This window comes from Rattus norvegicus, chromosome Y (genome assembly GCF_036323735.1).
Source record: "Rattus norvegicus strain BN/NHsdMcwi chromosome Y, GRCr8, whole genome shotgun sequence".
NCBI lineage: Eukaryota > Metazoa > Chordata > Mammalia > Rodentia > Muridae > Rattus > Rattus norvegicus.
Genome location: NC_086040.1, coordinates 17,862,143 through 17,934,231, shown reverse-complemented (window position 1 = coordinate 17,934,231; position 72,089 = coordinate 17,862,143). Strand labels below are relative to the sequence as shown.

Genomic DNA, 72,089 nt, shown 5'->3' with positions numbered 1-72,089 from the left:
ATTCTGAAGTCATTGTACCTGAGAGATAATGTGCATTATGGAGGATGTCAGTATTTTCATATGATTGGGGTTTTCAACAAATTGGTTTTATTCTATTCCTCAGTGCTAAAATTTGATGCTGTTTGCCTGAAACCATGGTGCAGGGAAGCTTAAACGATCACACAGGATTGACTATCCATTCTTCATGTGCTGATAAGTCTCTACTTCTAAGCCCATATTTAACAATCCAGTGCATCTAAATCTCCTGTGAAGCAGTTACTGTTTTCTACCATGCTAATCTGCTGAGGTCATTTTGCAGAAGTCCACATTCTAATGATTATTAAAACAATGGATACTCTGAAGTTGTTTATGATCTACACACTGGCCTTTCCCTCCCTCAAGCATGTACTTCTGCATTTACAGCTCTTAGCCAGTGTTTTCAACCTTTCCCTACCACAACCCACACATCTCCACACTGGTATGAGTTTGCTGTATGAAAATCAGATGAAGAGTTTTAGCAGAATTGTTCCTCACTGTAGCAATATTAACATAGACAGCAGACCATATGATGAATACAGCTCTGTTCAGAAACTGTTTAAATGCCAAGAAAATCCCAAACAGTTGTGAATTGATTCTAGTTAGAGTCCCAGAAAACGCAAATATGAAATGGAAAATTTCAGAGCTCTCCTTCAAAGACTGTCTACTCATAAAACTGTCCTAAAATATTTATTCCATTCACACTTTTACATTTTGCTTTGATGTCTTCCAATGACTTTTATTAATCGTGGAACTGCAGGTCTCTTCTCTGGTCTCCAGTGCGAAGGATTCATTCCTAAAAAATATGTATCTGCAGATGACTAAAAAAGTAAAAATAAAGAATAGATCTTTAAAGTTCTGGGTCAAGATGTAACATCCTACCACAAAGATCAGATTAGAAGTAGATTTGACATACATATGTATATGTGTGTGTATGTTAAATCAGAGTTGTATGTCTGGTATGTTAAGAAAGCTTACCTTGTTGAAGATTATTTTTAATTTGAATCTGTTCACAAGGATTTTATTGAGAATATGTGCGTATCGGTGTAAATTAGTCTGTAATACTCAGTCTTCCTCTCTTTCTGTCAATCGTCTGTAATTCTTTCACCATCTCTCTGTACCTTTCTCTTTACCTCACTTTACCCCTCCCTCACTTTTCTCTCTTGTTCTCTGTCAATTGTTGGAAAATACCAGATTTAATGTGGAATTTTAATGTATTCAATCCTTTTGTCCACTTTATGGAATCGTCTAAGAAACTTTTAATGCTCTTTAAGTGTCTAAACAAATTTTTAACCTGAATACATGTGGTCCTATGATATTTTAGGGGGGGAGATATTAAATGTCCGACTGTTTGTCATTGTTCAGTATAGTGCTGTTGAAATTATGCATATTGAGGTGATTTAATATTGGTACATCTAATACATCCAGTAAATATTTAATGCTTTAAAAATATTCTAGATTTGGGACTGTAAATATAAAAATTGTTTTCTCCAAGTCTCCTCTCTTCTTTTTAATTTTGTTAATTCTATCCATTCTTTACCTTACTTGGCCAGAGGTAATGACGAATGAACTCTTCCTTTCATTCATTATACTGTTGTCCTCATTTTATTGAGTTCAGCCATGATGAGTTGGATATACATGTTATACCCCTTCCACAAGGCTCAAAGGCCACCCAGAAACAAGGTGCAAAGAGACTGTAGGTGCCCAAAATGTGGGGGTGATCATAGAGAAAGTGTGTCTTCTGGATATGCAGAATGCTCACCTCATGACACATAGCAGCTGTGGTTCCCTGCACAGCTTCAAGCCATTCAAATGTCCAGAATGCAGTGAAAATGCCTGAAAGCTGTTACTCCTAACTGACACACTATGGACAGTTAATGTCTTCTGTTGGTGGGTTGAACGACTACTCTAAGGGATCATCATGGGGTTATTAAACAGTATTTTAAAATAGAAGATATACAAAGGTAGGATTCAAAGAAAAATAGTGATGTAGGTAAAATAAATTGAAAATTATCATCTAAATATTTTGGTGGATATTCTCAAAAAAAAATAAAACAATTAAAGTATACAGCTTAATATTGTGTACAAAGAGAATATTTTTTTATATAGGGATGTTTCATAAAGTGACCTTAATGAATTCTGTTAGTTTCAACAGATCTGCCAATTCTGTGAGTTTAGTTAGAGCACATTACGTGATTTGATCTTAGTAAATTTAAAGTGGCTATTTTCAAATATAGCAAGCGTTTTTTCTATGTACACGTTCAACAACGGGCTTCTATTAATCATAATGAAAAGACAAAAACACTGTACATCCAGAAAAAAAAATAATTGGGTACATATCTAAACAAAATATTCACAATTGAAGAAACTTAAATGACTAAGAATCCAATGCAAAATATATATCACCCCTATACATTACAGAACTGCAAATCAAAATTATTCTGACATTTTTTCATCCCGTTCAGAAACCTTAGTTTAATAACACATGAGCCAACTTATCATACTGTGTTATGGAGAGGAGAACATTGCTATTCTCCTGGTGGGAACACAAACTTCTACAGCAACTTGAGAAATCAGGATGATGTTTCTTCATGAATGTAGAAATGGATACACCTAAAGATATAACTCGAGGACATATATCCAAATGTTGATTTATTCTAGTATAGAAACCCTTGATAATTTGGATATATTCAAGTTGTTCTTTAACAAATGAATGCATAAGGAAAATATGGTGCATTGACAGACTAGAAAAAGGAAAGCATGTAATTTTCAGGACAGTGAATGTATCTTGTGAGAGTCATCATAGTGACTTAAACCAGATCAAAAAGGGAAAATGGGATACTTATTCACTTAAATCTGAATGTTCATTCAGCAAACTGTGTATGTGTATAATCAGTTTAGTGTCCACTGTCCTCATTTTGGGATGTACAAGTGTACTTACGAATTGCTGAGGGACACTTTCAGGCACAGGAATGTCAAATGTGAACAGACAGGGAAGGGGGCGACAATGGAGGGAATATAGAGATGTACAGCTAACATTGAGTGAAATTTCTGTCATACAATGGGAACCTAATGGAATAGAAACACTTTTTTTCAATTTTTATCAAGGTTAATAACGATTTATTATAGGTACAAGGACAGAAGATAAAGTATTGATTGGGTTTAACTATGTAAATTAGCAATAATAAGTACATTTCAAAAATTATGGTTTTCAGCTTGAGTAAACCTGTAGTATAGATTATGACTGTATAGTCCCTGAGGAGTGAGATGTGAATGTCTCTGTTGGAAACACAAATCTATTATATTATAAACATTATATGTGTACAATAATCTATTCATTTGTTTACATTTCAAATGTCATTTCCCCTATTTCTCTTTCTTCCTTGAATCACCCAAGCCATTCTTTTCATCTTTGTTTCTAAGATGGTGCTCCCCCATCTACATGCCCACTTCCACTTTAGTCCTCTACCATCCCTTTCTCTGGGATATGACGTCTCCACAGGAACAATTGACTTCCTTCCCAGAGATGGAAATGAGGCAGTTGTCTTCTCCATATGCTCTATGATCTATGGAGCAGAAGCCATGGACTGACCCAAGTATACACTTGGTTTGTAGTAAATAACCTGAACCTCTGAAGGGTAAACTTAATTGATAGTGTTGTTCTTCATATTGGACCAAAATCCCGTTCAGATCCTTCAGCCAATCCCCTAACCATTATTTTCTGGCTCTCAGTTTCTGTCAAATGGTTATCTGTATGTGAATCTGTCACCATCAGGTGATGGCAGAGCCCCTCGGAGGACAGACATATTAGGGTGTTATCTGCAAGCACATCTTGACATCAGGAATAGTCTGAGGATTTGGAGTCTGTGAATGAAATGGATCTTCTGGTCAGGTTGTCTCTGGATTGCCTTTCCTTCAGTCTCTGCTCCTTTTTTGCCTTTGCATCTTTTTAAGACTTTGGACATTTATAGGGTAAAAATTTTGAACTGTGTGCGCATAACCTGCTCTTCACTGGTGTGCATGTCTATCTACAGGAAGCAGACTCTTGTGGTTCTATCTCTTTGCTCAACTACCATCATACCAGGATATTTATGGGACCCTCTTGCATCCTGGCATCTGTGACTTTCCTGGGGATACCCAAGTTCACCATGCACCACTGACGATTATTGTTATTTATTCTAATTTTCCTCTAGGTTTCTCTCTTTTCTCTTTATATTGTTTCTACTCCCTCCATTTTGTCCATCCTTCTCTACTTCTAGCAAGGTCCCTCAATCACTCTGTCTTCCATTATCATTTTGTTCTCATTTCTAAGAGGGATGCAAGACTCCACAGTTTGGTCTTCTAACATTTTACCCTCCATGTGGTAAATGATTTGTGTATTGGGTATACTGATCTTTGGGGCTAATATCGACTTCTCACTAAGTACATCCCTTGTTATGTCCTTTTCAATCTCTGTTACTTCACTAATTTCCAGGTCCATCCCTTTGCCAACAAAGTTCTTGGTTTCCTCATTTTTAATACCTGAGTAGTATTTCTTTGTTTAAATATAGCACACTTTCTGCATTTATTCCTAAAATGAGTTGATGTATATCACGATTTTTTCAGCATTTGACTAATATAAGTAAGACTGCCATGAAAATGTCAAACACATGTCACTGTTATATGTGGATCATTTTTGAGTATTTGTGTTGAAGTGAGTGGTAAAGCTGGGTCTTTAGGCAATGCTATGTGCAATATTCTCTGAACCTCCACATTGACATCCAAAGTGGCTATACATATACCAATCCCACCAGCAGTGGAGGAATGTTCCACTTTCTCTACATCCTAGCCTACTCTGCTATGGCATTAGTTTTTTGTCTTTGTCACACTGATTGGTGTAATGCAGACTCTCAAGTTTATTTCAATATGCATTTTTCTGATAACTAAGGATGTTGAACATTTCTTGATATGTTTCTCAGCTACCGAGATACCTCAGTTGAGAATTCGTGGTTTAGCTCTCTAACCCAGTTTAAAAGTTGGGTTATTATGTTGTGTGGGAGTTTACCTTTCTGAATTATTTCTATTTTTTTTTTTTATTTTGGCATTCTAACAGATATAGGGTTGATTAAAGTCTTTTCCAAATGTGTAGATTTCTGTTTTGTCCTATTGGCAGTGTACTTTGCTTTAAAGAAAAATTTGAGATTGATGAGATTTCATATATTGACCGGTGATCTTAGAGCCTGCACTTTTAGTATTTTGTTCTGAAAATTTTCTCCTGTGCAAATGTGATTTAGGCACTTTCCGACACTTTCCCTTATGTTGGTTTCTGCATATATGTTTTTTTTATAGATTTCCTTGATGCACTTGGACTTGAACTTTTAAGAAAGAGATAGAAATGGATCAATTGGCATACAGCTATATCCAGAACAACAGTTAGGGTAGCATATTTTCTTAAAATGCTTTCTGTTATGTAAACATACTTAGTCATCAGGTAAATGCAAATCAAAACAACCCTGAGATTCCACCTCACATCAGTCAGAATGGCTAAGATCAAAAACTCCGGTGATAGCAGATGCAGGAGAGAATGTGGAGAAAGAGGACCATTCCTGCATTGTTGGTGGGATTGCAAACTGGTACAACCTCTCTGAAAATCTTTCCTGAGTTTCCTCAAAAATTGTACATTGCAATGCCTGAGAACCCAGCTATAACTCCCACTGGGCATATACACAAAAGATGCTCCAAAATACAACAAACACACATGTTACACTATGTTCCTATCAGCCTTATTCATAATATTCAGAAGCTGGAAATAACCTAGATGCCCTTCACCAGAGGAATGGATACAGAAAATGACATATATTTACACAAAGTACTACTACTCAGCTATCAAAAACAATGAGGGCATGAAATTCATAGTCAAATGGATGGAACTAGAAAATATCATCCTGAGTGTTGTTTCCCAATCACAGAAAAACACACAAAGTATGCACTCATTGAAAGGTCGATATACCCCAAATTCTCAAATTACCTAAAATACAATGCACAGACCACGTGAAACTCAAGAAGGAGGGCGAAAATGGAGATGATTCACTTCTTCCTTAAAACGGTAACTAAAATATCCATAATAGGTGTAGGGAGGCATTTTTTTTGGAACCTGAAGGTATGGCCATTCAGATTCTGCTGGACATGTACCTCCATATATATATATATATATATATATATATATATATATATATATATATATATATGTATATATATATATATATATATATATATCTTTATCAATATATATATTTATGTATATATATATATATATATATATATACATATATCAAAACTTGATAAGATTGATGAAGCTAAGAAGTGCATGCTGGCAGGAACTGCATAAAGATCCCTACTGAGAGACCCAGCCTGAGCATGTGAACACACAGACGAATGCCAGAAGCAAATCACTGAACTAAGCATAGGATCCGCTTTGGAGGAATTAAAGGAAGGGCTGAAGCTCAAAGAACTTTCAAACTCAAAAAAAAAAAAAAAACTGCCAGGCAACCAGATCTTCCAGGTACTAAACCATAACCCAACGACTATACATTAGCTGACTCTGGGCTCTAACTCTATATCTAGCAGTGAATAGCCTGGTTGTGGCACGATTGTGAAGCCCATGGTCCTATTACAGTTGAATGCTTCATGTAGGGGAAAGTACAGAGGGGTGTTTTAAGGAAAGGAATGAATGTGGAGGGGACAACCACATTATAGAAGGGGAGGGGAGAAGTCTGAGCTGATGAACTGGAAACCCAGAAAAGGAATAAAATTTGAAATGTAAATAGTAAATACCCAATTTAAGAAAAAATGGAAAAAAAGTGTAATCTTACACGTCAAAAATCTTACTCTTAAATAATATAGGTTTTGAGATTTTAAAACATTTATTTCCTATGGAGAATAATATTGTGTGTGAACATGGAATACAAGTGCTCAGCACTATATTAGCTAGTTATATGGAACCTGAGAACTGAACTCAGATGTTCTAGAAATATGTTTCAGAATAATTTTAAAAATATTTTGAACTATTTCTACATTTATCTGACAACTCTTTATTGACTATGTCCAATTTCTGTTAAAAAGATACAGTAAAGTACTTATTCTTTTTACAAACATTGTTACACATATCCCAGCACTGACTCAATATGAATTAGAGTGGATATTATAAGGTATTATTAACCTATTTTCTTCCTATAAAAGTAAAATCTGTACCTATTTATTTATTGGATCACTGATTTTTTATTATATGAAATATAAAAATCTGCATTTGCATGCCATTATCATTTACATAAAATATTAATTTAATTGATTGTAATATGGCTCTTTTGTAGTGGACCATGGGAGAAATGTAAGGATTGCTGAAAAGCAGACTGTCTCCTCTTTGTTAAGCTTGGTATATATCAAAATGCATAAAAAAGAAAGGTTGAGTGACTGATATTGATAGGTAAAAACGAAGTACTTACATATTGTGTCCTATGCTGTGAAAATGATAAGCAATCTCAATATTTAAGATTATTAATATTTAAAGGAAACAAAGTTATGCTAGATTGTTTTAATGGATGTCCTTCTTAGGAGATAATTGGGCATTAGTAACGAATGCCCACAAATATGATACACTGCTATGCTTATTATTTTAAATTAATAATGCCAGCATTAGGCAAATGCTGGATGAAGGTTCATTCACTATACCTCTGTTTAGAGATTGGAAATGCCAAGATGAAAAGGGTTATCTTCAGTTCCTTATTGAATTTTATTTAATTAAATGAATGTTTTCAAAAAGAAATATTAAAAATATAGCCATACCTGAACAGATTTTTGTAATTGGTTTTTGTTATTGTTCTCACTCTGTGTAATTTGACTATTGGGTCAAGCAATATTGTTAGTATATATGAGTCATTCATCACATTAAATCATCCACTAACCTTCAGCATGTTCAAACTGACAACATTCATATTGAAACCTGTATCAACTTTTAACTTTGGGGGCTGGGGATTTAGCTCAGTGGTAGAGCGCTTACCTAGGAAGCGCACGGCCCTGGGTTCGGTCCCCAGCTCCGGGGAAAAAAAAAAAAAAAAAAAAAAAAAACAACTTTTAACTTTATTTTTTTTTCTGCCCTAATACATTTTGATGCCATTTTTCTATTATTTACCATTGGTTTATGAATAAACCTGTTTATGTAACCCACTCAGAATCACTTGTAAATATTCTTCAACAACCTTCACTCAATTTGAGAGTTCAGGACTTTTACACTTTTGGTTTACAATTGCATGAAGCACTTCCCTGAATGAGGTCTTCTACAAGCCCTGCTTTCTCTTCCTGAAGCGTTCTACCTATGATTCCTGTCACATAACCAGGTTTCTGTTTTAGGTCTGAGTAGAACTAGAACTTTGTAACAACTTTGTTTTCTTGTATAATGTTTCAATGGAGCAAACTCTTGATACATAATTTATTAGGGGAAAAATAGAACATTTTATTTTCTCAAATAAAGAGCAACTATAAAATGGTATGTTGAAAATGGTACTGAAAACATCAAAGGGGATAGTAATCATATTGGTGACAGACAAATAATAGTTACCTGTATGAGAACAGTGTTAGTAAATATAAAAAATGATTCTTCGTGATTAATTTTCATGAGAGCACATGAAGATTTGTTATAGACTTAAATATAGTGATAAGATTTGAGGTAGAATGCAGAGCAGGGTGGAAAGTAACTGAAGATTAGAACTTGGAGTCAAAGTGTGATGTTTGCATTTAAGTAACAAAGACAAGATGATGGGAGAATTTGAAGATTAGTGTAAAGGAAGTTAAGTATTTAATGTATGTTAACTACCTGAGGGGAATTTTCAAATAGATAATTTATTTTAAAGATTATTGCTGATAAATCTCCCTTTAGGTATTAAACTATGAACATAATTCACATTTAAAATTTTGTTTCATATAAGAACTTTTCACATTTTAATACTAGTTATTTCATGATCGATGATTCTGAGTATGTGTTATTTGTCTACTTTTCATCTGTGATCTTTCATCTTTGTAACTATGTATGTATGTATGTATTTATGTATGTATGTATCTAGTTATCTATCTATCTATCTATCTATCTATCGCTCTGATCTATCACTTATAGCAATCCATTTGTTATATTTTCTACCGTACGTAGGTCTAGTATCCTAAAATTATATCACTTGATGGAAAAACTAATTAGATGTGTCACATGCTAAAACATATATCCAGTGACATTACTCAATTATATCTTTGAGTTTTTATGAAATAGATGAGGAAATTTGATAGTATAATAATTAACTACATTGAATCTATTTTCTGAACTGTGATTTTAAAATGAATCAAAATTTATAAAGCAGCTTTTAAAACTCTAGAGTACTAATGTATTTAGCAATAAATGTACATAAAATTAGAAATTAAAGTGCATTTGTATGTTAATTATTTATATGTATATGCATATAAATATACACATACAAACAAATATATGTATATATACATATACATATATACATGTTTAATTGTGTCCACATACACATATATATATGCATATACACATACACACATGTATAAAGATATATACATATGTCCTTATGTAAACATACACATATAGACATGTATACACATGTACATACATATATACATGCTTTTTCAAATTCAAAACCTTGCTTTTAAAAGAATCGGTCTAGGCCTCACGTATATGGTTTAGACAAAGAAGACAAAAATGATGTTATTGCTAAATGCCTCTGTCTGAGTACCCATTTTTGCTTGTTTAACATAATGATTGTCTTAGCGATCTGATTTCTATGTTCTTTGGGATTGATATGATGTCCTTTGCTTCTCTAATTCACTCATACACGTAGTTTCTGCTTTCCTTCAAGGGCTTCACCATCTAGTGAGGACATAATCAAAAATCATTATTTATTAAGTATATAATCTGCACAAATTACTTTTTTTCCTATTACATCATTTTGCTCCATCAAAAATTTATTTAGTTATCAGTACATTTATTTTTTAAATACAAGAGACAGTGAGAAAAAAGTCCTCTTTAAAATAAGATAGTAATGGAGATAAAATTCAAGTTCACATAGTATATTTCTCCAAGCCATTTTTAAAAATGTATTATACTTGCTGCCTTGAGTCACCAAGTTCAATGAAATGTAACTATTTTGCTAGTAAATTATGAAACAAAATAAAATCTAAGCGAAATATATAAATAAGATACAATTACAAACTGTTTTTCCACTCACATATTCCCTTCTATATCTTTACATTTAACATAGAACTAGAGGGTTGGGGATTTAGCTCAGTGGTAGAGTGCTTGCCTAGCAAGCACAAGTCCCTGGATTTGGTTCTCACCTCTGGAAAAAAAACAAACAAACATAGAACTAGAAAAAAAATTAAAACCTCTACTACAACTTCCCACCACACTGGGATGATTGTTTGGAATAAAATTTTATAGATGAAAAGTGAAAAAAATGAAACTATGTGACGCTGCTAGTAGATGCTTGAAAAAACATGTATACTTAGGTTGAGGTTCTAAAATAAACCTTACTTATCCCTACAACTAGATGGTGTGTGCTTTTGGCCAAACAGAACAGGAAATTAAGAGGTGAGCTCTTTGTATTACACACAATATTTTGTAAATTTGCTTAAAATCGTAGTTTTGACAATTATTACCTTAACCATTGGCAGCATCAGGCTTACATATTCAAAAGTAACTTGTTGTCACCTTTTGTTAGCTAATTGTATTTTATTTCATACAACAGTAAGAATAAGTAACTGCTAATGAGGTTGTTTTCAAGAAAGTCGTGAAGATCTCGATTAGAGAAAAAGTAGAAGCCTACAGAGAGGAATCGCAAAAATCCCTGAAAAATTCTAGGAAATCATTAATAAACAAGTAGAAACCCATAGGGAGGAGTCACAAAAATCCCTGAAAGAATTCCAGGAAAGCACAATCAAACAGTTGAAGGAATTAAAAATGGAAATAGAAGCAATCAAGAAAGAACACATGGAAACAACCCTGGATATAGAAAACCAAAAGAAGAGACAAGGAGCTGTAGATACAAGATTCACCAACAGAATACAAGAGTTGGAAGACAGAATCTCAGGAGCAGAAGATTCCATAGAAATCATTGACTCAACTGTCAAAGTAATGTAAAGCGGAAAAAGCTACTGGTCTAAAACATACAGGAAATCCAGGACCCAATGAGAAGATCAAACCAAGGATAATAGGTATAGAAGAGAGTGAAGACTGCCAGCTCAAAGGACCAGTAAATATCTTCAACAAAATCATAGAAGAAAACTTCCTTAACCTAAAAAAAAGTGATATCAATAGGCATACAAGAAGCCTACAGAACTCCAAATAGATTGGACCAGAAATGAAACACCAGCTGTCAAATAAAAGTCAAAACACCAAACGCACAAAATAAAGAAAGAATATTAAAAGCAGTAAGGGAAAAAGGTCAAGTAACATATAAAGGCAGACTTACCAGAATTACACCAGACTTTTCGTCAGAAACTATGAAAACAAGAAGATCCTGGACAGATGTCATTCAGACCCTAAGAGAACACAAATGCCAGCCCAGGTTACAGTATTCTGCAAAACTCTCAATTAACATAGATGGAGAAACCAAGATATTCCATGACAAAACAAAATTTACACAATATATTTCTACAAATCCAGCACTACAAAGGATAATAAATGGTAAAGCCCAACATAAGGAGGCAAGCTATAGCCTAGAAGAAGCAAGAAACTAATCGGCTTGTCAACAAAACTAAGAGAAGAATAGCACACAACCATAACCTCAAATCCAAATATGAATATAACAGAAAGCAATAATCACTATTCCTTAATATCTCTCAACATCAATGGCCTCAAATCCCCAATAAGAAGACATAGATTAAAAAAACTGGATACAAAACGAGGACCCTGCATTCTGCTGCCTACAGGAAACACACCTCAGAGAAAAAGACATACACTACCTCAGAGTGAATGGCTGTAAAACAACTTTCCAAGTAAATGGTCAGAAGAAGCAAGCTGGAGTAGCCATTCTAATATCAAATAAAATAAATTTTCAACTAAAATTCATCAAAAAAGATAAGGAAGGACACTTCATATTCATCAGAGGAAAAATCCACCAAGATGTACTCTCAATTCTAAATATTTATGCCCCAAATACAAGGGCACTTACATATGTAAAAGAAACCTTACTAATGCTCAAAACACACATTGCACCTCATACAATAATAGTAGGAGACTTCAACATCCCACTCTAATCAAATGACAGATCATGGAAACAGAAATTAAACAGAGACGAAGAGAGACTAAGAGAAGTCATGAACAAAATGGACTTAATGGATATTTATAGAACATTCTACCATAAAGCAAAAGGATATACCTTCTTCTCAGCACCTCATGGTACTTTCTCCAAAACTGACCATATAAGTGGTCAAAAAACGGGCCTCAACAGGTACAGAAAGATAGAAATAATCCCATGCGTTCTATTGGACCACCACGGCCTAAAACTCTTCTTCAATAACAATAAGGGAAGAGTGCCCACATATACATGGAAATTGAACAATGCTCTACTCAATGATAACCTGGTCAAGGAAGAAATAAAGAAAGAAATTCAAGACTTTTTAGAATTCAATGAAAATGAACGTACAACATACCTAAAATTATGGGACACAATGAAAGCTGTGCTAAGAGGAAAACTCATAGCGCTGAGTGCCTCCAGAAAGAAACAGGAAAGATCATATGTCAGCAGCTTGACAACACACCTTCTATCAGACCTTCATAGAAGACCTTGTACCCATATTATCCAAACTATTCCACAAAATTGAAACAGATGGAGCACTACCAAATTCCTTCTATGAAGCCACAATTACTCTTATACCTAAACCACTCAAAGACCCAACAGAAAAAAAAAAAGAACTTCAGACCAATTTCCCTTATGAATATCGACGCAAAAACGCTCAATAACATTTTGGCAAACCGAGTCCAAGAGCACATCAAAGCAATCATCCACCATGATCAAGTAGTCTTCATCCCAGGCATGCAGGGATGGTTTCATATATGGAAATCTATCAACGTGATTCATTATATAAACAAACTGAAAGAACAAAACCACATGATCATTTCATTAGATGCTGAGAAACCATTTGACAAAACAACACCCCTTCATGATAAAAGTCCTGGAAAGAATAGGAGTTCAAGGCCCATACCTAAACATAGTAAAAGCTATATACAGCAAACCAGTTGCTAACATTAAACTAAATGGAGAGAAACTTGAAGCAATCGCACTAAAATCAGGGACTAGACAAGGCTGCCCACTGTCTCCCTACTTATTCAATAAAGTTCTTGACGTTCTAGCCAGAGCAATCAGACAACAAAAGGAGGTCAATGGGATAAAGATCAGAAAAGAAGAAGTCAAAATATCACTATTTGCCCATGATATGACAATTTACTTAAGTGATCCCAAAAGTTCCACCAGAGAACTACTAAAGCAGATAAACAACTTCCGCAAAGTGGCTGGGTATAAAATTAGCTCATATAAATCAATTGCCTTCCTCTATACCAAAGAGAAACAAGCCGAGAAAGAAATTAGGGAAACGGCACCCTTCATAATAGAACCCAATAATATTAAATACCTCGGTGTTACTTTAACCAAGTAAGTAAAAGATTTGTACAATAAGAACTTCAAGACTCTGAGGAAATAAATTGAAGAAGTCCTCAGAAGATGGAAATATCTCCCATGCACATGGATTGGCAGGATTAATATAGTAAAAATGGCCCTTTTACCAAAAGCGATCTACAGATTCAATGCAATCCCCATCAAAATACCAATGCAATCCTTCAAAGAGTTAGACAGAACACTTTGCAAATTCATCTGGAATAACAAAAAACCCAGGATAGCTGAAACTATCCTCAACAATAAAAGGACTTCAGGGGGAATCACTATCCCTGAACTCAAGCAGTATTACAGAGAAATAGTGATAAAAACTGCATGGTATTGGTACAGAGACAGACAGATAGACCAATGGAACAGAATTGAAATTCCAGAAATGAACCCACACACCTATGGGCACTTGGTTTTTGACAAAAGAGCCAAAACCATCAAGTGGAAAAACGATAGCATTTTCAGCAAATGGTGCTGGTTCAACTGGATATCAACATGTAGAAGAATGCAGATCGATCCATGCTTATCACCCTGTACAAAGCTTAAGTCCAAGTGGATCAAGGACCTCCACATCAAACCAGACACACGCAAACTAGTAGAAGAAAAACTAGTGAAGCATCTGGAACACATGGGCACTGGAAAAAATTTCCTGAACAAAACACAAATGGCTTATGCTCTAAGATCAAGAATCGACAAATGGGATCTCATAAAACTGCAAAGCTTCTGTAATTCAAAGGACACTGTGGTTAGGACAAAACGGCAACCAACAGATTGGGAAATGATCTTTACCAATCCTACAACAGATAGAGTCCTTATATCAAAAATATACAAAGAACTCAAGAAGTTAGACTGCAGGGAGACAAATAACCCTATTAAAAAATGGGGTTTAGAGCTAAACAAATAATTCCCAGCTGAGGAATGCCGAATGGCTGAGAAACACCTAAAGAAATGTTCAACATCTTTAGTCATAAGGGGAATGCAAATCAAAACAACCCTGAGACTTCACCTCACACCAGTGAGAATGGCTAAGATAAAAACTCAGGTAACAGCAGCAGCTGGCGAGGATGCGGAGAAAGAGGAACACTCCTCCATTTTAGATGGGATTGCAGACTGGTACAACCCTTCTGGAAATCAGTCTGGAGATTCCTCAGAAAAATTGGTTATTGAACTGCCTGAGGATCCAGCTATACCTCTCTTGGGCATATTCCCAAAAGATGCCCCAACATATAAAAAAGTCACGTGCTCCACTATGTTCATCGCAGCCTTATTTATAATAGCCAGAAGATGGAAAGAACCCAGATTCATTCAACAGAGGAATGGATACAGAATAAGTGGTACATCTACACAATGGAATAGTACTCAGCTATCAAAAACAATGACTTTATGAAATTCATAAGCAAATGGTCAGAACTGGAAAATATCATCCTGAATGAGGTAACAAAATTACAGAAAAACACTCATGGTATACACTCATTGATAAGTGGCTATTAGCCCAAATGCTTGAATTGCCCTTGATGCCTAGAACAAATGAAACTCTACATGAATGTTCAAAATGTGAATGCTTCACTGCTTCTTTAAAAGGGGAACAAGAATACCCTTGGCAGGGAATAGAGAGGTAAAGATTAAAACAGACACAGAAGGAACACCCATTCAGAGACTGCCCCACTTGTGGCCCATGCATATTCAGCCATTCAATTAGACAAGATGGATGAAGCAAAGTAGTGCAGGCCAACAGGAGCCGGATATAGGTATCTCCCAAGAGACACAGCCAGAATACAGCAAACACAGAGGCGTATGCCAGCAGCAAACCACTGAACTGAGAATAGGACCCCCTTTGAAGGAATCAGAGAAAGAACTGGAAGAGTTGAAGGGGCTCAAGACCCAAAAAGTACAACAATGTCAAGCAACCAGAGCTTCCAGGGACTAAGCCACTACCTAAATACTATACATGGACTTACCCTGGACTCTTACCTCATAGGTAGCAATGAATATCCTAGTAAGAGCACCAGTGGAAGGAGAAGCCCTGGGTCCTGCTAAGAATGAACCCCCAGTGAACTAGATTGTTAGGGGGAGGGCAACAAGGGGGGGGAGGTTGGGGAGGGGAAAACCAAAAGAAAGGGGACGGGGAAGGAGGATGTTTGCCCGGAAACCTGGAAAGGGAATAACACTCGAAATGTATATAAGAAATACTCAAGTTAATAAAAAAAGAAAAAAAGAAAAAAGGAAAAAAAAACGAGTTTGCAGTACCATTAGAGCTCATAGGTTCTAAGTGTTTTTAAACTTTTTATATTGGAAACATGGTCAAAGGATCTACACTCTCTTGATTTTTCTCCTCTGATCTCATATTGAATTACCCATTTCAACATTAGTGGCAATAGCTGTAAATGATTGGAATAATCTCTATCCCTCTGAGGAGAAAATGATGTACAGGATTACTCAGCTACAGTAATATATTTGTAGAAGCAGCAAACATTTCAAACATCTCATATTTTTCCAAGGGAAATCTGGCTATACAGACTCTGACAAACAAATAAAGCAGCAGCAACATTGTTTGTGCATCTTTAGTCTCTGCTGATCTTCAATTCTCTGAGAGAAGCACCGCATAAATCTTTTCTCTGTCCAGGCCACTGACAGAAGTCTGGCTGTTCTACCAGGTTGTGCCACTGCTGCTCTTTCCTGTTTGTTATGACAACTCTACAGAACTGAACAACTAGTGTATTCATGAAATGTTTTAATGGAACAAGCTGCCTATTCCAACTTGAGAACTGAAATTCTGCTCTCCAGACAACAGAGATGGGAGTTGCTCCAATGAACCTTTCTAAACAGTGCCACCACCCGCACCCCACAATTCCCCCCTTCCTTTCTTTTACCTCTGGTGCCAGGAGGGCTACAGGGAGGTTAAAGCTTTTAGGAGTCATCAGCAAATATTGACATTTGGAAAAAATAAAGTTTTAGTTTTAAGAGTTTTCAGCTGTGGGCTCTCCTTGGGGTGTAATATCACTCAGGCATTTGACGTATGCTGCATGGAAGGACCCTGAGGATGACAAGTTAACAGCAAAAAGACAGGTATTTTATGGTCCTGCATATATCAGTGTATATAAGGTTTTTATCAACAGTGGTAAGAAGCAGAAGGTTTGGGGTCTGTGAGGAGAGAGAAGGAAGATGGTTACTATGTGTAAAATGCAAGGCATCTCATTCAATGAGATCTGGGTCAGAGAGGGAGTGACAGGTACACACTAGAGAGGCTGAGAACTATACCCAAAATGGTAAAGTGCTAAGTTTTGTGCTGCATATATTTTGATACCAAACCAAATCAAAGAAAACAAAAAAACAAAGAACCATGAGTGTGTATAAAAAACTGGAAGAACCTTGTCTGAGGCTCTCAATATTCAACACTAAATAAATAATCTAAAGAAAATGATGATCGCTCACTCATGGAGCAGGCCACCAAGTAATATTGGCAATAGTACTTTGAAACAGCATTGAATCCCATGGCAAGTGTTCATTGCATAATATGTGGAAATATTTGCATGCTTTTTTTTTCTGTGGGAACCAAGCTCTGGTTACATGTGTGCATGCATTTGTGTGAACATTCAGCTTCCTGAGGTCCAGGCTCACTGACCATTGGTTTCCTGCTGCAAGGACAATACTGACAGTAGTGAATCATAATAAGCTGTTGTCCAGTGAATGAAGAAGGAAGTGAGGGACTAAATACCAATCAAAGAGTACCCATGGAGGTATCCATGGCTTCAGCCTCATATATAGAAGAGGATGGCATTGTCCGGCATCTATAGGATGAAAGGCCTTGGTCCTATGAAGTCTGGTTTCCCTAGTGTAGGGAATGCCAGAGTGTTGAGGTGTGAGTGGGCAGACAGGATTTGTAGCAAACTCACAGAAGCATGGGGAGGGTGGATGGAAGAGAGGGGAACCAGGAAAAGCTATAACATTTGAAATGTTAATGCATAAAATATCCAATTAAAAAAGAAAGAAATGAGTGGGAAGTGAACAGGAGGCTTACCTCAAAGAAATGAGAGAGCTTCTAGATGATGGATTAGGTAAAAAGATTCAAGAATCTTTGTTATGTATGAAAGACAAGGGTCAGCAGACTATAGCATTTCATGTTTTTAAAGAAAAGTAATTGAAATAATAGTTCCATTTTCTTATATGAACACACAAAATCATTGGAAAGAAAAATAAACAGCTGGTTTTATTGGTTTAAGAATCATTGGAATATCTTCCAACATAGCTTAAACCACTCTCAGAAAGATTTTATGGGATAAGACAGCAATAGAGAGTATTGGGTCAGTGTTGGGATACAGGTATCTTCCATGTATTTTCAGTCACATACAAACATCCTTTTAAACTGCGAAAAAATAAAATATTACTTGATTGAATGAAATGCTAAGATTATAATTCCTTGCATGAAGCAGTACTGTCTGTGTATATGACTTTCACACTTAGAATAATATTAGAAGAAGAATTCATTTAAAAAATTGTTAAAAGTGCTGTGGTATAGTGGGGGAATACAGTATCTACAGTCTTACTGTCTGGGATGGAATACTGACTCTCCCTTATCTAATCATAAAGCAAATAAGAATATAAAGAGACAAATACCTAAGAGAAAACACTCACTATAAAATATAAACTGCCCTTATACATTCAAAAGAACACTATAAATATTTTAGATCTTCTAAAAGAACATAAAATGATATTTTAGAATGGGTTCATATGGCCATTCAATATATTTTATTTAAAATTTAAAGCTCACACGTGTGAAGTTTTTTTTTGGTCAGAACTTTTTTCCATCTAGCATGCTCTTATTTTCTACATAACTTACTCCTTTAATTCTAATTGACTGATTTTTTTGCAACATTCTAAGTTGCCAAATTTTTGTCTGTTCTATGATATCAACAACCAATTGTGTGTGGTTGTATTTGTCAAACATGTAGAGCCAGAATAAATCTGATGTGGCACGGTGAATGGAATTGCAACAATAACTAAAACTTACAGGATATATTTTGATATTAAGTACATTCCTAAAGGAAACTCTGAATTAAATATATTTTTGCAAAATTTGTTTTTAAATATTTTGAGATAAAAATCTAAAAGCATGTTACTTGAGAAAATGAGATTACCCGATTGTTAAAGTGCCAGAAAATATAAGATACTTATTCTGAATTGCAAGGGAATTCAAAATCAAAAGTAACAAGAGTAATTTGATGGGATGGCTATTGTGTATGCAATATTTCTATGTCACAGAATTATACCCTTACATTCGTACTCCTTGGTACATTAAAAAGCAAAATGACCAAACTGCTTTCTATTTCTTGAAGGACAATTAAAAAGGACCCAAATGTTGTCCTTTTAAATTCTTTAAAAACTTATTTTGCATTAGATAAATATCTCCTTTAGTAAGAGTAGAATGACTTTTTTCTAAAGTACTTTTGCTAACTTGAGACATTCAAAAATGAATTTTGCTTTCTTTTTCCAAACGCCAATACCAATGTACATGAAGAAATTCCATCAGTAGTGAGAAAGATAATTGCTGCAGTTCTTCAATAATCATTTCCTTTGGCATGTGAAATTTTACCCAGGTGTTTCAGAATTAGTCTAACTACTGTCATTTGCATCAGTATATGTAGAAGAAACAATGATATAAACAAATGGAATTCACAGCTACAGTAAAATCTCATTAAAGTAAAACCATATCTGCAAGCTATAGGAAATTTTCCAAGCAATTACAATTGACATTCTTACAGAAATTATTTTTATAATAAATGTAGTAAACAAAATACTCCCATAAAAACAGTAATAACTTTGGAGTTAAGTTCACATTGAATTCAAATTTTCTCTCTAGATATAGTCTTATTAATTAATCTATTATTACTTTGGAAGGAATAAAAGAGAATCTAGATTCTGTTGGGTAGCAGGCAGCAATCAGAAGAATCAACCTCTTTGTGGTAATCTAATAGATTTGAATTTCATTTCTTCCATGGATGTTTAAAGAAGATTCTTCCTTTTTAATATTCCCAGTCTCTTGATTTGTTTCCAGATATCACAGATCCCATAAGGGTTGGATTAAAAAGTGTTCACTATGTCACGATAATAAACTTAGTCTTAGAAATTCCCTATTTGTTGCTACCTCTGAATAAGGAAGTTTGAATCAGATCAAGCAACTTGACTCCACAGAGACGTCATCCTTCTCTCATTAGGATTTGCATACTTTTGTCCATCATACCATGTCTTAGCCAGAGTTTCTTTGGTGTTATGAAATATAATGACCAAAAGGAAAAAAAGAAAGTTGGGGAAGAAAGTGTTTATTTTAGTTTACATTTCCTTTTTCTTTAAATTTTATTTAATAGAATTTTACAATCCAGATTTCATCCCTCTACCTCCCCATTCTCTGACTGTTCTACATCCCATACCTACTGCCCAAAAGCCCATCTGAATGAAGCTGTCTCCCACTCCACCCCTGTCTACCAGACCTCTCCATTCCATGGGCACTCCACTCTCTATGGTTAAGTGCATCTTCTTTTGTTGTGTCCAGAACCAAAACTACAGTCTTAGAGGCCTCATATTAGCTGGTGCATGATGGCACATTAATGGCTCAGTGTCTGAAAAAAAACACTGGGGTCCAGGTTAGTTAACACTGCTGGTTCTCCTACAGGGTTGCTCCCCTCCTCAGCTTCCTCCAGCTTTTCCCTAGTTTTACCACAGATCTTTGCAGCTTCTGTTCATTGGCTGAGTGTAAATGTCTGCATCTGACTTCATCAGCTGCTTGTTGGGTCTTTCAGAAAGCAGTCATGTCAGGTCCGTTTTGTGAATATGACAAATCATGAGTAATAGTGTCAGGACTTGGAGACCTCTACTTAATCTGGTTCCCATATATGGCAGGTCACTGGAATTCCTTTTACTCAGGCTCTTCTCTGGATTTCTCCCTGATGTTTCTTCAGAGAGGAACAAATATGGGTCAGGGTTTTGATTTGTGGATGGCAACCTTATCCCTCACTTGATGCTCTCTCTTCCTCATGGAGGCAGTCTCTACAAGATCCCTCTACCCACTCGTGATACTAGCTTACCTCTCAGGTCTCTGGAATATTCTAGAGCCACCCCCACCTCCAACCATTTAGCTCCTTATGTTGCCTGTTACCATTCATTCTGCTGGCACTCAGAGCTTCAGTCGGACTCCCCACCAAAACCTGATCATGCTCCCCTCTTTCCCTTACTGTCTACTTTCTCACAAAGGTCCCTCACTCTTCCCTCCTGTGGTTCATTCTTCTTCCTCTCAAGTGGGATTCAGATTCTTCACTTTTGTTCTTCAGCTTGTTAAAATTTTATTTTTCCTTTTGTAAAAATTGAATATTTTTAATTTCAAATATTATTCACTTTCCCAGTTTTCCAGTCACAAGAGTCCTATCCCTTCCCCCACCAGTTCTTCTATAAAGGTGTTCCACCTCACTAACTACTCCCTTTCCCAGCACCCCCTGACATTCCCCTACACTGGGGGTTCCAGCTTTGGTAGGCCTAAAAGCTTCTCCTCCCATTGATGTCCAACAAGGCTATTCTCTGCTACAGGTGCAGTTGGAGCCATAGTTCTGTCCATGTACAGTCTTTGAATATTGATTTAGAACCAGAAAGCTATGGGTCATTGGCATTGTTGTTCTTATGGGCTTGAAAGCCCACTCAGTCCTGGTAATCCTTTCTCAAAATTTACTAACAAGAGGTTCGTTTGCCTTCCACTGGTTTGCTAATAACCTTCACTTCTGTATTTGACATGCTCTACCTGGGTCTCTCAGGAAAGATCTATATCCATTTCCTTTCAGCATGCACTTCTTAGCGTCATCAATCATATGTAGTTTTGTGGCAGATCTAACTATGGTGGATCCTACACCTATGTGGTTAGGTGAAATTTTAGGATGGATTCTGTGCAACTAGATCAAAAATGTAAAATCACCGAAGGCCAATGCCAATTAGACTCCCTCCTGTTATTATGGATATATTGAAGTTGAGGTATCTCTGTACTTCAAGCCATTCCTCTTCCTGCCCACCCTCCCGAATCATGGTATAACCTCCATAAACCTTAAGTCTGGCCCTGGGAACACAGGAAGGTAGATAATATAGAACAGATATCTAATGGGACTAGAGATCCTCATTCTTTAATCCATGATATTTTGGTTTTACTTATGTATCATAATTTTTGGATGAAATAAAGATTTGGAAGTTTATAATTTGAATGATTTACACAATATTTTCACTGTTACATTCACTCTAAAGCTGGGCAGGCTTTTTTGCTAATTCATTGCAAAAAAATGGAATTGCAAAACAGAATTTTTGAGTACATATTCAGAAATGTATATATAAAGTCTCCTATAAAGGAAAGTACAATAGGAAAATGAAATACAATATTCAATCAAATAAAGGTCTGTAGGGAAAATACTGGCCTTTGGGAAACAGAGATAACCTAGGAGATTGAGATGTATGTCACAGGAATGGACCTGGAAATAGTATTATTATCCAGAATAAACACTCCCACCCTATGTTCCAAGATCTTTTCTATCCATGCCAAGTGCCTGACTAACTTTCTCTATTCAGAGCATGAAACCACTAATGAAGCAAAAAGAAGTCTCTAGCTTTAGAGATGGAGTAAATAAAGGTTTCCCCTGTGTCACAGGAGATACTCCTGGAAAAGGCACTCTCAAAACTGGTCAATGTAAGGAAAGCTGTTTAGAGATAGGCCATGGCAGTTCTCACAGACATCAACATTATGCCCTCCCTGAAAAATCTCTTGAAACCTGGAGATCCCTATCTTCTTCTATGATGTCACAAGTGTTCTACTGACAGAAACTGCCTCTCTGATATTCCTTCAGGACCTCTAGGGTTTACTAATTGGCCTCTAATTCAGAATAAACTTCAATTTGGGAGGGTGAACAAAGAGGATGAAGAGATCAGAAATGGTGAGAATGAAAGAAGCTGGCCTTCTATCTTGGTATAAAAAAAGGAAGAAAAAAGTGGTCCTTGGTACAACTCAGTGAGTACTTGTTAGGGATTTAGTGGGATTGCTAAAGGGATAGCCTTGATCTGAGCCTCCCACTTATGGGAATCAGGAACTGGGAGCCTCTCAGAAGCATCTGGACTTCCCTGTTCTTATGGTTCCTGGAAATCAGAGTTTATATCATTAATTTCTTTATTCCAAAAGCCAAGTGTTGAGAAGGGCACAGTTGTTTTCCTGAGAGCTCATGGCCCTTACTCTTTTTGAGAAGAAGTAAAAGGTCCTAAGGAAAAAGGGAGAAACAGGTATTGTTTCCCTAGCTCAGAGTAAACTCCTCCATGTTTTGGATATCTATAGTGCAGTCTGGGAAACAGCAGTGCTATTAGTTGAGACTTCATCATCTCTGTCTTCCCACTAATATTTCCACTGACTACCACTTTACTTTTCTGAGTCAATTGGTATAATTACTGTCAGCTTTCTCTTCTTATTTCTCTAATTTTTTTTTTATTTTTTAGCAATTTTTATTGTTTTTTTTAACTTGATGTTTCTATATGTACCTCTAATGTTATTTCTTTTCACATTTTGCTGCCCATAAGATTGTTAACCGTATCCTTCCCCTTCTTCTCTAACTCCCCTGACTGCTCCTTCACATACCCTTGAACTGGGAGACAAACCTAGAGAGGACCAATAGCTTCTGCTTCCATTCATAATGAACAAGGCCATCTTCTGCCACATGCAGTTTGAGCCATAGCTCTGTCCGTGTACATTCTTTGAATATTGGTCTAGCACCAGAAAGCTCTGGTTCATTGACTTTGTTTTTCTTATGGGATTGAAAGCTCCTTCAGCTCTTGTAATCCTTTCTCAAAATCTGCCAACAAGAGGTCTGTTTCAGTTCACTTGTTTGTCACTAGTATTCACTTCTGTAGTTGACATGCTTTACCTGTGTCTCTCAGGAAATATCTATATCCAGTTGCTGGCAGAATGCACATTTCAGCTACATCAATCTTATCTAGTTTTGATGGCTGGTATATATATATATATATATATATATATATATATATATATATATATATATATACTTTTGGTGGCTCCTACAGCTTTGTGTTTAGGTGGAATGGTAAAAAGGATTCTGAGAAACTAGGTTAAGAATGTGGAGTTCAGAAATTTCAAGGCCAAATAGACTCCCTCCTGTTCTTACGAACCTATTCAAATTGAGGTTTCACTGGTCCTCAAGCCATTTTTCTTTCTCAGCATCCTCCGGTATCTCATGTTTGGCCTTCACAGAATCATGGTAAAACATCTGACCCTCAAGTCTAGCAATGGGAACTGAGGAAGGTAGATAGTGTAGTACTGATATCAAATAGGACTTGAGAACTGAATGCCATACTCATTTTGTCCTTTGCTTTGCTGAAAATGGAATTTGAAACAGAAATTTTGAGGACACATACAGGAATATTAATAAAAACTCTTATCAAGGAATGTACACTGAGAAAGTGAAATACAATATTCCTTCAATTGAAGGTATGTAGGGAAAAGACTGGCCTTTTTGAAACAGAGAAAACCTATAAAATTGAACTGTATTTCACTAAATGTACCTGGGAATAAAATTAATATCCAGAAGAATCTCCTCCACTCCATGTTACAAGATCTTTTCTACCCTTTCTAGGCCCTTGACTAACTTTTTCCATTCAGAGCACGTAACCACTAATAAAGCAAAGAGAAGTCTCTAGCTTTAGAGAAATGGAGTACGTAAAGTTTTCCACTGAATCGAAGGATACATACGAGGAATGGGCATCCTCAAATCTGGTCAATGTAAGGAAAGCTGTTCAGCAGGTAGGCCTTGGCATTTCTCAGTGACATCATCATTAGGCCCTCCCTGAAAAATCTCTCATATCCTGGAGAGTCCTAGCTTCTTCTGTGATGTCACAAGTTTTTCCTGACTGCAACTGCCTCTCAGATACTCCTTCAGTAACTAATTGGCCTCTTATTCAGAGTAAACAGCCGTATGGGAGGGAGAACACAGAGGGTGAAGATATCTGACATGCGGAGTAGGAAGCTGGCCTTCTGTCTTGGTATAAAAATGAAGAAATACGTGGTCAATGGGAAAGCTCCTTGAGTCTTGGGTAGGGGTTGAGTAGGTTCACTGAAGAGATAGCCTTAATCTGAGCTTTCCACATATGGGAATCAGGTACTGGGAGCCTCTCAGAAGCATCTGGACTTCCCTGCTTCTTATTTTTTTGGAAGTCAGATAGTTTATATATTTCATTTCTTTCTCCCAAAAGCCAGGTGTTGGGAAGGACACTACAGTATTTCCTGAGAGCTCATAGCTTTTATCCTTTTGCCAAGAAGGAAAACGTCCTAAGGAAGAAATGTAAGGCTAGTATTGTGTCCTCAGCACAGAGTAAACTCCTCCGTGCATTGTAATCTAATAATTCACTTTGTGTCTGGCACTGATATCTGGGACAGATAAGCGCTTCTAGATGAGACTTCATCATATCAGTCTTTCCAGAAGTATTACTCTGACTACAATTCCCTGAAAGTGATCCCTTAATATTCTGAGTCAATAGGTGGGATTAGCTGGCAGATTTCTTTTCTTTCATTTTTTAAAACTTTTTAAGAAATTTTATTGCTTTTTTAATTGGAAATTTCTAAATTTACATTTAAAATATTATTTCCTTTCCCAGTTTCCTGATTATAAGATCTCATACCGGTCCCTTTACATTTCTTCTATATCCCCCCTTACTGCCCCTGGACATTCACTTGAATTGGGAGTCAAACCTGGGCATGACCAAGGGTTCTCCTTCCATTGTTGCCCAAGAAGGCCATCCTCTGCAACATATGCAGTTGGAGACATAGGTCTGTTCATGAACATTCTTTGAATATCAGTCTACTACCAGAAACCTCTGGGTCATTGGCATTGTTGTTCTTATGGGATTGAAAGCACCTTCACCTCTTCTAATCCTTTCTTAAAATCTACCAACAAGAAGTCCGTTTCAGTTCACTGATTTGTTACTATGGTGCATGTTGTGATTTGCCCTGAAGTTATCTCTGTTTGATGATAATTCCACTGCCCCAAGGTCAGCTAAATAGCCCTGTACTCAGAATTCAGGTTACATCACCAGAAGCAAATATCGATTGAATTTGTAAAGTATATGTGAGTGGCAGGATCAGGATAGAAGGAGGGTTATCATGGGAGAAGAAAGAATGGGCAGGAGAGATGTTTGAAGGAAGAGGATGAAACTAGAGGAAAAAAAGAGAGAAAGGAGATGTCAGAGTGAGAAGCCAAGGTAGGTGAATTTGAGATTCTGCTCTTTGTATTTACATGTCCTTATTAATAATACTAAGGGATGGATGGTACCCAGCTTTGTATGTTTAAGTGGGCAATTATATCTAATCAACTAGATCAAAGATTATTTTGTTGTAGTATTTTATGTGAGGGTTTGAGTATCGGAAAGTATGTGTTGGTACAAAACACTGCACAACTGAGGAGTGAGAAGGTGTTTATGTCAAGATATCTAGCAGAGAATTTCAGACACTTCGGTGCCAGAGTTAGCAGGGTAAAACTTAATTTTCCTTTTTTATTTTTATATTTTTACAAGAACACATTCACTTCTGTATATAATATGCTCTAGTTGTGTCTCTCAGGAAATATCTATATCTGGTTCCTGGCAGAATGCACTCCTTAGTTTCATCAATCATATCTAGTTTTGGTGATATATATATATATATATATATATATATATATATATATACTCCTTTCGGTGACAGCTACGTGTTTAGGCAGAATTTTCACATGGATTCCGCTCAACGAAGTCAAGAATGTAGAATCCACAAAGGACAATGGCAAATAGACATCCTCCTGTTCTTATGAACATATTGATGTTGAGGTTTCACTAGACCTCAAGCCACTGGACCTCTCCCTGTCCTTCTTCTTGTATCTTATTATTCCTGAAGAATGAACCATGGTAAAGATCCACAACCCTCAAGTCTCTTCCTGGGAACACAGTAAGGTAGATAATGCAGAACTGATATCAAATGGGATTAGAGAATTGAATTGTATGATCCATGTTGTCCTTTGCTTTACTGATGTCTTTTAATTTTGGAATAAAATAAGGATTTGGGAATTTATCATTTCAAGTAGGTACACAATACTTACACTTTTATACTCATTCTATAGCTGGGACACATTTGTTGCCAAAATCATTGCAGAAAATGGAATTGGAAAACAGAAATTTTGAGTACACATTCAGCAATATTTATTAAGCCCCATATCGAGGAATGTACAATAAGAAAGTGAAGTACATATTCATTCAATTGAAGGTCTGTAGGGAAAATACTGGCCTTTGGGAAACAGAGAAAACCTACAAAATTGAACTGTATATCACTAAATGTACCTGGAAATAAAATTAATATCCAGAAGAATCTCCTCCACTCCATGTTACAAGATCTTTTCTACCCATTCCAAGCCCTTGAATAACTTTTTCCATTCAGAGCATGTAATCACTAGTAGAGCAAAGAGAAGTCTTTAGCTTTAGAGAAATGGAGTACATAAAGGTTTCCATTGAATCACAAGACACATACCAGGAAACGGCACCATCAAATCTGCTTAATGTAAGGAAAGCCGTTTAACAGGTAGGGCATGGCAATTCTCAGTGCCATTAACATTAAGCCCTATCAGAAAAATCTTTTTGTAACCTGGAGAGCTTTATCTTCTTCTGTGATTTCAGAAGTGATGTCAAGACTGCATCTGCCTCTCAGGTATTCCTTCAGTAACTCTAGAGTTTAGTAATTGGCATCTAAGTGAGAGTAAAAGCCATTTGGGGGTGAGAACAAAGAGAATAAAGAGATCAGAAATGGGAAGAAGGAAGCTGCCTTTCTCTCTTGGTCTAAAAAAGGAAGAAATATGTGTGCTTGGGAAAGCTCAGTGACTCCTTGGTAGGGGATGAGTGGTATTGCTGAACAGATAGCATTGATCTGAGCCTTCAACATATGGGAATCAGGACCTCGTGTCCTCTCAGAAGCATCTGGACTTGTATGTTCTTATGGTTCCTGGACGTCAGAGAGTTTATACCAATCATTTCATTATTCCAAAAGCCAAGTGATTGGAAGGGCACAGTTGTATTCCTGAGAGCGCATGGCCTTTATTCTTTTTGACAAGAAGAAAAAGCACCTAAGGAAGAAAGGAGGGACATGTATTGTGTCTGTAGCTCCGAGAAAACTCGTCCATGCTTTATGTATGTATTGTGCAGTTTGTGTCTGACACTGTTATCTGGGAGAGAGACGTGCTTCTAGTTGAGACTTCACCATCTCAGTTGTTCCACTGTTATATCTCTGAGTTCCATTCCCTGACAGTGACCCATTAGATTACTGAGTAAATAGCTGTTTTAGCTCGCAGTTTTCTTTTCATTTATTTCATATATATATATATGTGTATATATATATATATATTTACAAATTTGATTTGTTGTTTAAACAAACAATTTTCTATATTTACATTTAAAATATTATTTTCTTTAAGAGTTTCCTCCCATAAGATCCCTATCTGGTCCCTCTCCATTTCTTCTGTAAACCACCTGACTGTCCCTTCACATTTTTTTTAACTGCGAGTCAAACAAAGGGAGGAACACGGCCTTCTACATCCATTGGTGCCAAACAAGGCCATCCTCTGCTACTTACGTAATTAGATGCATAGGTCTGTCAAAGTACTGTCTTTGAATATTGGTTTAGTACCAGAAAGGTCTGGTACATTGATTTGTTGTCCTTATGGAGTTGAAAGCCCCTTCTGCTCTTGTTATCCTTTCTCAAAATCTACAAACAAGAGGTCCTTTACAGTTCACTGGTTTGCCATTAGCATACAATTCTTTATTTGACATGATCTAGGTGGGTCACTCAGGACATATCTATATCTGATTCCTGGCAGAATGGACTTCGTAGCTTCATCACTCTTATCTAGTTTTGGTGCCTTAAGTGTGTGTTTATATATATATAATTTCTGGTAGCACCTACAGCTATTTGGTAGGGTTGTTACGTTGAATGTTAACATTGAATCTACACAAATAGGTCAAGAATGTAGAATTTACAAACGACAATGTCAAATAGAATCACTCCTGTACTTATAAAGGTATTGAAGTTGAGGATTCACTGTTCCTCAAGACTTTCTTCTTCCTACCCATCCTCCTGTTTCTTATATTTGGCCTTAAGAAAGCATCATGGTAACACATCTAAAACCTTCATGTCAGGCCATGGAACACAGGAAGGTAGATAGCGTAGTACAGATGTCAGATGTGTATAGAGGACTGAAATGTATAGTCATGTGGTCTTTTGCTTTATTGATATCTGGTAATTTTTGAATAAAATAAAGATTTGGTCATTGATCAAATGAAATAGGTACACAGTATTTACACTGTTATACTCACTCAATATCTGGGTCCCCTTTGTTGCCAGAATCATAGCAGAAAATGGAATTGGAAAACATAAGTTTTGAGTACATATTCAGGAATATTTATAAAGTACCCTATCATGGAATGTACAATTAGGAACTGAAATACAATATTCCTTCACCTAAAGGTCTGAAGGGAAAATACTGGCATTTACAAATCAGAGAAAACATAGAAAATTGAACTTTATTTCACAGGAGTGGACCTAGGAATAAAAATATTATCCAGAAGAATCTCCTCCTAGATCATTACTATCAATGCCATGACCCTGACGAACTTTCTCCATTCAGAGCTTGTAACTGCTATGGAAGTAAAGAGAAGTCTTTAGCTTTAGAGAGATGGAGTACATAAAGGTTTCCCCTGTATCACAGGAGACATGCCTGGAAAAGGCACTCTAGAAACTGGTTAATGTAAGGAAAGCCGTGTGCAGGTAGGCCAAGGCAGTTCTCAATTACATCATCATTAGTCCCTCCATGAAAAATCTCTTGTATCCTGGAGAGCCCTAGCTTCTCCTGTGATGTTACAAGTGTTGTCGTGTCTGCAAATGTCTCTTGGATATACCTTCAGTCCTATAGAGATTTCTAATTGGCCTCTAGTTCAGAGGAAACTTCAATTTGGGATTGAGAACAAAGAGGATGAAAAGCTCAGAGATGCGAAAACGAAGATGGCCTTCTATCTTGGTATAAAAAAAAGGAAGAAATATGTCGACCATGGGAAATCTCACTGAGTCCTTGGTAGGTGTGGAGTAGGTAAGTTGAAGAGATAGAATTGATGTGAGCCTTCCATACATGGGATCAGGACCTCAGAGCCTGTCAGAAGCATCTGGACTTCCCTGCTTCTAGCGGTTCCTGTTAGTCAGAGAGTTCATATCATTAATATCTTTATCCCAAATGCGAGGTTTTGGGAAGGGCACTGTTCTTTTCCTTAGAGCTCATGACTTTTTTTTTGCCCAGAAGAAAAAGGTCCTAAGGAAGAAATGAAAGACAAGTATTGTGTCCTCAGCTCAGAAAAAATTCCTCGATTATTTGGATACCTATAGTGCGATTTGTGTCTGATACTGGTATTTGGGAGAGAGACTTGTTTCTAGTTCATCATATCAGTCTTTCCACTAGTATTACTGTGACTCCCATTGCCTGATAGTGATCATTTAGATTTCTCAGTCAGTATGTGTGATTATCTGGCAGTTTTCTTATATTTAACTTATTTTTTTTTATGTTTTAGCAATTCTTTTGCTTTTTAATTTAATTTTTCTATATTTACATTTCAAATATTGGTGCCTTTCCTAGTTTCCTGCCCATAAGATCCCTAACAGGTCCCCTGATCCTTCTTGTATAATCCCCCTTACTGCCCTTTGACATTGCCTTGAATTGGTAATAAAACCTAGTTTAGACAAAGGGCATCTCCTTCCATTGGTGCGCAACAAGGACATTCTCTGCTACATATTCAGTTGGAGTCATAGGTCTATCCATGTACTAGCTTTGAGTATTCATACAGTACCAGAAAACTCTAGTTCGTTGGCATTGTTTTTCTTATCAGACTGAAAGCTCCTTCATCTTTTTTAATCATTTCTCAAAATCTACCAACAAGAGATCTGTTTTCAGTTCACTGTTTTGCCACTACCATTCAACTCTCTATTTGACATGCTCTAGCTGTGTCTCTCAGGAAAGACCTGTATCTGTTTCTTCTAATCATTCAATTCTAAGCTTCAACAATCTAATATAGTTTTGGTGGAGTATATGTATATGTATATGTGTATGTATATGTGTATGTGTATGTGTATGTGTATGTGTAATGTATATGTGTATATGTGTATGTGTATATGTGTATGTGTATGTGTATGTGTATGTGTAATGTGTATGTGTATATGTGTATGTGTATGTGTATGTGTATGTGTATGTGTATGTGTATATGTATATGTATATGCATATGTATATGTATATCTATATCTATATCTATAACTAATGTATTGCATATATATGTACATATATATGTATGTACATATGTATTTATGTAACCTACAACTATGAATTTAGATGGAATTTTAACATGGATTCTGGGAAACAAGGTCAAATAAGTAGAACCCACAAATGACAGTGCCAAATAGACTCTCTCCTGTTCTTATGAACTTAATGTTGCTGAGGATTTTACTGGACCTCATGCCATTCCTCATACTTCACTTCCTCCTGAATTATACGTTTGGCCATAAGAAAGTTTCTTGGTAAAACATCCAAAACCCACAAGACTATTCCTGGGAACACGGAAGGTTGTCGCGCGCCCAATGTCCCGCCAGCAAGAACGACGCGTGGCAACAGGATTCTTCTGCGAGCAAGCCTTTACTGTGTTACAGCTCTTCTTAGTGTTACAGCTCTCTTAGTGTTACAGCTCTCTTGAACAGGGACTCCGAGCAGCAAAATCGCTTGGCTTATATAGACAACAGTATGCTAATTATCTCTCAGGGATTGGTGGGGCTTGGATCACCCCACTACTTGTCCTCCAGGGATTGGCGGAGAATGAATCACCTCATTAGCATATTAACGGTCAACTAACACCTGGTGCATAAACCGCACATGTGCAGTACCGCTGTTCACCACTAGAGGGAGCCCTAGCAAGGGGACAAGCCTGCACATGCGCAGTAAGTTGTTGACATCCAGACAAGGCTGGATGTCGGCGCCATCTTTGTTTCGCCGCGCCACTCTCTACAGAAGGTAGATATTAGAGAACTGATATCTAATGGGACTATCCATGCTCTCATTTACTTTAATGATATCTGGTAATTTTTGGATAAAATAAGAATTTGGGAGTTTATCATTTGAACAAGGTACACATTATTTACACTTTTATATTCACTCTAAAGCCGTGCCCCATATGTTGACAAAATCACTGCAAAAAATTGAATTGGAAAACCGTTTTTGAGTACACATTCAGGAATATATATAACGTCCCATCTCAAGGAATTTAGAAAAAAATTTAGTGCAATATTTAATCAATTGAAGGTCTGTAGGGAAAATACTTGCCTTTGAGAAACAGAGAAAACTTAGGAAATTGAAGTGTATGGCACAGGAATGTACCTGGGAATAAAATTATTATCTAGAAAAATCTCATCCACTCCATGTTCCTTGATTTTTTCTACCCATACCAGGACACTGAGTAACTATCTCCATTCAGGACATGTAACCACTAACGAAACAAATAGACGTACTTAACTTTAGAGAGATGAAGTACGTAAAGGTTTTCACTGTGTCACAGGAGACACTCATGGAAAGGGCACCCTTGAATCTGATTAATGTAAGGAAAGCTGTTTAGCAGGTAGGCCATGGTGGTACTCAGTGACATCATCATTAGGCCCTCCATGAAAAATCTCTTGTATCCTGGAGATCCCTAGCTTCTTCTGTGATGTCACAAGTGTTGTCTTGGCAGCAACTGCCTCTCTGATATTCCTTCCATTTATCTATGGTTTACTAATTGGCCTCTAATTCAGAGTAAAGAGCCATTGGGGAGGGTGAACAAATAGTATGGAGAGAAGGAAGCTGGTCTTTTTTCTTGGTATAAAAGAAAAGAAGAAATATGTGGTTCTTGGGAAAACACCCTGGGCAGATGGCTTTAGTTCTTTTGCTCTCTGGGTTATCCGAGCTCATGGAGAAGTTGCTGAACATCCTAAAGATCTTTGGGCAGATGGTAAAGTTTCTAGATAACCTTTTTTTTAGATTTTGATGATCCTGAGGATTGTATGGCTGATGGTAAATGTTTCCCAGGAAGAGTGCTAGAGCCAGATTGATTTTTAGATGCTTTAGAAGACATGGAATTATTTTGATATACTTTGGCTAATGGCACAAGGTCTAAATGATTTTTTTTGATGCCTGCTTTCCCTCAGACCTTTGGAAATATAAAAAATAATTTGTATTTTTGAAATCTAATTTGCACAATGACAAAGCACTTTGAGCATGGAGAACATTTTCTGGAGCCCTAGAGAGGGGTGAAGAAATTCCCTGAAACTCTAGGGCAGAGGGTCAACATGCCATTTTGGTAGAAGGAGGAGTTGATTGAGCATCTTGGGACAATATGGAATGTCCAGCATGCCCTTGTAAGGATTGGCAACTTTCCACAATTCCTTCATCATTTTTGGAAAATTCCATGGCTTTTTGGACAGATGTAGAAGGTGTGGAACTCACCTAGGAGTAGTTGCAGCTTTTGGTGTCTCTTTGGCAGCAGCAGAAGGCACATGATTCCTTTTGGCAGAAGAGGGAAGCTTGAAACTGTCTTCCTTAGAGAAGAAATTTCTCAATACTCCAACAGAAGGATCAAATATTAACACTTTGTTTATAGAAATTGGGTGCCTGTGGTCCATTTTGATAGGGGGAGAATGTAGACTATTTCTCCCCAGAGTGGATATGTGAAATAAATCTGCTTGGGTAAAAGGGGACAGTTGTAAAGCATGCTGTCCCGATGTAGTAGATCCTAAGACATCCTTCTCAGATGAGGAAGGTCTTAATGTACCGTGTATATGTGTGGATATCCTGACAGTGACATCAGAAAGGGGGTTAGGTATTAGAGCTACCTCTGAAGATGTGACCTCTCCTAGAGCACCATGGACATATGTTAGAGGTCTCAGAGCCTCATGAGCAGATAAGGAGGTTTTAGATATCATTGTGTAATTGTGGAAATTCCATGAAAAATTTCTTTTAATGGAGAAGTGGAAACAGACTTTTGTATAGAAGAGCCAGGTTCCCTAGTCTGCTTGATAGGCAAAACAGTTTCCAAGGCCCCTTCAGAAGGTAAGGTAAAATCTAGAGCCTTTGAGGTATTTTTCAGACATCCGGGTCTGCTTGTGGGTATAAAGAAAGACTGGTAACCCTTTGTGCATATTTGGAAGAGTGTGTAGCATATTCTGTAGTTGGGGAAGATGGCTGATCCTGAGAAGATAAAGAAGTTCCCATAGTCTCCTGAAGTTTGTGGAGGACATATTCATTCTTTTGCAAAAATGGAATCCAAGGTGTCTGATTCATTAGATGTCAAGGATGCTACAGACACTGGTGTTTGCGTATCATGTTCCCCAACTCCTCGTGCACATATGGTTGGATCCATAACCTTCTTTACAGATGGAATATGTCCTAAAACATGTTTTGTACATGTGTCATATCCACAAGCCATTTCTAAAGATATGGCTGTAGGTAGAATTCCTTTTGTAGATGTTTGTTATCCCACTGTGTCTTAATGAGATTGAGTACTATTCATAGAATCCTGCTCAGTTTTGGGAAATTCTAGCATCTCTGATGTATATGTGGAAAAATTTTGGAGCCTCTCCTTTCAGGACAGAATGACCTAGAGTCCCCTGATGAGGTAGGGTATGTTTTATCTTCTCTGTACATTAATATGTATTAATATGGAGTCGGCATGGCTCATGACTGTGTGTTGTGATATACTTGGCTCTTTTGGGTCTGATGACAAGTCAGGAGGGTGCTTTTCAGTGCTAGAGGATATTTGAATAATTTTCTGTTGTATAGGAACATTGGAAGTACTGGGGGTGATGGTGAGGGTGCTAGATCACATTTTTTATGTGCAGAAGGCACAAAAGTCCCTTGGGTGAACTCATAATTTTCTTCCACATCTTGCATGTGTGGGAAACTCTCAAGAACCCCTTCTGAAACTGGCAATGGTCCTTGACCTAATGGTGTACATTCAGAAAGTTTTGTCTCTGCTTGGGCTGATATGTGTGTTATGAGATTCACATGGGGATTTGTGACGGCATTTTGTCCCCCTTGAACCAGAAGTGGTTAATTAAGCCAATTTTTAATAGTGGAGGACATTGAAGGTCCTCTTGGTTTAATAGGGAATTTCTGAAATCCCCTTTGTCAGCAGAATCAGGTTTCAAACTCACTTTACCCGAAGCAGATTGCACAAGGTGCTGTGGTGGAGATGGGGGACTTCTTTGACTGTGGACATAGCTCTCTGCCCTGGTTTGGCAGCTGGCGAAGTTACTATAGTCTCGTGTGGAGAGGGGGCAGGATGTAATCCATGTTTGGAATATGAGAAATCACTGAGATTAGCTTTAAGAGAAGAACTTTTGAAGCCCTCTTTGTCTGTTGGGGCCTGTTGTAGCTCCCATTGACCAGAGGGGTCTTCTGCAACACATTTGGAGGAGAATTGAAAAGACAGCAGACCTGTAGGATAGAGCGTGAACATTTGAAACTCCTTTGGAATCTCTGTCGGTCAGAGAGCTGATCACCCAGTAGAGTGGGCAATACTGAGACCTCAGAGAAGGAGAGACTGCCATTTCTGCCCACCTGTACCCACATCTGTAGCCCAAGTGGAAACTGCATATTGCCTCTGGACACATGAATATTGGAGCAGTGAAGCTGCAGGACCCCTGTAGTCTAAACTGTACCTGGATCTGAACTAGTCCAAACCACATCCTACACCCAAATCTCGTGTGGGGTGGGGAAGACTTAGACCACCAGAGGGGCAGAAATCCCTGAGAACTCTGTTCACATTCCTGACCTAAGACAAAAACACATACCTCCATCTGGGCCTCCTGTTCATAGGGACCTAGGAGAAGTAGGGGCAGGGCATTTCTTGTTGTGGCTCTCAGAGAGAGCTGAAAGTCAGCCCAACGATTGACTTCAGGCCTGAGACCAGAGGTGAATCCAACTATTCTGCTCTAAGAGACCTGTATGGTGGACTCAGGACATGAAAAGGCAGAACTCTGTGACCAGTCACTTCCAGTTTCTAGCTGGCTCCTAAACCTCGCTGATCCCGACCCAGTGCTCTCTGCTCCTAGACGCTGTTGGAGAGAGAGATGATTACCCAGGAGTTTTGGCAATACCTAGTGTACAAGGCACAGAGACTGCTACTTCTCCCCACGATTGCCCACATGGCTGGCCCAAGGCAAAACTGCATAGTGCATCTGGACACAGGAATATAGGAGGAGTAAAACTACTGGAGCACCATGTTCCAGACTGTGCCTGAATCTGAAGAGAACTGGTCAAACAGCTCCCTGCACCCAAATCCTGAAGTTGGGGGAACCAGATCTTCAGAGAAGCAGACACTCCTGGGAAAGGAGAGGAGAATACTCTCTGCCTAAAATCCTGACTCAAGAGGAAAACACATTGTGCCATCTGTGCCCCCTACCCCCACAGAGGGACCTAGGAGAAGTATGGGAATTTCCCTCTGGTTCTTGCCCACAGGGACAGCTGAAAGCCAGTGGACAGGAGCAACTACATGCCTAGAGCTGAATACTCTGTTCCCATAACTGGGTAAAAGAAAACAGGAAAACAGTTCTACAGCAGTCCTGACACATGAGCCTACAGGATAGTCAAGCCACTGTCAGAAAAAGGAAGACAAGTTAAATCCAGATACAACCTGATTGATAGAGGCAAGCACAGGAACACAAGTAACAGAAGTCAAGACTACTTGGGCTCTTCATAACCCCATTCTCCCATCAAAACAAACACTGGATATCTAAACATATGAGAAAAGCAAGATCTAGGTTTATGTTCACATTTTATCAAGATGATGGAGGATGTTAAGAAGGTCATAAAACACTCCCTTAAGAAAATACAGGACAACAGAAAATACAGAAGTAATTAAGTAGAATCCCATGAAGAGGGAACACAAAACTACCTTAAATAACTATGGGAAAAACAGTAAAACAGAGAAGAAAATGAACAAAACCATCCAGGAGTAAAGAATGGAAATAGAAACAATAAAGAAATTACAAAGAAAGACAACCCTGGAAATGGAAAACCTAAGAAGAGACCAGGAGTCATAGATGTGGGAATCAAAAACAGGATAAAAGAGATAGAAGACATAATCTAAGGAGCAGAAGATTCCATAGAAATCATTGAACCAACTGTCAAAGATTATGTAAAAGGGAAAAGCAGCTAGCCCAAAACATACAGGATATCCAGGACACAATGAGAAGATCAAACCTAAGGATAACAGGTATAGAAGAGAGTGACTGTCAACATCAAGGGACAGTAATATCTTCAACAAAATTATAGAATAAAACTTCCCTAATCTAAAGAAAGAGATGCCCATAAACATACACAAAGCCTACAGAACTCCAAATAGATTGGGAAAAAAAGGATATTTTCCCATCACATAATAATCAAAACACCAAATGCACAAAACAATACAAATATTAAGAACAGTAAGGGAAAAGGTTAAATAACATATAACGGCAAACCTACCAGAATTCTCACCAGAAACTAGGAACGCGAGAAGATCCTGGACAGATGTCATACGGACACTAAGAGAACAAAATCACCAGCCCAGGCTACTGTCCAGCTAAACTCTCAATTAACATAGATGGAGAAACCAACATATTCTATGACAAACCAAATTTACACAATATCTTTCTACATATCCAGTCCTACAAAGGACAGTACCTGGCAAACACCAAAACAAGGAGGCAAGTAAAATCATTGATAAAGCAAGAAATTAATCTTTTCACAACAAAACAATGAGAAGAACACAAACATAAACTAACCTCCAATTATTAAAATAAGAGAAAGAGACCATCACTATTCCTTAATATCTCTCAACTTCAATGGACTCAATTCCCCACCAAAAATACACAGATTGACAAACTGGATATGTAATGAGGACCCAGAGTTTTGCACTACAGGAAACACACTTCAGAGACAAAGACAGACACTACCTCATAGTAAAAGGGTGTAAAAGAATGTTCCAAACAAATGGTATGATGAAGCAAGCTGGAGTAGCCATTCTAATATCATATAAAATCTACTTACAACCTAAAGTCATCAAGAAGCATAAGGAAGGACACTTCAAATTCATCAAAGGAAAAATCCACCAAGAAGAACTCGAAATCATAAATATCTATAACAGAAATACTAGGGCAAATAAATACTTAAAAAAAAACCTTACTAAAGCTCAATGAACATATTGCACCAAAATAAGAATGGCAGGAGATTTCAACTCCTTATTCTGATCACTAGACAGATCATGGAAACAGAAATTAAACAGAGACATAGACAGACTAACAGAAGTTATAAACCAAATGGACTTAACAGATATTTTAGAACATTCTGTCATAAAACAAAAGGATATAACTTCTTCTCACCACTTCATAGCAATTTCTCCAAAATTGATCATATAATCAGTCAAAAAGCAGGCCTAAAAATTTAGAAATATAAAAATAATCCAATGCATCCTATCAGACCACGATGGTCTAAGGCTGTTCTTCAATAAAAATTAGGAAAGAACACCAACATATACATGGATGTTGAACAATGCTCTACTCAATAATAACGTGGTCAAAGAAGAAATTAAGAAAGAAATTAAAGACTTCTTAGAATTCAATGAAAATGAAGGTACAATATACCCAAACTTGTGGAACACAATGAAAGCTGTGCTAAAAGGAAAACTCATAGCTCTAAGTGCCTGCAGAAAGAAACAGGAGAGAACATACATCAGCAGCTTGACAGCACACCTAAAAGCTCTAGAACAAAAAGAAGCAAATATTCACAGGAGTACTAGAAGACAGGAAATAATCAAACACCGAGCTGAAATCAACCAAGTAGATAAAAGGGGACCATAGAAAGAATGAACAGAACTGAAAGCTGGTCCTTTGAGAAAATCAACACGATACATTAACCCATATCCAGACTAACCAGAGGGCACACAGTGTCCAAATTTATAAAATAAGAAATGAAAAGGGAGACATAACAGCAGAATCAGAGCAAATTAAAAAAAGTCATCAGATCATCCTACAAAAGCCTATACTCAACAAAACCTGAAAATTTGAAGAAAAAGGAGAATTTTCTAGACAAATGCCAGCTAACAAAGCTAAATCAGGAACACAAAGACCGTTTAAACAACAAATAACTGCTATAGGAATACAAAAAAAATCATTAAAAACCTCCCAACCAAAAAGTCACCAGGATCAGATTGGTTTAGTGCAGAAATTTATCCAAAATTCACAGAAAATTTCATACCAATACTCTCCAAACTATTCCACAAAATTGAAACAGATGGAGCACTACTGAATTCCTTTTATGAAGCCACAATTTCTCTTATACCTAAACCACACAAAGACCCAACAAAAAAAGAGAACTTCAGACCAATTTCCCTTATTAATATCCATGCAAAAATACTCGGTAAAAGTCTTGCAAACCGAGTCCAAGAACACATCAAAACAGTCATGTATCATGATCAAGTAGGTTTTATCCCAGGCATGCAGGGATGGTTTTGTATATAGAAACCATCAGCGGAATACATTTTATAATCACACTCAAATATAAAAACCACATGATCCTTTCATTAGAGGCTGAGAGAGCATTTGACAAAATTCAATATCACTTCATGATAAAAGTCCTGAAAATTAAAGAAATTTAAGGCCCATACCTAAACATATACAGCAAATCTGTAGCTAACATTAAACTAAGTGAAGAGAAACTTAAAGCAATTACACTGAAATCAGGGACTAGACCAGTCTGCCCACTCTCTCACAACTTATTCAATATAGTACTAGACATCTTAGCCAGAACAAGCAGACACTGAAGGAGGTCAAAAAGATATAGATTGGAAAGTAAGAAGTCAAAATAGCACTGTTTTTAGTTGATATGATAGTATACCTAGTGACCTCAAAAACACCACCAGAGAATTTCTAAGCCTAATAAACAATTTCACCAAAGTGGCCGGGTGTAAAAATAACTCTGCACAAATGCTAAACAAGGGGAGAAAGAAATTAGGGATATGACACTCTTCACAATAGCACCAAATAATATAAAATATCTCGGGGTGACATTATCCCAGCAAGTAAAATATCTATTAGAAGAACTTCAAGTCTCTGAAAAAATTGAAGGAGATTCCAGAAGATGGAAAGATCTCCCAAGCTCATGGACTGGCAAGATAATAATAATATAGTAATTATAGTAATTAATATCGTAAAAATGGCCATTATACCAAAAGCGATCTATAGATTCATTTCAATTCCCATCAAAATTCTAATCCAATTCTTCATAGAGTTATACAGAGCAATTCATAAATTCATCTGGAATAAGAAAAAACACAGAATAGCTAAAACTGTCCTCAACAATAAAAGGACTTCCTTGGGAATCACTATCCATGAACTCAAGCAGTATTACAGAGCAACAGTTATAAAAAATGTATGACATTGAGACAGAGGCAGGCAAATAAAATTGTGGAATAGAATTGAAGACCCAGAAATGAACCCACACACCCATGGTCACTTAATTTTTGAGAAAGGAGCCAAAACCATCCCATGGAATAAAAGATAACATTTTCAGCAAGTGGTGCTTGTTCAACTGGGGGTCAGTATGTAGAAGAGTGCAGATTGTTCCACTGTTACTGCCCTGTGAATAAAGGACCTCCAATTCAAACCGGATACACTCAAACTAAGGGGAAGAAAAAGTGGGGAAACATCTCGAACACATGGGCACTGGAGAAAATTTCCTGAACAAAACACCAATGGCTCTTGCTCTAAGATCAAGAATTGACAAATGTGATCTCATAAAACTGCAAAGCTTCTGAAAGGCAGAGGATATTGTTGTTAGGACAAAATGGCAACCAAAAGATTGGAAAAAGATCTTTACCAATCCTACAATTGATAGAGGACTTATATCCAAAATATACAAAGAACACATGAAGATAGCCTGCAGGGAGAAAAATAACACTATTGAAAAATGGGGTTCAGAGCAAAACAAAGAATCCACAGCTGAAGAATATCAAAGGGCAGAGAAATACCTAAAGAAATGTTCAACATCTTTAGTCATAAGGGAAATGCAAATCAAAACAACCCTGAGATTTTACCTCACACCAGTGAGAATGGCTAAGGACAAAAACTCATGGACAGCAGATGCTGGCTATAATGTGGAGAAAGAGGAACAGCCCTCCATTGTTGGTGGGAATGCAGACTGTTACAACCATTCTGGAAATCAGTCTGGAGTGTCCCGCGCGCGACTTCCCGCTGGCAAGAAATACGCGGGTACATAGAAATCCTTACTGTGACCAACTTTATTAATCTTAGAAGAGGAAGCACCCGCCGCGCCAACATGGCGCACTTATAAATACCCTAGTGTGGTGCCTCCACACCTGATTGTGGAAAGAATCTCATGATCTCATAAGGCACGCCCCAGTGTGGGCAAAGACCTGGCACGAAGGCACTCTTGCACATGCGCACAGTTAACTTCCTGAAAGTGGGCCGGCTGGCGCGGTGAAGGCTGTCGCCATCTTGTAATGGCAGAGGTTATCCTGGCCTTCCACGTGGGGCGCAGTGGAAGCCAGCGCCATCTAGTGCTGGCGAATGTTATTGCGGCCCTCTACACTGGAGGTTCCTCAGAAAATTGGACATTGAACAACCTGAGGACCCTGCTATACCTCTTTTGGGCATATACCCAAAAGATGCCCCAACATATAACAAAGACACATGCTCCACTATATTCATAGCAGCATATTTATGATGGCCAGAAGCTAGAAAGAACCCAGATGCTCTTCAACAGAGGAATGGATACAGGATATATGGAACATCTACAAAAAGGAGTGTCATTAAAGATACCAAGTTAATAACGATGGAGAAAAGAAAACTTTACTGGCTCTTTATCTGACATATGGATCATATCTATAAGACATAAAATACCTTTTTCTTCATAAATAAAGTAATGCAATAATATATGCTATATATTTGAATAAATGCTTAAAATAATGGCACAATAGTTATCAAAAATTACATGAAAAATACTAAACCCTCAAATCGATGATGAAATACAAATACAAATGACAGTGTTTGTATAGTTTTGCTGGAACAAAGAACCCAGGCATATGTTTGTTAGGTCTAAAATGTAATATACCTATAAAAGAAATTAATATAAAACTTAAAACTGAAATTATTTGTGATTCAATATTACCACTGAAGGAATATATACCTGAAGGAATCTGTCTATTCCAGTTATAACTCTATGAATGTCTTAACTTTCACGATGTTCACAATATCCATGTTACAAAATAGTAAAAAAAAAAATTAAATAGGCACTAGACCTTTATTTAACCATCAAAAGAGCAAAATTTTTCATTGGCATGGATATTGATGAAACTAGATATCATTGGGCCAGTTGAAAATTCAGAAGTATGAATACAATTATCTAAATCTTATGAAAGTGGGCAACTGCTGTTTATTTGAATTTTAAGCCTCTTCTATAGAATGAAACTCAGATGTCATATTATAAACATGTTCACCGTTTTTTTATGTCTCAGATGGCCATAGAGAGGATCCTATTATTCCGGTTTTGCTAAATGACCATGTTGTCAAACTGCCTTCCAATTCTTATTGATTTTATCCATACATTACTGCTTTATAAGCTGTGGTCAGAGAAATGTATAGGTGTACTGTGCAGTAATTACTGTAGATCTGTGTAACTGGATTAAGTGCTAAGACCATGGGAAGAAGAAAGTGGACCATAAGGCTGGGGAAACATTGCAGAAAAGGAGAAGGCAGAACTTGAGGAGCGAGAGGATGAAATCGTGACATCTAGACATGATACAGTTATTGGACATATGGACTCACTGCATCTAGAGTCGTATGCACAAGTCCTGTACATAACTAAGACAATGAATTAGGGAAGATCACAGCAGGCAGTACTCAGTGGACCAATGGATTATAAAGAAAATAAAACAGGAAAATATAAAGAACATAAAGCTGGAAAGGGAAAGTATCCGGAGAGCGTAGAACCAAGTTAAGGATCGGTGTGATCAAGGTACATTGAATACGTGTGTGAAGAATAAATAAAAATTATAAAATTACAAAAAAGTTCTGAAAATATATTAAGGATTTTTATATCCTATGGAAGTCATTTTTTCCCTAAAAGTAGAATAGAGTATCCTAACTTTTGTTAAGTTGCAGAAAAATCAGTGAAAAAACGTACTTACATTGGTTTAGTGCATGCTGTCTTCATTATGGAAATATCAAACTGAGGCTCATTAATCTGTACAATTAACTTTTATCACCTGTTCAAAGACAATGAAATGAAAGACTGTGTAATGATCCACCAAATCCAAAATACACACTAGAGAAGTAAATGCAAAGCAAATAATGCCCTGTTCTTAACTGCAACCATTTTACTCTTTGAAACTCTGAAAACATATGAATATAAAAGTTCTAACCTGATACACATCATATGTTATGGTGTCTTTGTCACTTATAAGGTAAGACTTTTTGGGTTGCACATTGCTTTCAATCAGGTCTTTCATTTATAAAATCCTAGGACATCAAGATCTAAAATCCATGGGCTTTGGTACTGACAGCCATGGATTGCACTCTGTACATGATCACTTTATTTTAATTAGCTAAACTCTGAAAGGCATTTTTCTGCCTCACAAATTAAATTGATTCATTGCAATGGTTAAGATAAGGGTTTCTTGTGAGAATAGATAAAAATTTCTCATTACAAAATTTGCTTTCTCTTCTGGTGTTTTATGGGCTATTGATGAGCTTAAACCTCTTCCTTCCCAACCTAGCACTTACAATAGATTATTTTTCACTGTCGACCCTAGACACACTAAAGATAGGAAAAAAGAATGAAAATTTTATGGGCTTTGTTCTCTCTCCCAAAAGACCGTTTTTGTCTTCTTCATCTTCTTTATCACCACAAACACCACCACCACCACCACCACCACCATCATCAACATCATCATCACTATCATCATCATCTAATTTATATGAAATTGAATTTGGAATTTTGTTACACCAAAGAATGAAATGAGAATTATTCTGCTTGAAGAAGAGATATTGATGAACCTAAGTCCTGTTCAGTCATTTTAATGTTATAAAGACATTGCCAAAGTTGCTTCAGATGATTGATAGAAATGCTAGCTCTCTATACAACAGGGTTTAAGAGTCCCTTAGTGAGAGAATGGTCTTTTACAACAAGGCCTTCATTATCAGACTTTGATTTAACCCATCTACCAATGAAGTGAAATTATCCCAGACATAAAATTGTGCCTCTCCAGAAAGAGCTCTTATCCACTAATACGCGTCTACTTCTCTTTCTTAATTGTCATGTTGATATGGGTTTATTATACAATATGTTCTGATTTATTAATGACATTTTAGTATTATTTGGGTTAATGTTGGAAATTTCAAAGGAACATATCGATGCCATGATTGTATCCCATACTACTTGTAATTTGACCTTGCAGTGTTTCATGAAAACTGAAGTATCGAAAATGTATATCCAACCGTTGAAAATTTGTAACTTCCATCATGTGAAATTCCCACTGAACCTCAGTGGATTGATGTCTCTGAAAGCATTTAAAGATTCTGCTACTGCATTATTGCACCTCTACAGAAGCTTCACTCCCATAGTGGCAGTTCCAGATCGGCTGTAATCAAATCATTTTCTGTGTCTTGGAAAGGGTTTAAAATTTTTTTCATTAACTTTTGATATGAAAATAGTTAGGACTTTGAGAAAAAGGGGCAGACAGGCCCTAGAGAGTGTATTTTTAAAATTCTTTTCTGAAAATTAGACTTATTCATGCAATATATTTGAATTATGATTTCCCTTCCCTCCATTTCCCCCCTTCTATTCCTCTCCAGTCATCTGTATCTACATTCTTCTGACTCTCACTAGAAAACAAAGAGTCATCTAAGGGATAAAAATAAAATGAAAGTTAATGAACTGGAGTAGAACAAAAGAAGCAGAGAGAAAAGAGCCAATGCAGGCAACAAGAATCATATACAGACACAGAGACCCTGACTTCCATTCACACACTCAGGAATTCCATGGAAACATAAAACCAGGAAAAATATATACAGAAATCATACAGAGTAAAAATTAATAGATAAATAAACAAATAACAAAAGGAAAAAGACATTCTTTAGAAAAAGTTCTGACCCATTATGAGACAAGGATCCTCCAAAGATGATGTTCAATTCCCTTAGTGCTTTATATGCAGTCTACCTTTAAAATTAGTTTGTGTACCCAGTGAGATTCCCTTGGAGAAAACGAAGTTTTCATTTACAAATGATTACCCATTGGAGATAACTTACAGTTTAGAGATAAGGTGATATGCAGGGCTTTCCTCTTCCAAGGTCTAATTAATAGGTAAGGAGATCTGTGAGATGCTGTCCTCTGAGCATGATACAGGTGTGGCACTCAGGAACTCAGAATAGTTACATCTATCAGAACAGACTCTATATAATATTGATCCTGCCTATTCAAAGAAACTATGCGCAGTGCTGGAGAATAGAAAATGATGTAGCCACGGGTGTCTTACCAGTTGGTACCTGTATAGCTTCATGCCCATGTTCAAAGAAGAGGCTCAGTTTAAATCTAGGGGGTCATGAAGCAAAAAGAAAAAGGCATGCATGTGCTATGGGGATTTGGTCTAAAGAGGGTATGTTGGTTGGGGCAGATAAAAGATTGGGAGTGTAGAGGGCTTCCATACATGTGTTGTGCATGTATAGAATTGTCAAAGAATAACATGCTTTCTTAAAACTTCCAAATGTAACCACAAAGAACAGTTTGGCAGACATTCTTTCAAATCTGATCTATTTGTTTTTAAAATTGGGTCTCATTGTGTAGTTCAAATTGACCTAGAACTCCCAGTGTACTGTCTACTGCCTCCCATGCTCTCATAGCAGGTTTACTCTACATTGACAAAATTATAGAATATGTGTAAATCTTCTCTTTATGAAGTTTGTTTACATAATGCAATATTCTGTCTTTTCTTTTTCATTTAACAATATATCTTGAACACATGTGCATGGGGAATTTCTTCATGGAACATCATGCCTTTAATAAATGGTAGTATACTCATTTGTTTAAATAATAACATAATGGTGGCTTTCAGATTATTTTCATTTTCATTAACTAAAGTTCACTACAGAAAATCAGCATGGACACTGACTCAGGCACTGTACTCAGTGGTGATTATTTACATTATTTTTTTGTATAAACTACAAAACATATTGTAGGAATGATGTCAAGGCTGTTAAGTAATGTAATACTTGTATGAATACTGCCAAATTTCCATCTCAGAAGACTATAATAAATACATATTTCCATCAATTTTATATGAAAGAACCCATAATATACCATTCAAAATTAAATGATACATATATTTTAAAATGGTATCAGTCTCTGACTTCTGTCACTTGTTGAATTAGGGGAAGGATTGACGAAGTTGAAGCGGGGGGCAGCCTCTATAGGAAGACCAGCAGTCTCAACTACTCCGGACCGCTGAGATCTCCCAGACACTGGGCCACCAACCAGGCAGCATAGACAAGTTGGTCTGATGCCCTGACACATGAATAGCAGAGGACTGCCTAGTGTGGCCTAATCTTTTAGAGACTTGAGGCCACAGGGATTATGGTGCCTGACAGGATCTGGGGACCATCCTCTTGGAGTCAGAGAAGGAAGAGGTGGAATGGGATGAGGAACCATGGGAGGGTACAGGAGAGTGTACAATGGAAGGAATGTTAATAAATAAAATAATTTATAAAATAGTTTTAGTCATAAATTCAAATGCTAAATTCTTTTTAACATCTACATTGCATTTCAATCGTGAAGTTTAGCGTTTTATGCTTATTGAACTGTGTAAGCATTAAGCCTAAATTTAATCTTCATACTATTTGCGAATTGTCTCCTTTCTGATTACATTGCATCAATTGTGTTTGCATATGTAGAAAGCTTACTATTTATAATTTGTGCAGAAAATACATTCATGAATCTTTTTATTTTAATGATCTGTTATGTGTGAACGTCTATATATAGATTTGTGCACATGAACACAGGCACCTGGGGAGACCGTTGATATCAGATCTCCTGGAGCTGCTTTTACAACTGGTTGCATGTGGCTTGATCGATGTTGGAAACTGAACGTGTTTGCTCTAAAGAGCAGCAAGTGCTCTTAACCACTAAGCTAATACTACAATACTTATTCCATAATAAAAAAAAACTATTATTTTCTCATGTATTTTAGGGTATCATTGAACTTGAGACATCTTCCCACATTCTAGGTTCTGAGACTACATTCAGGCATTAATTTTTCCAGCTTTCTTTCCTTTATCATAGTAAGATGTGTTGGATTAAATATGTTAATATTATGCACTAAATCCACCAAATGTTTACTTGTAGAACCTTGGCTTAGTGTCTGTTTCTTTCCTTTGCAACAACTATATTAATTTTACAGTTGCAGTTCTCTCTTTCTTTACACAATCCATCTGATGTGTTTTTCTTTCATATAGAATGAAGCAAAATCCTTTTAGTTTTTCTTTGAATAGATAATGTACTAAGAAAATGTGTAGAGCTTCCCATTTTCAGACCAACACAATACATTGTTTCTTTAAAATGTTCCTAGAGTTTGGTTTTTTCTTTATCTTATTATTATTGATCTAATTAGTCTCATTATTAATATTCTGTGTAAGCTTTTATGTGTTCAGGTCATGTAGTGAATATGGAAGTCTTCCAAACATGTATGTGTAGGTATCAAATTTAGTTTCTTGGTTTTCATGCCATGAAATTTTTTCTGCTTGGCCACCTCACTGGAACACACTATAAAACAGTATAAAACATTTATCTCCAGACTGCTTTTATATATACAATATTTTCATCATTTTTCTTTTAATAAATATTTTTGATTATTTTAATATATTTTGATTTCCATGTCCAGTTGGTAAATCTAGTATGCTTATTTTAATATTTAGTTAATAATTTAATCATAATTATTATGCATTTGTTACCTAGCTAATATGAAATTATCTTAGATACAATTGAATAATGTAATTAGTTACCTTCAGCATGAAGCTTGGTACATAATTTTGTTCATTATTACTATGCATTTGCATAAAACAGAGATTATTTCATTGTCCCTATCCTGATGCCAATTTTATACAGTATGACAGCTACCAACTGCATGTGATGTTTAATCATTTAAAAGAAGTTAGGGTTATATTGTTAAATGATATTTCCACAACATCAAGTAAATAGATTTTTTTTTGCTTCAATAAATTAAACGTGCTATAGCAGGAAAAAGTTTAATTTCCTTTTGTTACATTAAGACCAAATTTAAATTTTCCATTCTCCTGCCTATCAGAAAGTCAATATTCCTATACAGGAAGAAGTGCCAAGCACAGGTCAATTTCTAGTATAAAATGTAATTACAATCATCAGTCTTGTCAGTTTCAAGGGATTGTTCACATCATGCCTGTAAAACACTCTGATCAACATGGCAGGATAACCATAAGGGCAGTGCAGTGGCATAAATAACTTGGTGATAGCCAACATCTCTCTAATTATGCTTAAGTCCTGTTCAATGAACCTGGATGGTACTAGTAATTTAGCCACATATATAAGGCTATTGAAGCTGAGGTTATGGGAGAGAATGTACAGCCCCCTAATTACTTAAGCAAGTATCTTACCTAACAACAATCATAGCCATGTGTACTTATATACAGAATTAATTACAGTCTCTACAACAAGGATCACAGTAAATATCCCAGCCATTCAAAATGCAGGATAGAAATTTCAAGTCCACCCTCAATAGCTCTATCTACAAAATATCACTTGATTTAAGTCTGAGGAACATTACAGAAGAGGGGGCGAGAAAATTTTAAAAGAGTAAAGTTTACTATGAGATGGTTTCTCAAAGTAATAACAGAAATTACACTAATAATGTCTCACTAACATGACTGCCTAAACAACAGCTGAGGAAGAGAGGGAATGGTGAAGAATTAAAGTTTAGTTTTCGTTCTGTTTAAATTCTTCTTCTTTTCCTCCTCCTCCTCCTCCTCCTCCTCCTCCTCCTCCTCCTCCTCCTCCTCTTCCTCCTCCTCCTCCCTCCCTCTCTCTCTCTCTCTCTCTCTCTCTCTCTATCTCTCCCTCTTTCTCTCTCTCTTTTGTTGCTGGGTATTTCCTATTTACATTTCAAATGTTATTCCCTTTCCAGTTTTCAATTATCAAGCCCCTTAACCCTTCCCCCCAACCTTCTATAAGGGAGTTCACATCTCCACCCACGGCCTCCCGACACCTCCCCACATTACCCTACACTGGGGGTCCAACCTTGGCAGAAACAAGAGTTTCTCGTTAAATTGTTTCCAGCAAGGCTATCGTTTGCTACATCCAGTTGGAAACGTGTCAGACCATGAATAGTCTTTGTGTTGTGGTTTGGTCCCTGGAAGATCTGGTTGGTTGATATTTTTATTATTATGGGGTTGCAAATCCCTTCAGCTCTCAATCCTTTCTCTAATTCCTCCAACAGGGGTCTGGTTCTCAATTCAATGGTTTACTGATGGCATTTCCCTCTGTATTTGACATATTCTGGCTATGTCTCTCAGCAGGGAACAAAATCCAGTTATTGTTAGTCTTCACTTCTTAGCTTCATCCATCTTATCTAGTTTTGGTGTCCATATATATATGGGCTACATGTGGGCCAGGCTCTGAATGGCCTGTCCTCCATTCTCTGCAATAAACTTTGCTTCCTTATCCCCTCCTACAGGTATTTTTGTTCCCCTTTAAAAGAAGGAGTGAAGCTTCTGCATTTTGGTCATCCGTCTTGTGTTTCATGTGATCTGTACATTGCATAATGGATAATCTGAGCTTTTTGGCTAATATCCACTTATCAATGAGTGCATATCAAGTGTGCTTTTTGTTGATTGAGTAACCTCACTCCGGATTATGTTTTCTAGTTCATTCCATTTGCCTATGAGTTTTTGAAAGTCATTTGTTTGATAGGTGAGTAATAATTCATTGTGTAGATATACCACATTTTCTGTATCCATTCCTCTGTTGAAGGGCATCTGGCTTCTTTCCAGCTTCTGACTATTATAAATAAGTCTGCTATGACCATAGTAGTGCATGTGTCTTTGTTATATGTTGGGGCATCTTTTGGGTATATGCCCAAGAGAGGTATAGCTGGATTCTCAGTTAGTTCAATGTCCAATTTTCTGAGGAACCTCCAGACTGATTTCCAGAATGGTTGTACCAGTCTGCAATCCCACCAACAATGGAGGAGTGTTCCTCTTTCTCCACATCCTTGCCAGAACCTTTTATCACCTGAGTTTTCATCTTAGCCTTTCTGACTGGTGTGAGGTGGAATCTCAGGGTTGTTTTGATTTGCAATTCCATGATGACTAAGGATGTTGAATATTTATTTACGTGATTTCTAGCCATTCAATTAACCTCAGCTAAGATTGTTTTGTTTCTGGATGAACCCCATTTTTCATAGGGTATTTTGGCTCTCTAGAGTCGAACTTCTTAATCTCTTTGTATATTTTGAATACTACCCACTATCAGTTGTAGGATTGGTAAAGATCTTTTTCCCAATCTGTTGGTTGCAGATATGTCCTAATGACAGTGAATGTTGCCTTACAGAAGCTTTGCAGTTTTATGAGATCCCATTTGTCGATTCTTGATCTTAGAACACAAGGCCTTTGTGTTTTTTTCAGGAAATTTACTCCAGTCCCCATGTGTTCAAGACACTTCCCCACTTTTTCTCCTATTAGTGTGAGTGTATCTGGTTTGATGTGGAGGTCCTTGATCCAAATGGACTTTAGCTTTGGTGAAAAGCATGGATCCATCTGCATTCATCTACATGCTGATGTCCAGTTGAACCAGCACCATTTGCTGAAAATGCTATGTTTCTTCCTTTGGATGGTTTTACCTCCTTTGCCAAAGATCAAGTGACCATAGGTGTGTGGGTTCATCTCTCAGTCTTCAATTCTTTTCCATTGATATATCTGTCTGTGTCTGTATGAATGCCATATAGTATTTATGACTATTGCTCTGTGATACTGCTTGAGTTCAGGGATAGTGATTCCCCTTAAGTTCTTTTATTGTTGTGGATAGTTTTAGCTCTCCTGGGTTTTTTATCCTTCCAAATGAATTTACAAATTGCTCTTTCTATCTATATTAAAGAATTGAGTAGTAATTTTGATGGGGATTGCACTGAATCTGTACGTTGCTTTTTGCAAATTGTCCATCTTTAATATATTAATCCTGCCAATCAATGAGCATGGAAGATCTTTCCATCTTCTGAGATCTTTCACAATTTCTTTCTTCTGAGACTTGAACATCTTGTCATACAGTTCTTTCACTTGCTTGGTTAAACTCACAGCAAGTTGTTTTATATTATATTGTGAAGTGTGTGATTTCTTTATTTTCTTTCTCAGGCTGTTTATCCATTGAGTAGAGGAAGGCTACTGGTATGTTTGAGTTAATTTCATATGCTGACTCTTTGCTGAAGTTGTTTATCAGGTTAAGAAATTCTCTAGTGGAACTTTTTGGGTCACATAAGTACACTATCATATCATCTGCAAATAGTGATATTTTGATTTCTCCCCTTCCAATTTTTACCCATTTGACCTCCTTTTGGTGTCTGATTGCTCTGGATATGATATTGAGTCCCATATTGAATACATAGGGAGAGAGTAGGCAGCCTTGTCTCGTCCCTGATTTTAGTGGGATTGCGTACACACAAATATGCCACACAGACAATCAAAATCACAATGAAATTATTGGTTTATAAAGTTATTGTTTAAAAATCAATACTGGATTAAAACAGTGAATGGGGAGATGCAAAGGGCAAAAATCTAAATGTTAATAACTACATAAGAGGCACACAGAAGATGCTTCTGAAGAGTTCTAGAAACCAATGAACTACAATATTAGGTAGTCCCATTCAGATAAATGGCTTCTATTTTTGATTTATAATATGATTTCTGAGAGTATTACACAAACAAGTTAAAAGGTAATATATTTTAGTGCACTATTGAAGAAAATGACATAAAATACTGATTATACTAGAATGGATTTTCTAAAGGTGATAAATTCCATCCTGTTGAATAGGTTTTCTAGAACCTGAAATATCATCAGGATTACTAAGAATGCTTACATGTTACATAAGGTGCCTTCATAATCAACTAATTTGGTTATTCCTCACATATGTTATAGGAAGGCCACACATAAGAGCTGAATATGTTCTTTAGACAGAATGTTTTGGCAGGGAGGAGAAGAAAATACCTTAGGCGGGATTGAAAGTGATTGACATTTTTCATTGTTTGAGCAGTGATGAAAGTTACAGATGTGGTACGGAAAACTCCAGGGTGCAGTCAGTAGGTCTTCTGATGTAGAGACAGTACACTCATTCTATTATATCTGCATAGCAGAAAGGAACCATAAGGTAGACCCAGCTGACTTGATTGCAGAGAGCTTTGTTCAGGCTTATCTCTTCCCTGAAGCACAAGGAAGGGTCAAAATAAAAGGAGTGAAACATTTGGGTGTAAAAAGAATAGAAATTTCTTTTTAAAGGAGAATTATTGTGCATCTCTTCACATGCACTCAACAATCAGGTTCATTATTTTCTACCCGAAGAAAACACAGGTTGATTTAAATGTCTTGTAACCTATCATCACCTATTCCAGTAAATCTGGGCATTCATTCATTTTGTAACACTCATTGATCCTAAACAATGTGCCAACCACATTTCTAGATTCCAGGGATAAAAAGTGAATTAGAAATGATCTCTGATTCCTGGAACCAACCTCTCAATTTTGTGAAAGAATTGGGTAAAATGCCAAAGTCGAATAGCTATACAGAATGGTAAGTGCGTGGGTGAATGAAGTAGAGCAAAAAAATAAAAATGGAATGCATAATGAATCAATCCTCCAACGAGATTCTTCCCAGTGAAAAATGTTACTCTACACAGATATTTAACTCCCTGACTTGGTAAGGAAGCACTAGGGTCAGAAAATACAAATTATCCTACCTTGACTGATGTAATAAACAGTCTGTTACTGTGAAGATGGATATATAGTTATATATTATTATTAGACTAATTACTTTATTAAAGTAAAATGCCTATTTACATAATTGAGGTTAAATCGAGGTTATTTTCTGTCTTAATTCATAATTACTTTTTATTTTTCTAGCTCTAATAAATGAAAGAATCTTTCAGTTTACCTAGATCCAATCGCCAGTCTCCTCTCCAGCTCTGAAGCAGAGCACCATTGGAATCCATTCCCCGCCCCTTGATTTCTTGCCCTGTGTTTCCACAGATCGTCCCCTTCTAACTTCTCTCCCCTGTATATTACTTTTCGTGCTGACTCCAATTGCAGCACACACTCCTGATAACCCATGCCAAAAAAATTCAAGCAGGCTATCTGCAGTCCTTCTCTCTCTGTTCCCTAGATCCAATTCCATAATCATCACATCCCCAGGTCTGTAGCAGTCCCCAGATAGGCACCGGCCCGGGCGGTATTGCCCATCTTCATGGTTCCAGCAGCTAGCCAGCTGCCAGGCTGACCCCATCATCCCAGGCCAACTGCCCCCTGTGGCTAGATGTCAGAAATCCCCATAACTCAATAAATGAAAACTCTAGAGGCTTGTAATTTATCAGGCAGATTTATAGTAGTAAATCTTCAACCCAAAATACCCACACTAAAAATTCAAAGCTCAGTTGATAATTGATATTAATACAAGCTGCAGATCTAGTTTGGACAGATGTGCCCCACTTGATTTGTCTACCTAAAGAAATTTCCAATTACTCAAGATTCTAGGACCACGTGATTCTGGCTCATCATCCTCTCCTATGAGTTTCATCTTGTCTCCCTGTCTTCGTCTCTGTCTCTCTCTGTCCCCTCTCTCAACCTCTGCCTTACCTTCCACTATGCAATCACAGGCTCTAGCCTTGTCTGACTAATTAAGGTTTCACCTGAATGCACCTGAATACAGATGCGCTCTAGAGGGAGCAGAACATAGAAACAGCAATCCACAACACATGTGTATCATGCAGACTTTTCCTTTCTAACATAATTCCTCCTCCTATTTGTTGCTTTGTCCCAGACCCAAACCCCAGCAGGCAACCCTGTTAACCTATATACATTGGCCCCCACCACAAGGCAACAAGTAGAATAAAGGCATACCCACATCCCTCCTACTGCTCCTGAAAGCCATTCTTGGGTATATAACAAACAAAAAGACATCCCCGCATACTACAAGCACACTTAGTCAATCGTGGTCATTATTGCTATATTCATAATAGTCAGAAACTAGAAACAACCTAGATGGTTCTTAACAGAAGCATGATGAAAGAAATTTGGTACATTTACACAATGGAGTGTTAGTGAACTCTTTGAAAATCACATCATGAAACTTTCAGGAAAATGGGTGGAAATAGGAAAAAAATCATCCTGATTGAGGTAACCCAAGCTCAGAAACATAAACATAACATATATTCAATTATAAGTGGATATTCATCAGGAAGTAATGATAAGCAAACTACAATCCTTATATCCAGAAAGGTTAGAAAAAGAGCAGGACCCTAAAGGGGGTTGTATGGATCCCCCTTGGAGAAGGAAGTAGAGTAAAAATAATTAGGAGACTGGAGGTGCTTGGTAATGGGATTGGGGAACCCCGTGATGGGAGATGGGATAGAGGGAAAAAGTATAGGGAGAGATGCCTAGGATTGGGGGAGGTGCAGTGGAAACCTCTTGAGATGTATGATGGCGACCCTACTGGGAATCCCTATAATGGGGGCTGTGAGGCCATCTCTTGTCTCTAGGATGAGGCATCCAGTAGCAGGATTGGGTTATATTCAATTGAGTTCTTGTCCAAGTGAGTCCCGTGGAAATCTCTAAGCTACTCAGTCTTTTATGAAGGCAAAAGCTTGATCTCCATAAACTGACAGCTGGGTCCTATTGCTAAGGACAACATCCACGCCATACATTGAAAGTGGAACTGTCGAGCTGGGGCCTTGGTAGTGACTTCAGCCTTGCATTCCAATCTGTTTGGTGAGGAAAGGTACTCTGCAGGTTAAGAAAAGGGAAATGTGGAAACCAACAGAGCCATAAAACCTTTGGCCTATAATCTGTTCTACCTGAAAATTATGCAGGACAATGCTGGCACAGAAAGTGACCTAATAATGTCTCCTTTGACTTAGGACCCACGAATGAATTCATACCCAACAAACAGTATCAGTAAAATGACTCCTAGTAATAGTCTGCTATACTCACAGATGTGCTTTATCCAGTCATTATCAGAAAGAAAGGCTTCATCCAGCAGCAGATGGCAACAGGTGCAGAGACCCACAGGCAGATGTTACACAAAGAGAGGTCTCCATCAAATCCCTCTCCTCAGACATCAAAGAATCCCAAGGAAGAGGAGTTAGAAAGACTTTAAGAGCCATATGAGATGGAGGTAACTAGGATAACGCAGCCTCTGCATCAACTAGCAAGGAGCATAAGAGCTCAGAGTCTGAGCGCCTCCATGGATCTACACCAGGTCCCCAGCATGTACATTATTGATACCAGCTTAGAGTTTTTATGGAACTCTTAAAACTTTTGTGAGAACAAGTGAGTCTCTGATTCGTGTGCTTGCTCTTTTTCCTCCTGGTGAATTTTCAGATTGAACATTAGTTTGCTTCATCTTGTATTTCATTTGGTCACTTTGGTTATTATCTCTTAGAAACCTTTTCTTTTCCAATGAGAAACAGAAAGGGACTGGATCCAGAGAGCAGAGGAGGTGGGGAGGAACTGGGAGGAGTGAAGGGAGGGAAAATTATAATCAGGATATATTGTATGAGAAAAGGACTTATTTAAATAAAAGGAGAAATATTTTTAAAAGATAAAAGAAACAAGAAAGAGAGAAAATGAAAGTAACCCTCGTGCAATTAATAGCCAGAGTATCTTAAATATATTTCTTCCAATGACTTGACGAAAATACTGTAAAACCAATTTCAACTGGAAATTACAACTTCTATAATTTTTAAACTTCTCTAGACAATTACAAGAGGAAACCAGAGAAAATATTACTGAATGGTATTATCAATCAATACCAGAAAAAATGTAATGTCAAAAATTAGTTGCAGATACTTTTGAAAGGCACAGATTAAATAATATTAAAGAGGAAATTTAATATTTATTAATATTAACAAGGAAAATTTTATATTTCATGTTTCACAATCCTAGACATATAATCTTAGGCATATCTAGAGAATTATTATTATTATTATTATTATTATTATTATTATTATTATTAATTATTATTTCAAATAAAGCATAGAAAGCTCGGTAGTGACTGAACATCTGTTGAGAAAATGTGTTGCTCTTTTACAAGAGCAGTTTGGTTCCTAGTGTCCCTGTCAGGTGGCTCGTAACCTCCTGTAAAGCCAACTCATAGGGATCTGACTTCCTGTTCTGGCCTGTGTAAGCATCTTCATACACATGATATCCACAGAGACATATAAAAAACAAAATTAAATATTCATGCACACAGGGATACCAACATGCACACACACACACACACACACACACACACACACACACACAGAATATAAACTTTATTATGCTCATGTGACACATCAACTTAAAAACCTTTCAGATAGTCCATGTCAGTTGTCACTGGATTAGAGTTCTGACATTAACTGTGGGAGAACCTGTTTACTATGTGGTTACAGAAGGAAATTTCATGGCTGGAATGGATCCTTCTTCAACTATTTAAGTACTCAGAACTCAAGGAAAGCATCAGGCTGCATTAAGCAAATGAAAACAAAGGAAAATAACTTTATAATGACACCCAAAAACTTTAGCGGTTTGACGTTTTGATTAAGATTAAATAATGGGCGCTGTATTTAGATTAATTAGGAAGAAGATCCCAGAAGGCAATAGGTTACTGCAGGAAGCCATCTGTTCCCTTTTGCAGTCGTATCTAAGAGCTAGGCACTAGCATATCAGGGAACATGGAGAATTAATTAGGCAGCAAATGAAATATCCTTCCAGATGGCACTCATTTCCTTCTTGCAGAGGCAAAACAGCACATCCGTGTGACTTTGGAATCATTACGTCTGCCCCCTTGAAGTTTGAAGGACCATTTTAGTCTGACCATTTTAGCTGCCACTTTTTTTTTTTATTAACTTGAGTATTTCTTATATACATTTCGAGTGTTATTCCCTTTCCCGGTTTCCGGGCAAACATCCCCCTCCCCCCTCCCCTTCCTTATGGGTGATCCCCTCCCAACCCTCCCCCCATTGCCGCCCTCCCCCCATAGACTAGTTCACTGGGGGTTCAGTCTTAGCAGGACCCAGGGCTTCCCCTTCCACTGGTGCTCTTACTAGGATATTCATTGCTACCTATGAGGTCAGAGTCCAGGGTCAGTCCATGTATAGTCTTTAGGTAGTGGCTTAGTCCCTGGAAGCTCTGGTTGTTTGGCATTGTTGTACTTTTGGGATCTCGAGCCCCTTCAAGCTCTTCCAGTTCTTTCTCTGATTCCTTCAATAGGGGACCTATTCTCAGTTCAGTGGTTTGCTGCTGGCATTCGCCTCTGTATTTGCTGTATTCTGGCTGTGTCTCTCAGGAGCGATCTACATCCAGCTCCTGTCGGTCTGCACTTCTTTGCTTCATCCATCTTGTCTAATTGGGTGGCTGTATATGTATGGGCCACATGTGGGGCAGGCTCTGAATGGGTGTTCCTTCAGTCTCTGTTTTAATCTTTGCCTCTCCCTTCTCTGCCAAGGGTATTCTTTTTCCTCATTTAAAGAAGGAGTGAAGCATTCACATTTTGATCATCCGTCTTCATTTTCGTTTGTTCTAGAGATCTAGGGTAATTCAAACATTTGGGCTAATAGCCACTTATCAATGAGTGCATACCATGTATGTCTTTCTGTGATTGGGTTAGCTCACTCAGGATGATATTTTCCAGTTCCAACCATTTGCCTACGAATTTCATAAAGTCGTTGTTTTTGATAGCTGAGTAATATTCCATTGTGTAGATGTACCACATTTTCTGTATCCATTCCTCTGTTGAAGGGCATCTGGGTTCTTTCCATTTTCTGGCTATTATAAATAAGGCTGCGATGAACATATTGGAGCACGTGTCTCTTTTATATGTTGAGGCATCTTTTGGGTATATGCCCAAGAGAGGTATAGCTGGATCCTCAGGCAGTTCAATGTCCAATTTTCTGAGGAACCTCCAGACTGATTTCCAGAATGGTTTTACCAGTCTGCAATCCCACCAACAATGGAGGAGTGTTCCTCTTTCTCCACATCTTCGCCAGCATCTGCTGTCACCTGAGTTTTTGATCTTAGCCAATCGCACTGGTGTGAGGTGAAATCTCAGGGTTGTTTTGATTTGCATTTCCCTTATGACTAAAGATGTTGAACATTTCTTTAGGTGTTTCTCAGCCATTCAGCATTCCTCAGCTGTGAATTCTTTGTTTAGCTCTGAACCCCATTTTTAATAGGGTTATTTGTTTCCCTGCGGTCTAACTTCTTGAGTTCTTTGTATATTTTGGATATAAGGCCTCTATCTGTTGTAGGATTGGTAAAGATCTTTTCCCAATCTGTTGGTTGCTGTTTTGTCCTAACCACAGTGTCCTTTGCCTTACAGAAGCTTTGCAGTTTTATGAGATTCCATTTGTCGATTCTTGATCTTAGAGCATAAGCCATTGGTGTTTGGTTTAGGAAATTTTTTCCAGTGCCCATGTGTTCCAGATGCTTCCCTAGTTTTTCTTCTATTAGTTTGAGTGTGTCTGGTTTGATGTGAAGTTCCTTGATCCACTTGGACTTAAGCTTTGTACAGGGTGATAAGCATGGATCGATCTGCATTCTTCTACATGTTGCCCTCCAGTTGAACCAGCACCATTTGCTGAAAATGCTATCTTTTTTCCATTAGATGGTTTTGGCTCCTTTGTCAAAAATCAAGTGACCATAGGTGTGTGGGTTCATTTCTGGGTCTTCAATTAGCTGCCTACTTTTAAAAGCACAGAGGACATAGAGAGATGGTTTAGGATCTGTAATTTCAGATCCATAGGATCCAACACCATCTTCTGCCTCCAATGTGTACCTACACATGTGATATACACTCACAGGCACATATACACAGAAATATATATACATATATATATATATATATACATATATATATATATATATGAGTACTTAAATAGTTATATATATATATATATATATATATATATATATATATATATATATATATATATATATATGAATAAAAGAAGTAAATCATTTCGAGATAGAAACAGGAAAATTATGTGAAGCTGAGCTTCAAAAGAAAATACTTGCTTTCAAATAACACTATGAGTTAAAGATCAACTCACTCTTCCACATTCTTGGGCATTTTTTTGTTTATTGGGTGTTTTGTTTGTTTGTTTGTTTGTTTTTTTGACGTCTTTATGTCCGGTCTGTTACTGAATCATTCTGGTCACTCTGAAAAATGGACTTATTTCCTTTAGCTATTTCTTCACAGAAATACCCTTCTAGACCCATCTAGAAATTTGTCTGTTAGTTGATTCCAGTACTGTGAAATTTAACAATTAGTATTAACCATCACAGCAAATACACTTCGATATAACCAGGCAATGTCTCCCATGTCTTGACGAGGTGACGAGCCATTTGAGATGTGAACATACTTCATACTGCAGAGGAAATAGTGTTTCCGAAAACTAAATGATAAATTATAAATTATTTAGCCTAAACCAAATACTGTAAAGAAATATGACACTATTAGGAGCAAGGTATAGATACGGGAGGAACACCTGTCCTTCTAATAGGTAAGGACCAGTGTACCTCAATAACTCCCCAACTCAGCATTTGTAGATGCTATCTACTAAGCTTTCCAGATCGGACTCCTACTCAGAAACTGTACCTTTCCACTCATCCCTTTTCATCTCCTGCCTGGCTACTACTGAGGTTGCAGGCATACTTACCTTGTTCCCTCTGACTCCAATACACTGTTCTGGAGTCGAATCCCTTTCTGTGTGCAGGTCCAAATGCCATTAGTATGAATGCAGGAATCTGGAGTGAGGACTCGGTGCCATAGAAATAAATTGTAAATATTTTTGTTCTTTTTATGAACAAAACTGGATTTATAATTTCTCTAATTTATGGGCACCACAGTCTTCTAGTGTTCTTCTTATCAACCCAAGGGATATTCTTTATTTCTATTGATCTTGCTTTTTCAAAATTACCTTTAAAACATGTAAGTATTAGGAGATTTATCACACTCCTAGATTTCTAAAGACAAAAATTTAAGGATGTCCCCCAAAGACTCTTATTTCCCAGTTATTCAGCCAAACATTGTTCTAAATACTAGAGTAAAAGGACTTTGTGGATATAATGAAGGTCATTAATCACAAACTATAAAAATAGATTGTCTTCTGTTATCTGGTGAATCTGCCATCGGAAGTGGGAGTCTTGGAAAGACATAGTCTGTTGAGGATGGAATTCAAAAGTGGACAACAAAGAATCAGATTTATTGCAATAAGAGATAGGAAAATCACAGTCCAGAAAAGAATTATTGCGGTGACAGAAACCAAGCTTTTTCTACAAAGACACAGGATCAAGTTAAGTAGAGATATCAGTAAGAAGTTGAAGATTCTCAGTTTGTTATTTCTGTAGTAGCTTAATGCGTATTTCTGAGTTGGGTTGTACATTTGTTGTGTTAAAGTGAGTGTATCTATCTCTCATAGCATGGTGGATCAGATAATTCGTATACAGTATTATTTTCTGCGATTCTCTTGAAAAGTCCACAAGAAGGGTCAAAAGAGCAATGTAAATGACACTATATTGAAGTGGATATCTTCTGAGAATGCAAATGATTGATACGCATCATGGATAAGGATATAGCCACCCAATACCCACTGTTTCATCAGGCAGAACCTATCGGAATCTTGAAAGATGTTTAACTGCAAAGGAAGCAATTATAACAGACATAAGAGTCAAATGCTGTTTCCTTGGTTACCCCACCGCTAACTCCTTGCCCAACCAACCCTGGGTTCAAAATGTGCTCACCAGTTCTGAAAAGCAGAGGATAAACTATTAATACTAGACTAGAAGAAATGGTTGAAGAGAAAGCAAGGGTCATGCCACAGCAGAAAAAGACATTAGTGTCATGAGGAAGACTCAATGTCCCATTGCTTGGCTTAGGGAGTCTATGTGCTCAGAATTCAGAGAGACCCCAAGAATTGTCCCTCCACAGACAAAGAGCAAAGAAAAGAAAACCCATATCCTATTCTCAAAGAATTATGTTCTGCTGTTAGCTTGAGACTACTGAGTAGATTCTCCCACAAAATACCCTTCCTCAGTTAGAACTAGCAGCAAACAACTTGGTTTTACTCTCCCGCAACTCAGAACTAAGGGAAATTCTTCACATCTGACACTCAGTTCTTGTTCTGAGCTACTATATTTATGATACTATGTCAAAGCAATAGGCCTTTGCCTTTGACCACAAGAATGTCATGTCCTAATAGATAATTTTCAACCTGAATCTCAGAATGAACAGGACATATAGATGGAGAGAATACTTAACTCACAGACCCTCAATGTGCATGTAAGAATGAAATATTTATCATGGGATGATAGTAGACATTCAAAAGTGTTTATTATTATAGAAGAATCCAAGAAAGCTTCATTTTTCTGTGCCCATTGCAATTATTAACTCACACACATATACAGGCATTGACACTTATGCACATACACACACACACACACATCGCACTAAACCAATCACTCAAAAACATGTTTAAAATGCTTTTATCACACTTTCTCATTTCTTCATACATCAAGTATGGAAATCATCCTTTCATTTAATAAGATTTCCAACCTTTCTGTGATAGAATCTAACGATGGTTTTGTTGGTAGAAGTTCAGGCATGAAGCACTGTGTGGCTGCATGTACATGACCTGTCCATCACCCCCTGTCCCATTTGTCCTAGGTTCTCCTCAGTAGTTCACTTCAATTCTAATCAGTGCTGGGATTCTAAGGTAAAACTGTAGCACGTCTCAAAACTTTGGCTTTCTTGGATCAGGTTTTCCACTATTGCTTTCAAGAAGTATGGCTTGTCTTTCTCTAACAGAGTTGGGTAACATGTTCTAATGTGCTGGTTTGACACATTTTCCCTTAGTTTGTAGCTAAACACATGGGTGGCGGGGGCACATTATAAGAGTTATAGCACTCATCACCCTTTTAAAATATTGGAAAAGTTTCTAGTCAGCTCATCAAAACGAGTCATATATTTCCTCCTTCTCCTAGGCCCCTTCCACTTCTTATGAGGTTATAATTATTATGGATGGGATATAATGATTTATAAACAGTGCTCAAATTCCTTGAAACCAGAAACTAATTTTTCTAAGATAAGCATTGAAAGCAAAATGATCTTTAATGCCTCCATTAAAGAAGGAAATCTATCTTTTATAATTTCTTAACACTACTTACTTCCCAACATCATTAAATCTCCCACAAATGAAACATAAACTAATTTATGTTTTGAATACTATTCTGCAGTACCATTGCTAAAATGTAGTACATTAGAAACAACAAAATGAAAATTCAAGGGAAATGCTTTGCAGTGTTTCAGATATTTATATGAATAATTTCATTAATGCCACCAACCAGTTGATTATCAGAGGTATACTACTCCTTTGATTTAATAATTGGCCAGATTTTTCTGGCTTCATTTCTAACATCAATTAATCCATGTAACTTGAACAGAAAGAATAAATCTATTAATGCTAATTAATTTCAACAAATGGAAATATATGTAAATCTACTTAATTTCTGCAATAACTTCACAAAATATTGGCACAACACCTAAGGAGTATATATCCTATAAAGAATTATTAGTTAATAAAATTTAATAAGATGAAAAGAAGGATTTTAGGCAATATGAAGATTTCCTCATTATTATATAATTTTTAATTGCTTTATGTAGAAGAACATCATCAAACTGATGTTTCTAACATCAGAAATCAAGTAATTGAGTTCTATTAAAAGTATGGTGCTGAGAAGAACAGGGTCTTCAGTCCATCTTGTCACCAGTTCCTGGGTCTAGTCAGCAACACACTATGCCTTCCCTTTTGCACTACAGCCCTCGGCTAGGTATAAAGGAACATCCTCAAACATCTGGAGCCAGAACCAGAGGAAGAGATTATCACTGAATAAAACGATAATGATCCTGTTGACTATGAGACCACTCAGACAGAGGGCCTGCCACCGAGCTGTTACAAAGTGTTTTACCTTTCTTGTGGACTCCCTTGCTACTGGAATGTGGAGAAAGATCTCTAGTCCTGATTTCTTCACATGATCATACATTTGTTGTTACCAAATCTGCCAAGAAATTCAGGAACAATATGCAGATGCTAAGGGCAAGTTGGACCGGAATCATGAGAAGCTGAACAGAAATCAAGAGAAATCAGATCTTCTGTCATGAGGAACCAGACAGGAGCCAAGACAAGGCAGATCAAAACCAGGATAAGTTTGACCAAAAAAGAGAGCATAAGTTTGACAAAGTGGAGAGGGAGGGAGGGAGGCAAGGACAGAGGGAGGGACAGGATTGGGGGGAGAGAGAGAGAAAGAGAGAAGGAGGGAAGGAGGAAATGAGGAAAGAAGGGAAGGGGGAAGGAGGGAGAGAGGGAGGGAGGGAGCAGACAGAGAGGAGATCGGGACCCAGTTTCAAGTAGGCAGGCTGAGAAGAGGACAAAGACCAGCACTATCATTGCAGAGAGGAACTGGCACCTTACCCCAAGAGCAAGGAAGTAGAGAGCAAGAAAGATGAAGAATTAGACCCCATGGACCCCAGCTCATATTCAGATGTACCCCAGGGAACACAGAGTCACCAGGACTTCACAAGAGGAATTAGGCCAAGACAGGGGCTGACAAAAGAGCATCTGGACCCCTCTTCCAGCAACATCCATACCCTTCCCCAGGGGCTATGCTCCCAGCCAGTACAAAAGCCCCAAGAACCAAAGAACTGGACTGAACCTTTGTTCCCTGTAACTTTTGCAGTTTGCATTTCTGTGTTTCTTCCTTGTGGCTCTGAGAATTGGACCCATGGCTTCACACACACCAATAAACTATTCCACCAGTGAGCTATACTTTCAGCCCCCTTGTTGTTCTTAAGAAAAGCCTTTGTTTTGGATCATAGGAATACATATAATTCTGGAGCTACTAGCAACCCCCAGAGTCTTCTTTGTCCTGTGAGGGTGAGCATCCACATGACATGTTTACACCATAGACATCTTTAAACACGTGATAAACTACAGCAGCTACTGTTGGAAATAATTTAAAGTTAGGTGGTTTTAAAGGCATAATCCTTTACAATTTGTCTGAGCTCGAAACCTAACATTCCAAGATTTCCAAAACATGAACCAGTGAAATAATCCAGTTGTGCCAGTCAATCAACTGACCAAGGGACCACTGCTCAGTAAGGTATCACCACTCCTAGAAAGGCATGCTCATTTTAATATATGTTAAATAGATGTGGAATAATTACTTCTTAAATGTTACATTCTTATGAGATCTCTCTCTCTCTCTTCCTCTCTCTCTCTCCCTCACTCCCTCATTCCCTCTCATCTGTCTACCTGTCTGTTTGTTTTGTAACTAGGATATTACTTTTCCCACAATACTCATAGTGGAAACTTGGTAGCCATTGTGAGGAAATAAGGCAGCCTCCTAGAACTTAAAAGGTTTGCCTAGAAGGAGGTCATTAGGTCATTTGGAACTTGGTTTTTAAGAGAACTGTGGCTGTTCTGGGACCCTGAGTTCTTGTGGGAGTGAGCAATTATAAAAACAATACCAAGCTCTGCATTGCTTTTTGGCTTTGTGCCTTGCCCTAGGTTCTTCCTACATAGATCGCACCATGAGGCTAGTACTATGACCCTACTGTATGTACTATGAACCCCACTGTAATATCAGAACCAATACAACATAAAGTTGCTGCTGTGACCTTTTCAGCCTCTAATGTTGAACAAATCTTTCCCTTAAAATGTTGCCAGGCATCCGATATTTTCCAATAATGACTAGAGCTTCAAATGTGTTCAATCAAGAAATAAAATAGCTAAATTATGTCCTGAATTTTTAAGAATACACACACAGGAGTCTGAGGAGAGGCTCAGGAATTAGAAGCCCTAAGTGTTCTTTCAGAGAACATAAAACCCACATGGCAGCTCAGTCTCTGTGACCCATCCCAGTTTCTGAGGCTCTAACCTCCCCTTCTGACTTGCACGGGCACTCCATGCACATGGTACACAAAAAAGTACATGCAAGAAATCATCCTTACGCCAAAAAAGCAAAAGAAAACACAGACACTACTCATCTGGTTTAAGACATTAGGTTTCCTTCACAGTGTCACACCTGATTAAAAACCAAAAACAAACAAACTAACAAAAAGATCAAAACCTTAAAGATGTGCTTTATATCACCAGACTAAGCAATGATAAAATTACTCTGCTTCTCTATTTCTGCCTTTCTGTTTAAGAAACTATTTACAGATCCATTTGTTCAGGGGTGTTTTACATAATGCTATTTGAAATGGCCACTCAGCAAAGCAGACAACAAGTGTCCATACTTAGAAACAGGAACATATATTAAGATTTATTCTCAGAGTTTACAAGAATACTTCCAAAACGGCTTTATTAAAAATGAGTAATAAAGCTGTTAAGTTGATACTATCTTTACTTTCTCCATGATAGTAGGGCCTTAGATTTTTTTTTTATTCAGCATTACATTAAGCAATGATCTCAGTACCTATCACGAACTCAATAAATATATGTTGCATGGATAATGACTAAATCAATAAAAGGTACATTAGCAGGTGTTGATCGGTTTCTATATCACAGTATTAACTATATCGAGATCATGTGAGTTTTCTCCCTTCACCTCTTTCATTGGGTCATAAGGTGATTCTGGTGGGCCAAAACCTCATCACATTCATCTCTGTAAACTCAATTCTTTGTCAGTGGGAACTATACAATAACGCTTTTCAAATCCAAAATAATTTTCAAGACAGTGGCCTACAAATAGTGCAAGTACGCTGAGTGTGGTGGTCCATGACTGGAACCCAGACTCCAAATACTTTTGTTGTTTGTTTGGTTTATTTTGCATCTCTTGTTATCATAGAACGCTCCAGGTTGACTAGGTTGGCTGAACCAGAAATTTTCTTCTCTGGCCTTCTCCAGTGCTGAGATGATAAATAATTCCACCGTGTCCAGCTTTATGGGAATTAAACTCGGGTTATCATGCTTGTAGGGCGAGTATTTTACCTACTGAGTCATCTTTCAAGTCTGTGTCTTATTTTTATCTGAGACTCACATTGCATAAGCATGTATTTTAGTGCATTACTATATTAATATTTCAATGTGTGGAATATCGGTCAATGTATCTGTTGGTATATTCTATGGTTCTTTTGCCAAACAAGAGGTTGAGATGAAACTTTTACTTGCTATACAGTGATCATGCAGATTCTAAGGGGATGAAAAACTTTATTATATCATGTCATTGTCATTGTATAGCATTAAAAGGGGGTGTTTTGATTATCCACAACACTGAAATTTAGTCTTTTTGAGAAGAGGGGTTGCTATTGAATTCATTTGCGAAAATCCATACACCACATGAATTAATGAAATAGCTAGCATTAAATAGATGAAAAATTCTCTTGGAGGGTTGAAGTGATCTCTAGTTAAGCACTGAGAAAAGCCAATGCTTCTTTTTCTATATTGCAAATAACATCTTGGGTAAAGAACAAAACTAATGGTGTGCATTTGTAAATTTTTATAAACTTTTAGATTCCTTATGTTAGTATCAAATAAAAGTCTTTTCCCACACATTCTATGAAATATCAACCCTATTTAGGGAATTTTCAATTTATAATAATAAAGTTTTAGACTCAACTATAGATATTTTGGGGTAGTGACATTATAATTCTTAGTACCTAAAAGTCCCTGAATTCACTCCCATTACAACATAACTAGAGATAAGCTAAGATGACCACATAATGTAATATAGTCTTATTGTGTATTATAAATGAAAATATTTTAGCATAATGTGTTGGTTTAAATGAGAATTGCCCTTATAGGCTTATATATTGGAATGCTTGGTTGCCAGGTAGTGGAACTGTTTGGAAAGGATTTGAAGGTGGAGTCTTGTTGACTGATGTGTATCACTGGGGTAGGCTTTGAGGTATTAAAAGTCTGCCAGGGACAATCTCTCTCTCTCTCTCTCTCTCTCTCTCTCTCTCTCTCTCTCTCTCTCTCCTGCCTACTGATCAGAGAGTAGGTAAGCTGTTCCAGTGACATGCCTGTCTGCTTCCTGCCCTGATGACTGCAATCTAACCTTCGAAAATAATAAACAAGTCCCAATTACATTATGTCTTTCATAGATATTCATAATAGTCATGATTTTTCTTCACAGAAACAGAACAGTAACTGAGATAATATGTCTCTGAAACATTGGTAAAGGCTATTTCATCAATGTATTCTTAGCAAATATATAGTAATAAAACTATAACAACATGCTAAACTATTAAATAGTAATTTTCTCTGACTGATTACTTTTATTTTCAAGTATTTTTAAATTATGTTGTGTTGTACAATGAAATATTGTTTTAGTGATAAAATGTGGCCTGTTTTAAAGATTTAATATACCTTGAAAATGCATCCAATATAACTGAAAAAATAATAGTTGTCCAAATAGAAACCATAACATTTCATCTTCAATCCTACATACATGTTTTATACCAGGAAGACCTTAACATAAGTAAGTCTAGATAATATTTACTTTGTTAACGTCCAACTGGAACAAACTATTAAAAGTGTAATACATCCTAACCCAGTTGAAAATGTAAGAATTAAGTTAAAAGAATAAGTTTTTGGTAGATAGGTAGTTTGTAATATTTGGCTTCTGGTTTTTGTGTTTCCTTGTTTAGGAGGCAGATGATTTTCAGATAGCGGTTGCATAGTAACGTACACTGTCCTGGAACTCATCTCAAACCTATGGCAACTCTTCTGCCTCAACTTCCCAAGTGCTGAGTATACAGGGATGAGCCATCACATGCAGATTTATGCTTCCTCACTGCTTAATGTAACCTTCTCGAGCTATCAGAACTGAAACTTGTCTCTTTTAGAGTGTTGGGGATTACACAGGATCTTCTGCATGCTAGGTAAGCACTCTACCATGAAGCCATCTCTCCAACCTCTCTGTTACATTTTACTTTTTTTAAATTGAAGTTCTTGCTGAGCTGTTCAGACTGGCCTTGACTTATGACTGTCCTACTTTAATATATCAAAAGCCATAACTGAGGTTTTCTTGGTAGCTTTACTTTCCGATACATTGTCAAAGCAAGTATCCTGAATAGGTTTTGTTAACTTAAAAGTCATGTAAAGGTTCTGGTATATATAATAATATCACCCAACATAGTCATTTAATCATTTAATTATTCAATGATTTTCAATCTTCCTAACACTATGACACTTTAATACAGTCCCTCGTGTTGGGGTGACCCCCTACCATGAAATAGTTTTCATTGCTATTTCATAACTTTAATTTTCTACTGTTATGATTCACAATATAAAAATAGGTACTTCTCATGGTCTTAGGTAACCCCTGTGAAAGAGTCATTACACGTCCCAAAGGGGTCAGGACCCATAGGTCGAAACCACTGACTTAGTGAATAGGAAGAGATGATGAATGACTGCTTCTGTACATTAAAGTATTTAATTTCCTTAAAACTATTTCTATATAAATAAGTACCATGTTAGCTCTATCTAATAGAAAATATGGATTGGTGAACCTTAGTTGTTTCATATTCGAAATGTAGCCACTAGAAAAAAATTCATAAGGATTAATTTATTCAAAAGTTTTCTATTAAAATTTATCTATATACATATGCATAAATAATGAAATATATGTTGTGTCTATGTGCTTATTATAATAAAGAATTATCTTCTCATTTGATTTGTTCTCACTTAATAATGTCTTCTTTTTCCAATATCAGTAATTGATGTCTCCTCAAAAAGGAATTTTTAATGATACATCTCTTTGTTGCTAATTAGCCTTTTATTTTTATTTATTTATTTTATTTTATTTTTTTATTAACTTGAGTATTTCTTATATACATTTCAAGTGTTATTCCCTTTCCCGGTTTCTGGGCAAACATCCCCCTCCCCCCTCCCCTTCCTTATGGGTGTTCCCCTCTCAAACCTCCCCCCATTGCCGCCCTCCCCCATAGTCTAATTCACTGGGGGTTCAGTCTTAGCAGGACCCAGGGCTTCCCCTTCCACTGGTGCTCTTACTAGGATATTCATTGCTACCTATGGGGTCAGAGTCCAGGGTCAGTCCATGTATAGTCTTTAGTAGTGGCTTAGTCCCTGGAAGCTCTGGTTGCTTGACATTGTTGTACTTTTGGGGTCTCGAGCCCCTTCAAGCTCTTCCAGTTATTTCTCTGATTCCTTCAACGGGGGACCTATTCTCAGTTCAGTGGTTTGCTGCTGGCATTCGCCTCTGTATTTGCTGTATTCTGGCTGTGTCTCTCAGGAGCGATCTACATCCGGCTCGTGTCGGTCTGCACTTCTTTGCTTCATCCATCTTGTCTAATTGGGTGGCTGCATATGTATGGGCCACATGTGAGGCAGGCTCTGAATGGGTGTTCCTTCAGTCTCTGTTTTAATCTTTGCCTCTCCCTTCTCTGCCAAGGGTATTCTTTTTCCTCATTTAAAGAAGAAGTGAAGTATTCACATTTTGATCATCCGTCTTGAGTTTCGTTTGTTCTAGGGATCTAGAGTAATTCAAGCATTTGGGCTAATAGCCACTTATCAATGAGTGCATACCATGTACGTCTTTCTGTGATTGGGTTAGCTCACTCAGGATGATATTTTCCAGTTCCAACCATTTGCCTACGAATTTCATAAAGTCGTTGTTTTTGATAGCTGAGTAATATTCCATTGTGTAGATGTACCACATTTTCTGTATCCATTTTTCTGTTGAAGGGCATCTGGGTACTTTCCAGCTTCTGACTATTATAATAAGGCTGCGATGAACATAGTGGAGCATGTGTCTCTTTTATATGTTGAGGCATCTTTTGGGTATATGCCCAAGAGAGGTATAGCTATATCCTCAGGCAGTTCAATCTCCAATTTTCTGAGGAACCTCCAGACTGATTTCCAGAATGGTTTTACCAGTCTGCAACCCACCAACAATGGAGGAGTGTTCCTCTTTCTCCACATCCTCGCCAGCATCTGCTGTCACCTGAGTTTTTGATCTTAGCCATTGTCACTGGTGTGAGGTGAAATCTCAGGGTTGTTTTGATTTGCATTTCCCTTATGACTAAAGATGTTGAACATTTCTTTAGGTGTTTCTCAGCCATTCGGCATTCCTCAGCTGTGAATTCTTTGTTTAGCTCTGAACCCCATTTTTAATAGGGTTATTTGTTTCCCTGCGGTCTAACTTCTTGAGTTCTTTGTATATGTTGGATATAAGGCCTCTATCTGTTGTAGGATTGGTAAAGATCTTTTCCCAATCTGTTGGTTGCCGTTTTGTCCTAACCACAGTGTCCTTTGCCTTACAGAAGCTTTGCAGTTTTATGAGATCCCATTTGTCGATTCTTGATCTTAGAGCATAAGCCATTGGTGTTTTGTTCAGGAAATTTTTTTCAGTGCCCATGTGTTCCAGATGCTTCCCTAGTTTTTCTTCTATTAGTTTGAGTGTGTCTGGTTTGATGTGGAGGTCGTTGATCCACTTGGACTTAAGCTTTGTACAGGGTGATAAGGATGGATCGATCTGCATTCTTCTATATGTTGTCCTCCAGTTGAACCAGCACCATTTGCTGAAAATGCTATATTTTTTCCATTGGATGGTTTTGGATCCTTTGTCAAAAATCAAGTGACCAAAGGTGTGTGGGTTCATTTCTGGGTCTTCAATTCTATTCCATTGGTCTATCTGTCTGTCTATGTACCAATACCATGCAGTTTTTATCACTATTGCTCTGTAATACTGCTTGAGTTCAGGGATAGTGACTCCCCCTGAAGTCCTTTTATTGTTGAGGATAGCTCTAGCTATCTTGGGTTTTTTGTTATTCCAGATGAATTTGCAAATGGCTCTGTCTAACTCTTTGAAGAATTGGTTTGGTATTTTGATGGGGATTGCATTGAATCTGTAGATTGCTTTTGGAACAATGGCCATTTTTTACTATATTAATCCTCCCAATCCATGAGCATGGGAGATCTTTCCATTTTCTGAGGTTTTCTTCAATTTCTTTCCTCAGTGTCTTGAAGTTCTTATTGTACAGATCTTTTACTTGCTTGGTTAAAGTCACACCGAGGTACTTTATATTATTTGGGTCTATTATGAAGGGTGTCGTTTCCCTAATTTCTTTCTCGGCTTGTTTCTCTTTTGTATAGAGGAAGGCAACTGATTTATTTGAGTTAATTTTATACCCAGCCACTTTGCTGAAGTTGTTTATCAGCTTTAGTAGTTCTCTGGTGGAACTTTTGGGATCACTTAAATATACTATCATGTCGTCTGCAAATAGTGATATTTTGACCTCTTCTTTTCCTATCTGTATCCCGTTGATCTCCATTTGTTATCTGATTGCTCTGGCTAGAACTTCAAGAACTATATTGAAAAGTAGGGAGAGAGTGGGCAGCCTTGTCTATTCCCTGATTTAGTAGGATTGCTTCAAGTTTCTCTCCATTTCGTTTAATGTTAGCAAATGTTTTGCTGTATATGGCTTTTACTATGTTTAGGTATGGGCCTTGAATTCCTATTCTTTCCAGGACTTTTATCATGAAGGGGTGTTGAATTTTGTCAAATGCTTTCTCAGCATCTAATGAAATGATCATGTGGTTCTGTTCTTTCAGTTTGTTTATATAATGGATCAAGTTGATGGTTTTCCGTATATTATACCATCCCTGCATGCCTGGGATGAAGCCTACTTGATCACGGTGGATGATTGTTTTGATGTGCTCTTGAATTCGGTTTGCCAGAATTTTATTGAGTATTTTTGCGTCGATATTGATAAGGGAAATTGGTCTGAAGTTCTCTTTCTTTGTTGTGTCTTTTTGTGGTTTAGGTATAAGAGTAATTGTGGTTTCGTAGAAGGAATTCAGTAGGGCTCCATCTGTTTCAATTTTGTGGAATAGTTTGGATAATATTGGTATGAGGTCTCTATGAAGGTTTGATTGAATTCAGCACTA

General features: G+C 37.2%; 1 pseudogene; it reads left to right on the top strand.

Annotated features, from left to right (window-relative positions):
* Positions 52,633–63,884, top strand: LOC103694805 (polyglutamine-binding protein 1 pseudogene; annotated as a pseudogene).